Here is a 60,482-nt window from a genome sequence, read left to right on the forward strand (position 1 = left end):
TTGGCAGAATATGACATCATAAAGACCAAGAGAAAGAGACATGGGAGCAGTGACAGTTTGGCTGCAATTTAACCCCTTCATGAACAAGTATTTTTTTATGAAACATTTCTTTAATCATGATTAAAGAGATTTAACAAAGGAGAGGAGGGAAATTCATTACAAAGGAGGGGAAATGTTAGAACAAGAGGCCATAATCTAATACTAGAGGGTAAGGATGTTGTACTTATGTGGTAGATATGTGGGAAAGCTTTCCATCAGAAGTGGTACAGTGAAATCTTTAATATTGATAACACTGAAAAAATATGTTTTCTATAATAATCAAATAAGTTCAGTAGTGTGTTGAGTGCACTCATCCAGGGAAGAATTGGCCTCACTGGGTACCGGCATATTTCCTGATACACCGTCCACCCAGGGGCCAGCGGCAGCAAAGGTCTATGGCTGGTGTTAGGGTCAGGTAACACAACATTGTGTGACTGCACGTCTGGTGCAGTAGGATTGTGAGAGGCAATTGTTAGCTCTTTGATAGAATCTCAGAGGGCATGTGGGGTGCCCAGTATCTAATGAAACATATTAAATGCTCTTCTAATTTCTTAAACTTTATATAATGAGATTTATCAACCCGGTTACCATGGCGTAAACATGTTTAATGTGTACCCTCTGAATGGACATAAATACTAATTAAAGTTTAACAATATGCACACAGGATGGTAACTTCATGTGGAGACAGTCTTCTCTCTCCTAGCGGTGGAAGAGATTCCAAGGATGGGAGGATTCAGTGTCAGTGACCAACTCGAACGGAAAGAAAACAAATGGGATGACCATAAAGGCTTACATTTTAACAACAAAGGTGTACGAGCATAAAAAAGCTCTAGAGTGGGAAGAAAATTCTCCAGAATTTCCTTTTTCTCACCTCTAGCTTCAGAGAAGTCATCAATTGGTAAGAAAGTCTGGGGCTACTTAACTTTCCATTTTCCTATTAAAGTGACATATAGTCATATATAAATCATGTAAATATATAACTCGATACACCTAATACGCTTTACAAAAACATATACATGTCTTTACACATAAAAGGCTTGTCACAGTCAGAACTGTCAGGCTGCGCTAACAGTTCAATGAAACGATGTTCAGAAAATTCTGACAGCATTTGTAAATGTAAGATGTGGGAGAGCTAGAGTTGAATGCCGGGGCTCTGTTTCTAAGCTGTACCACTATTCAAATGTTAATTTTTAGGTCATAGGCATCATTGGGGAGAAAAATAAAGACAAAATTTATTTTGCCCTTTTACATCATGCAGCACCCGTCTGACAATGTTGTATATCTCATCTTTGGCGACACAGAACCTTTAGGTTTACATTTTTCTTGTGCGTTTTGGAACTCTGAGCTAGTACTTAACAAGTCTTCTTAAAAGTGAATGGGAATTAATCTGCATTTTCCAGTGGCACAAAATCCTCTTAAAGGCAACTTTCATGTTCTCTTGATTAGCAAGGCCATGGTCATGCTACACTGATGTACATCACAGACTGTTAGCCAATCAGACAGACATCATTGAATTAAAAAAGAAAACTTTTAATAAATTAAAAATATAGATTGCATTTAAACCTTTAAAACAGATCAGGTATCAAATGAAATTAATTCACAGCAACCACCTGGTAATTATCATTGTAATCCCCCCCAAAAAGCATATTTACATTGAGTAAACAGTAGTGTTGTAGCATATGTGTGAGTCTATGACAATTATACACACACACATTCTTTTTGAAGCAATATACATACACATATTGCCTCCTTTACAATATACACTCTTTTTCAGTCATGCATATATGTACAATGTAATGCACCACCGCCTCCTACCGGCTTAAATACCTATTCTTCAATTTTTTTGTAGCATTATATGTTCAACAAAGAAAGGCATCACAAGAAATAAACAGCAAAAATCCCCCAATTCCCACATAAAATGTAGCAAAGCATCCTAGACGATAGCACTCTCCCTATGCGCACAGTAAACCCGGATACATTATAAAAATGATCTTTTTAAAGATTTTTACAAGTTATGTAACTGTGGTAGTTTCCTTATTAAGAGCTGAATTAAAATCTGTAGCATTTACATTTTAAAGCAGTTGTTATACACTGCGCTTAAATATCATCCAGGTTTTATGGGTCTGAGTGCCCTTTGCTCATATGATGGTGAAGGTGCACTGTGTAAGAGCTGCTTGCATGGGTAGAATGTGCTCCCCACTGGGCACCACATGAACACCGATAGGAAGGCACTGATCTGAAGAAGAGACAACACCACACACTATAGATGGACGGTACCATCTTTACTCCTTAGTGAGCAGCTCTATTCACACATGCAAGCAGAAGTTGATCAGTACAGCAGCCATTGAAACTCAAGCAGTTGGGGAGTTAGCAGTGGCTATCCCAGAGTATGCATGTACATTGAACTGCGTTGGGCAAACTACTTCCAAGAAATCTTGCCACATTTATTGTGCAAACTGAGCTCAGCCCTTCTTGCAGGAGATGCTCACTAGGATTGGCCTCAGGTCTGCCTTTTACAGAAGGCAATTGGGCAGCCGCCTCTATGGCACCCTCAACAGCCACTATTGAGTGCTTCTTTGAGGTTGCATATCATCTGATGTCGCACAGCTCCAGGAAGTGATGATGTATCCTGGAACCCAGTATCAGGCAACACACAAACCACAAAGTGACTCACTAGTGGGAGATAGATTCCCCCACCTTCATTGTACTGAACCACCAGGGATGAAAAGGGGCCTGGAGGAGGTACTACTGGAATGGGACAGAGTACTCACTATGATCGGGGTACTAGAAGAGAATTGTCCAGGGTCCCATTATGATCGAAAATGATCGGTTGGCCTTTTGTACAGATTTCCTGAAAGCTCTTGGGTCAGTGAATATACCCCTTAGAGTAAAAATTCACACAATTGTCTTTATGATATTGACTTCCAAAAACTAAATTCTTAGTTAATATTAGCTTGGGGGAAACAAAATAAGCTTTGCCGCACAGGAACAGACTGCCTGTAATACAGATCAAATGGCAATGTTGCATGTTTCAACCATTTAATATGAGCGCTGTAATATTAACCTCTTCCGTATTTGTCAATACCATATTCAGATTAAGTAAGGGTAACCTCATGGCTACTTTAGGTTTGGACGCAATTTAAGAATGGCAGCTTTTATTTGCCATGAAATTCCAAGAATGCAGGAAAACAATGCAGTGTATATGTTTCCAGAGTTAAGGGAGAAACCAGGTTATCCTACAAAAGGCCTTTCCATAGAAAATAAAAAAGGTACCAGTGCCATTAAGTGGTACCTCTTTACAAATGACCCACATACATGCTACTTAGCCCGCTAACTCTTGAAGGTAATGCGTACAAAATCAAAATGGGTTTAACACCTTCTGAAAACTATAGATGTGGCATCAGTGTCTGATGATAGTTGCACAGTAACAATAACAATTACTGAAACAATTTCTTAGGTGTTGGCCTTCATTCTGTTCACAGAGCCTCTAATCCAACTTTTTATTGCTGGATATGCATTTAGAAGAAAAACAGAAATTGGTGTCTAGTTAGTGCAGGGATATATACATCATGACTCTTGGACTCTTGCACAAAGCAGCCGGTACCCACGTGTTTCATTCTTCATCATAGTTTGGTTCTTCGACATACGGGTGCGTGATCCACCAGGCTGCTGGTATATTTACACTGGCCCAGATTCCTTAAGCCTATACAAGATGTCCACACTCATGAACTAGGGTTAAAGGTCAAGATCATCCAGCTGATGACAAAGTAGAAGAGGAATATGGGGTACACCGCTAAAGCTCTTCGGTTAGGTGGCTGACTGTCTGCTAAAAAGGCAGTGGATGCTAGAAGAAAAAACAAAAGTTGTTACGTTAACAGTAATTGTACGCAACTATTTTATTTAAAATTACAAAAGGTGTCTTGCCAAGCACCATTGTATATATGTTACCGCTTTTTATGCATTTACTACTGCACTTTTGTATGTGAATATTAATCCAGCATAAAGATTAAACTAAAACCAAGGGTGCCTCGCCAGATACTCACATAACCACAATCCTCCACATAATGCTCAATTATGTATACAGCTTTCTGGGAGTGAGGGTGCATCTGGGTGAGCATACATACTCAGGCATAACCACCAGGAAAAAATACCCCTCAAGTAAGTATAACTTATTATATATACATTTGCTAGGTATTTCTCTAGCACGATGTGTATATGATGTGTCATACTTCCCTTTTATTGGATGACAGGTTCACGTTTGTAATTACAAGAAAGTGTAGAGGCAGTCCATAAATTGGCACACAAAGAATGAAAACTGCAGGTTAGTATAGCATGTTATATGTTAACTGATTTTGCAAAATCACTACTATATACATAAAAAGAAAATATACTGGAATTAGCTTCACATTGGTGTACTAACAGGTGGACTGCATGCACATCAATCTCAGTCCTCCCCACTATGTTACATAATGCTGTGTGCGCATGCTCTGACACAATGGAGACACAGATGTGTACTTGCAGTTCACAAATAAGATAAGAGATAAAGGCTGTGAGTAAAGGCAGGTTTAAATTTCACCTATAAATTTACTAGCAAAATAGCTGTCAAGTGTTACAAACAAACCTCTCTCAAGACAAAAGAAATGAAGCATCCTTACCAAAGGTGGACCAGGCAAACATAGCCGTCACTACAACCAGTGGCACGATGACAGTCACGATGAAAACTGTGTTTTTACTCCCTAGGAGCAGTAACCTGCACACCAGCATGGCCACCGTCAGAGGTAAGATGCAGTAACCCAGCACACACAAGCTCTGGAAAAAAGAGCTGTGAAAGAAAGGAAAACATAGTTACAATCATAAAACAGACTAGTAATGCATTCTTCTACAGCTCTAAATGCAAAATATACGAATCACATTGTTTTCATGCAACATAAAAGCATTTGGCACTCACTAGAATAAAGATTCATTTATGCTGCTTTGATATTTCCGGTTACATTAACTGACTTTTTGTCAGTGTTACTAGTTACTTGTGTACATAGTCTAGATGGCTGTATTGCGATGGTGTGCAGATTTGTTTTATATAACATTTTTAAATCTGCCTGTTCACTGTGGTGTGGACATAGATGGGCACATATCTCCCTTCCCCAAACATCATACAGAATACATTTTGAAGATGGAATCATTATACTCTCTATGCCAGAAAGTGAATGAATGAACACCCAAAAGCCTAGGTGTTTTTATTCCACATGATAACAGTTTCATTCAGTTCAATCTTGGAAGCTCGCTATTCATTCCTCAGGATAATCTAAAAATTGTCTCTAAGTATTATTATTGATTATCCTTTCCACAAAGAAATGGAAATTGTTAATTTCTACTTACATGGTTCCCCCTAGCAGCTTAGAGTTTAAAGTGATCACAACAGCCCCAAACCGTATTATTACGCAAAGTGGGGTCCTCCATCATCTTACTCTGGTCTGCATGGCCACCCTGAAGCATTCTGGGACAAAGAGACAAACATTACAGCTCTAATAAATATTAAACAAGCAGATAAAATATAATTAAAACATATACCTGTTTAAAAATCATCAAATGCCCTAGGAACAAGCATGCCAGCTTAGAATCATCACTTATTTAGTTTACGGATAGGTAGCCATGCAGTCTTCTATGCATGCTACTCCCTCTAGTGGCAGAAAGCAAAACTGAAGCCTGTATTACGTGAGTAGCAAAGACTTTGCCTGAATGGGCATACTGCAATCTTTGTGGAAAGCCTTCCCAGGAGTGGAAGCTGCAAAAGTGTGTGTGTGGGGGAGCACAACTGCAGATTAATGCACCCGGTTTTAGAATGACATGTCTGACAAGCTTATATACAGTAGGTGTGATGGCCATAGTGTACCTTAGCCCAACCTACGGAAACTTTATAATACTGCTTGTGGCAACCAATGACTAAATAAATGGAGGCGCCGAATTCATTACAACCCTCATAAATATTAACTCAGTGTGGTATTTGGTAAGTCTCCCAAAACATCACATGACTGAACAATGGCAGCTCTGCAGTTAATGGTCGCTGACTGGAACAAAAAAAAGATTAACAGGTTTTTGTCTCATTTTCTTTTCTGTGAGGACTGTGTTTTATGATAAAGAATACAAAAATTTAGAGGCCAGATAGATTATAAACACTGGGCACCAGGGGCATACCTAGAGTATTTGGCACCTGGGGCGGATCCTGTATGTGGCACCCCCCCACACACTTTAAAACTGCATAGCTTCTACCGTTATATACCGACGCAGACACTGAAGGTGGTAAAGCATAACACTTACTGTTATCATTATATACTGAGGCAGACATTGACGGTGGTACAGCATAACACCTACCACTATATACTGAGGCAGACAATGAGGGTGGTACAACATAACACCTATCACTATATACTGAGGCACACATTGACGGTGGTACAGCATAATCCCTATCACTATACATTGAGCCAGACATTGACAATAGTGCAGCATAACTCCTATCACTATATACTAAGCCAAACATTGATGTGGTGTAGGCCTACCACTTCATTAGTAGTAGGGATGCACCGAAACAAATTCTGGACTGAAACCGAAAATGCAGCATTTACCTGGCCGAAACCGAATATGGGCCCCCCCACACCATAAAAAAAATCTAACACTTTTATTTCAAGTAACACACCAAAATAGGACAAAACAATTAAATAACAATATTAATATATATATATATATATATATATATATATATGATTGTTAACATCAATCACATTTCTATCATGCCCAGGCATACCCAGATTCCAGGATGTACTCGCAGACTTGGCATGATAGGAGTATGATTGCCCTATCTACCCCTTCTCACTCCCTTTTGTCCTACCTACCCCTTCTCACTCCCTTCTCCCTATCTACCCCCTATCCCCCCGTCTCACTCCCTTCTCCCTATCTACCCCCTCATAACTATCTACCCTCTCCCACTTTGAAGTTCACTTACCTTTCAGGAGTCCTGCGGTGGGGGTGAAAGGCCTCTGTCTCCCAGCTCTGCCACTGTATGGAACAGTATAGAGTGATGGGAGTTATGATGTACTAGAGCATAATTATATAATGAAAAATACATTGGAAATGGTACAGCATAACACCCATCACTCTCACACACTTACCAATCCGCACATATACCAATCCACACACACACCAATCCACACATACCAATCCACACACACACCAATCCACACATACCAATCCACACACACACCAATCCACACATATACCAATCCACATATATACCAATCCACACATACCAATCCACACATATACCAACCCATACATATACCAACCCACACACATACCAATCCACACACATACCAATCCACACATATAACAATCCAGACATATACTAATCCACACATACCAATCCACATATATACCAATCCACACATATATCAATCCACACATATCAATCCACACATATACCAATCCACACATACCAATCCACACATATACTAATCCACACATACCAATCCACACACATACCAATCAACTCTCACTCACTGAATGCTTTCCTACCTTTCCTCTTTTCTCCTTACAGCTTCTTTTCCTCCTCTTCTTCAGTTCTTCTGTCGGGTCAGAGGGTACGGACGGCAGTGGGCGCGGCTTCGGTGTTGTGAGCCGGGATCTGACAACAAATCCGGCGCACAGCAGCTGTGGTTGAACCCGGCTTAAAATCACTCAAGGGAGCCGGAGGTCTGCTAAAGACCTCCGATACCGCTCCCTTGCGAGCCTGCTCCTCCAGCGGCGGACAAGTTGGCACCCCCCTGATGAGCGGCAACCGGTGCGGATCGCAACCCCCCCCCCGGCCCCCACTAGGTACGCTACTGCTGGGCACATAATTACACAGACTGCTGGGTAATCTCCAAACATCAAGGAAATGGAAGTAATAAATACTTACAGAGCAAGTGAGACGCACAACACAAGAGAGCCCCATAAATCCCCTGCAGAAAGACCACAAGACCACAGCATTAGGAATATGGTGCCAACAGTAACGATAATTCAGATTAGTAGCACATAGAATCAAAATGGTTCACTTCAAATAATCGTAATTCAAAGAAGTGCATACCATTGAGTTCTTTATCTTAGGGCATGATTGTTCTTTTTGCATGCAGGTATGTTTTGCATTAAACCAATACATTTTATTGCATGCAAATTTGATCATGCTGACGAACGGCCTCAGTTATAAGAGGCAGCTGGGGAGAGGAGTTAAATCAGTTAGAAAAACAATGCCTCCATTAACCTGCTTGCGGTAAAATGCACCGGAGCTCATGCAAAACGGACTCCAACATACATTTCATAGGGCTGTGCCTTGGAATACAGCAATGGACAGGACCAAAACACAAATGCAGGCAAAAGCAATGATTCCCAAGCCGGTTCACATCATTCTCCTCCATTTATAGCCAGGTGAGCATTAATACGGGGTTGGTTCTCCTAATTATTATTATTACTACCACTCTTTCAAAAAGAAACAAGGGAAGGAACTCAGTTCAACTTGGAGTTGGCGGCATCACGTCATGGTTTAAAGTTACACCCAAGCTAATAAATTTAAATGAAATAATGCTTCAGTTTGGAGGCAAGGTCTCACTGCTACAGGTAAGTCATTGAGAATAATATTTACTGGGTGGGCGCTAGGGAAAGGGAATCGGGACCCACTTACATCATATAGTCCAAGGCGTGGTATGAAGATCGCAGAAGGGGTAACCAACTGGAGATATCTACCCATTTATTCTGATTATTCTGTTACTGGAATGGCTTTTTGTGTTCTTTCCTATTACAATTTTTGTGGGAAATCAGTATTTCATCTGAGTTCCAAAATAACCTCTAGAAGCGACACCTAGTGCTCAAACCGTAAAAGATGTTTTGGCATTCACATACTCACAGTCTCTTAAGAGGGTTGTGCTTCTTTGGGGATACATGACATGAAGAAACTTTTTCCCAACAGCCCTCAGGTCCCGCATCTGAAACAAAACAAACAAAAAGTACCTAGAAATTATTGAGGAAATGTGCTGTTGCAGAACACAGTCAAGGGACCAGATGTCTTCCCTTTCTGAGAATTATACCACAAAAACCTACTGACCTCTGTAAAAAGGTAGTAGACATAGAAAAGAAAAAGAATCGGTACAACATTCAGGAAACATGATTAGTGCCTGTTATTGTTTGCAGGAAACAGTTTAAGCTGCACAATGGAAAACTGAACCGATAGAAAATGTCAGACTGCTACAAAATGTTTTGGTTTTTTTCCACCATAATCGATCTGCTGCACAATAAAAATGTTCTATATTTTGCAATAAAGACATTTTTAACCTACAAACATCTATTCATCAGCCCCAATAAAAATGAATGTTCAATGGCACAGATGAGCACAGATGAGGTAATTTGACTTTTTTGTATATTTTGCTGCGCATTTGCAGGTTGTGACCAAACCCTAGGGTTGAGTAGCCTCATCTGCCTCATTAATAGTGTCCAGAGAAGGCTTTTAATGGAATGAGCAGCCAGTCCCACTGATTCATCACCTTGGTAGGAAATATAGCCATGACAAATTAGATAGGACCCAAACTTGGGGTACTTTGATGTAGCGGTGGTCAAAGCAATATACGGCCATATAGTGTGACAGAGTCCCCAATATTTACGCCTTAGATAAATATCCCTGATTTTTGTATCGGGTATGTGCTGTATTCTTACTTTGTTTTACACACACATATATATCAGAATGTATTAGTTCAGCAATGCCTTCATTTTCCCAGTCAATTCCTCTAAAACCAGAGCATCCTTTGAAGAGAAATGTGGCTCTGGTACTGCCTAGCAGGCAGGGCCGGCCCTACAATGGAGCCGACTGGGGCAATTGCCCCAGGCGGCACTTCAGAAGGGGCGGCACTTTGCCGCCCCAAGCTGTTTTTTTTTGTTTTGTTTGAAGCGGAGGAGAGAGAGAGGGGCACCGAGTGGTTTTCGCTTACCCGCTCGGCGCCCCTCTCTCTCTCCTCTGCGGCGAGTTTCCCTGTTCGGTCTCGGTGCCGGCTTGTAATGCAGAGCGCCGGAAGTGACGTGAATTTCCGGCGCTCAGCATTACAAGCCGGCACCGTGGCAGCACAGGGAGACTCGCCGCAGGACTGTTTAAGGGTAAGTCGGCGGGGGGCGTCGGCGGGGGGCGGCATTTTAAACTTCGCCCCAGGCGGCGTTAAGTCTTCGGCCGGCCCTGCTAGCAGGCCTCTGATGTCACCAGGTAAGGACAAACACTAAAGAAACAAATAATGTATTTTTTTTCCCCCATAAAAAATTACATTGGGTACACCAGTAATCCTTTCAGAGCTATTATTCTAAGAACTTGTGGATAAGAAAAAAACGTAGACAAAGCCTTCAAGCAGCATATATATATAATACTTAGAACACAAACCAAGGTAGGAAAGAGAAGTGTAGATGCCTATGTTATAAAAATCTAATGTAAGACTGTGGTAGGACTTAATACAGATGTTGTTAGGCATGACTTGACAGCAAGAGAATTAGTGCTGGGTGCTATCCCACTTAATATTACGTTGTTCCTAACTTTTCTAACCCAGTGCGCTGCATGATGAATAGATTTGATCAACCCATCTATTCAACATATGTATATACAGAGAAAACAAGGTTATTCAAAGAGTTAGTTTTCATACAATAGTGTCTTTGACGGGCTCATCCGGAGTAAAATAATCATCTTCATGCGACTGTGAAGCAATAGGAACAGTGATCTCTCCCTCCACAGGAATATCCCCAGATATAGAAACATCTGACAGCCCTGCAAACTGAAAACAAAAACAACAAAATAATAATAACTAAGACAACAAGATAAAACTTTTTCCTATAGGGTCATCTTATATTCAGGCTTTTTCTTTTTTTCATAAATTAATAATCAAATTTTGGGGGGTCATCTTATAATCAGGGTCGTCTTATAATTGAACAAGTACGGTAGTATCCAGTAGACGGAAATATAAACATTATTCAAGAAGAACAGGATAAAGATGTTCAGATAGAAGCATCAACAGGCCTAGCAGATGAGAAAGCACAGTCTGAAGTAGCTAAAGTACAAGAATCTCCAGAGCAAGAACTCAATTACTCTTAATGCCCAACAAATGAACTCCAGCTAAAAGACTTTGATCTTACTTTGGAAGATCAGTGTTGCCATATGAACCAGCATTATGGAAGGATGTTGAGCAAATGCCTGCTGCAGAAGCGGACAAGTGGAAAAAGCAATAGAAGAAATAGAAGCTTTGCAGAAAAATAAAACATAGACTCTTACAAAACTACCCAAAGACAAGAAAGCCAAAGGCTGCAAAGCCAAGCAAGAGGGGAAATAAAGAAGTATAAAGCCAGGCTATTCACAAAAGGCTACTCTCAAAAATATGGTGAGGATTATTAGTTTTTGCACTAGTAGTAAAGCTTACCACAATAAGAGTACTCTTGACTTTAGCAGCTTGAAGACAGATACACGTAGAACACCTTGATGTAAATACTGTTCTTACATGGAGAAATAGAAGAAGAGCTGTACATGCAACAGGCTCCAGGATTTATATGTGACAAGAATAAGGATCTTGTGTGTGAGCTTCAGAAGGGGCTTTAAGGTTTAAAGCAAGCAGCAAGAGCTTGGAATGAAAAACTTGACAAAATGCTTACAAGTCCTGCCTTTATACACGCCACAGAGAAGGCAGATGGATATTCATATTGACCTATGTTGATGGTCTCATTATTTGCTATGAAGATCAAAAGGACAGTGCAGAAATAGTACATCATCTGAACAAAGAAGTGGAAATTAAACAACTGGGCAATGTTGGTTACTATTTAGGCATGCAGATTGAAAGAGACGAAGATGGAAGTTTTCTCCTCATTCAAAAGCCAAAGATCCTAGACTTGCTTGAAGGTTTAGGACTACAAGAAGCTAAAACAATGTCTACTTCAATGGAAGTGGGTTTCCACAGGCAAATGGAGCAAAGTGAACCATTATCAGAAACAAATGGCTACAGAGAAGCCGTAGGTAATACTTATCTACGACAACCTGAACTGACATAGCTACTGCAATAGGCATACTATGTAGAAAGACTAGTTCACCCACACAAAGAGACTGGACTGCAGTCAAGAGAATAGGAAGATAGCTGAAAGGGACTGCACATTGAGACTAGAGTAATAGGATACAGAGATGCTGATTGGGCTGAAGATGTATCAGATCGTAAGTCCACCAGTGGGAGAGAGGTCTTATGGATCAAATCGCTACTGAAAGACATGGGAATAGATGAACCCACACCAATGCAGATCTTTGAAGACAACCAAAGTTGTATAAGACTTGCTCTATCAGAGAAAATGAGTGCATGTACAAAGCATATTGATGTGAAGTACCATGTAGTAAAGGATTAGTTGACTTATGCTAACAGGAAAGATGAAAGCAGATATACTCACCAAGCCACTAACAGGAGACCTTTACCAGAGTCTACGTGACAACTTAGGGGTTGTAGATTCTAAAGCATATTGAGTTGAGAAGGGGACTGTTGGAAACATTATCAACTCTGCTTGCTTGCGGACTTTAGGGGGCGATAGAGATAATGAAATGTTTAGCCCAAAACTCAGTCTCTTTCCATGTTCATTGCCCATATTCCCCTAGTCCTCTCTCCACCCATTTCTCTGAGCCTTCTTTGCCCCGTGTGAGCAATTGCCTTCTCCTCCCAGATTCCCCCCCCCCACTTGCTCAACCGCCCTTCTCCAGCCACTGTCTGGTCTCCTCTGATCTCTGTGAAGCTGCCACACTGGGTACCAGTGTGCAAAACTTTGTGCAGCTGCAGAGAAAAAACTGACAGGAGGGAGTGGAGGGGGCCAAGCATGGAAGGGGAGGTAGTCAGTGTATGTGAGAGAGTGCAGCTGCAGAGAAGATACCAATAATAAAAGTGGAAAGGGAGATTGAGGGGAGGGAACATCAGTGTGTGAGATGGTGTGCAGCTGCAGTGAAGAAAGTGACAGGAGAAAAAGTAGGGGAGTCAAAGAGGGGAAGAGGTCAATGTGAAAGAGAGTGTGCAGCTATAGAGAAGACACTCACAGGATAGGGGTAGATGGAGCAGTGTACAACAGATGCTGTTGTAATCTTAATATAATCCTTGCTTGTCTGCAGAGGTAAATTAATACACATTTAGTTGGCCGCCCCTACCTATTATTATGCAGAGAAAAAAAATCAATGCAGATAAGACCTATTCAGCCAATCTATGCTGCCATTTTTCTGCTACACAGACTCAAAGAATAATCAGTCCTCAGATGTGCAGTGGCGACTCTAGAAACAATATATAGGGGGGGCACACAAGATACCAGTCAAACTGGGGGGGCATTCATAATTTCAACCATAAAATCATACCACTGAGAAAATATATATATATATATATATTGCCAAAAGTAATGTGCTATGGAATGATACTTTTGTTATTGGACAATTAACATGGGAAGCCTGAAGCCACAATTTAGTACGACTAATCCTTGAAATAAATATTATAGCATAAATAACGCAATACCTTAACTTTTCCACTAAATGATTTGAGGGCCTTGAATGTTTTGTCCCCTGAAGTCACTACAGCTTCAGGAGGGCATTTTATCTCTAGATAAGTATAAATTAAATAATTCCAACTGTCAGGAAACAGATAACCAAACACACACACCAACACGGGCTCTGTCACACCGACACCCAGACACACACACCAGGACAGGCTCTGTCACACCGACACCCAGACACACACACCAGGACAGGCTCTGCCACACTGACACACAAACACACACACCAGGACAGGCTCACACCAGGACAGGCTCTGCCAAACCAATACCCAAACACACACCAGGACAGGCTCTGCCACACCGACACCCAAACACACACACACAGGACAGGCTATGCCATACGGGCACCCAAACACACACCAGGACAGGCTGTGCCGCACCAACACCTATACGCACACACACCCCAGGACAGGCTCTGGTACACTGATAAACAAAAACACACAAACAGCATGACACAATCTACGTCACTGACATCTACATCAGGATGGATTTTTCACACTGCATTGTTGTTTATACCCCCTTAGTGTTTTTGACCCTTGTGTATTGATGCCCCAGCCAGCACCCTTTTAGTATAGATTAATGTGGTGCCCCCACACCCTTGTATAATCGCCTCCAGCCACCACTATTTGTATTAATGGCCCATCACATATACGCATTAGACATGCATTTTTATCTACATCATGAGTACTTATCTCTTTGAAGTAAAGACTGTGATTGAAACATGATTTCAAAATTACAGCTGAACTGGCAGTTTCGTTAATATTGGATCCTGCTGCTGATATATATATATAAATATTAGCCCCAGTTGCCGATATATATTAATATTAGACCCTGCTGCCGATAGCAGGTATAGATCAACACATTTACACACAAACCCAGCTTTGCATGCATAGATCAATTGAAATTCACTTGTGATCTCAGCACTGAAGGTATATATCAAATCAACAGAATCAGACATACAAATCCTGTATTTGCAGGTATACAATAACAATATATAAAACGTAGCATTGCAGGTATAGATCAAATAAATACATGGAGACAGCATTGCAGGTATTACCGTATTTGCTCGATTATAAGACAACCCTGATTATAAGACGACCCCCCAAAATCTGAATATTAATTTAGGAAAAAAAGAAAAAGCCTGAATGTAAGACGACCCTATAGGAAAGAAGTTTCCTATAGTAAATGTTAATTCATGTAAACTATTTTTTTTAATAAAAGCTATGATTGAGAAAAATATTTTGTTTTTAATTCCTTTTATTTTCCAACCTGCCCCCAGTTATGCAAATCTGCCCCCAGGCTTGTCACTCTGCCCAATAAATGCCTTAAACCCTCTATATGCCACTGTGCCCCATTATATGCCTTTTGACCCCCTATGTGCCACTCTGCCTCCAGACATGCCTTATACCCCTATATGCCACTCTGGCATTTAGGGGGTTAAAAGGCATATTATGGGGCAGAGTGGCATATAGGGAGGTATTAGGCATTTCAGGAGGCAGAGTGGCGTATAGAGGGTTAAAAGGCATTTCTGGAGGCAGAGTGGCGTTAAGGGGGTTAAAAGGCATTTCATAGAGCACTCTGCCTACAGAAATGCCTTATGCCCCCCATTTAACCCCCCCCAAAAAAACAACTTACCGGTGCTTCTGACTTCCTGTGCGAGCAGCCTCGGTTTCGCTACGGGGGCACGTGACTTAACAAGACATTCCTGTCTCCCTGCGCCAATTCAGAATTGTTTGGAAAAGGCCCTTCTGACCAAAAACAATTGTTTGTGCCCCCTAAAGGCATGGACCCCATCTCAGCTACTATTTCTGTAGTTACCAACCAAAAAATTATGGGGCGCAGATACATATAAGGGAAAAAAAACAATATAGTGCAGAATATAAGACCAATTTTATGTGTGGGTAAAGTGTTGCACTCACAGGTGGAATAGATGATTCAGACCCATCCAAGTTGAATGCAATAATATCTTTAATAATCTTCGTTGACTCTAAAAAATAAACTTAAAATAGTGCAATATCCGGGTAAAGAATTAATGTCACCAGTAAAGAATGCACTCACATTTGGTCCATGCACCCAAAGTGCTTGAAGCGTGTAAATGAAAAGTCCACCAGTTGTGGGATGTAGAATAATCCAAATAGATCCTTCTAAACGCGTTTCGCCGACTTGGCTTCTTCAGTAGAAGTATAATCGATCCGGTAAGTAATCTTGTTCCGTTGTTGTGCTTTTTTTATAACTATTTCCGTGTATACGTCATCCCACGCCGTCCGTTTCCCGTCTGTTGTTCTTGTCCCGTCTTGTGGGCGTCATCGCGCACTGTCGCGTATCACGTACGTCATCCGCTTCTCCTCTGTTGGTGTTGCCGCGTTCCATATGTCTCCAACCCTCAGTGTGCGTATCAATAAAGTTCTCATGAGAACATGGGCGGTTCAGCTTTTACTTGAAATGATCATAATATGGTCCTCCCAGGAGTGGGGTTAAAAAAATATGTGGTTAGGAGTAATCAACCAGGTAAGTGAAAATGCATTTGGCTTCCATACCCGAAGGTGAAAAAATAGACGGAGAGAAGACGGAGAAAAGGCAAAGAGAAAGACAAGTCCACCAAAAGAACATTTACCGTATTTGCTCGATTATAAGACGAGGTTTTTTTCAGAGCAAATGCTCTGAAAAATACCCCTCGTCTTCTAATCGGGGTCGTCTTATAATCAGACCTCAAATAGAGGTCTGACTATGAGACTAAGATCCAGATCCCCCGCACCGCTGCAGGGGACCTGGATCCTTCTGTCTCCCCCCCCACCACCACTTACCGGTGCTTCCAATTTCCTGCTGTATTGACGTCAACTCGATACGCGTAGACAACTTACGCTGCAGCCGGAAGGAGGTGTGGCTAGCAGCGGGGGTTGTCTGCGTCCATCGCGCAGACTTTCCCCGGCTGTCAGAGATCAGAGTTCGCCACACCTCCTTCCGGCTGCAGCGTAAGTTGTCTACGGATCGCGTGGACGTCAACCCGCTGCCCCGGTATACAGCAGGAAATTGGAAGCACCGGTAAGTGTGTGGGGTGGGGTGGAGTGTTAAATGGGGGGGGAGACAGAAGGAAGACTGCTGCCCCGGTATACAGCAGGTAAGTGTGTGTGGGGGGGGTGTTAAATGGGGGCATAGGGCATTTCTGGAGGCAGAGTGCTCTATGAAATGCCTTTTAACCCCCTTAATGCCACACTACCTCCTGAAATGCCTTATACCTCCCTATATGCCACTCTGCCCCATAATATGCCTTTTAACCCCCTAAATGCCAGAGTGGCATATAGGGGTATAAGGCATTTCTGGAGGCAGAGTGGCACATAGGGGGTTAAAAGGCATATCATGGGCCACAGTGGCATATAGAGGGTTAAAAGGCATATCATGGGCCACAGTGCCATATTGGAGTGGCAAGCATGGGGGCAGATGTGCGTAACTGGGGGGCAGGTTGGAAAATACAAGGAAATAAAAACAAAAAAATATTTTTCTCAATCACAGCTTTTATTAAAAAATGTAATAGTTTACATGAATTAACATTTACTGGTAAAACTTTTTTCCTATAGGGTCGTCTTATATTAAGGCTTTTTCTTTTTTTCCTAAATTAATATTGAGATTTTGGGGGGTCGTTTTATAATCAGGGTCGTCTTATAATTGAGCAAATACGGTAATTTATGTATATATTTGTGTATACTTATATATAAACATTCATTTTATGGTTTTGATTGTGCAATGTAGATATATTTAGTTGTGACGGTGATTCTTAATTAGAAAACAAAGTGTTAGAAATTAAATAATTATTTAATTTATTATAGTGAGATGTGGTGGGATGTGATTTGAATATCACAGAAATCAATATGTCTGTTATTTTAATGTGAATAAAATGAATACATTGTCTAAAGTATATTTTGTCTGTGTATTTGTGAAATAAAATATAAATATGAATATAATGTGTTGAGTTGGTGATGTGAATGAGATTATTATGAATGAGGTATAGTGTAAATGTTATAGAGATCTGGATATCTGTTATCACTTAAATGAAATCAATATAAATATTAAGGGATTAGAAAAATGCTATTGTTATTCTAAGATCCATAAAGGAAGTATCTCCATAAATAAAAACATAGGGATGTATAAAAATTATGCATATTAATGAGTGCTGTTGTGTGTTGTGTATATTAAAATGAATTCTTATAAGATTTATATTAAATTATGTATTTAAGATATTTTTAAGAAATCATGGTATTTGGATCCTTATGAGATTAATAGGTTGCAGGATTTATAAGATTAAAAAAGTAAATAAAAAATTATTTTATTAGAGGATATTTAACCCCTTCGAGACAAAGGCTGATTTTACTTTTTGTACCCTTTGTGACAATGGCCTTTTTAACATTTCTGCGCTGCTTGTGTTTAGCTGTAATTTTCTTCTTTCCCGTTTACTGAACCCACGCACATTAGATATTGTTTTTTTCAGGACAAGAAGGGCTTTCTTTAGATGACATTGTTTTGATTGTATCATATTATTTACTATTAAAAAAATTATAAAATATGGTGAAAAATTTAGAAAAAAATGACTGTTTCTAACTTTTAGTTGAAAAATCTTTTACTCATCTATAAAAGGTAATGAAAAAACCTGCTAAATAGATTCTACTATTTGTCCTGAGTTTAGAAATACCCAATGTTTTTATGTTTTTTTGCTTTTTTCTACCCATTATGGGGCAATAAGTACAGGTAGCGTTTTGCTATTTCAAAGCCATTTTTTCCAAATCTGGTAATTCTTCCCCCCCTGTGCCATTTCGGGTATCTTTGAACCCGGCCAATGCAATTTACCCCATCAAGTCATATATTTTTGAAAACTAGACAGCCCAGGGTATTCCAAATGCTAGTATTTTAACTCTTTCCATGCACCATATCTACCACCAGTCTTTGTCAAACTTTATGGTAGTCATTTTTTTGCATTTGTTTTGTCATACACATTTTACTTCAGGTATGAATTAAAATGTTCTAGTTTATGTCACTATCACAAAACACCCCAATATGTGTTCAGCAACATCTCCTGAGCGCAGCGATACCCCACATGAATGATTTTGCCTGGCTGTTTGGGGGCAAAAGGGCCACATTTGGGGCATGCGCATTTTTCAATGTTGAACTTTGGCATTTGGGGATCCACTGCCCATGCCCTATTTGGTACATCTTTGAGCCGGGCCATTTCAGTGTGCCCAATAAACCCATATATTTTTGAAAACTAGACACCCCAGGGTATTTCAAATGCTAGTATTTTAACTCTTTCCATGCACCATATCTACCACCAGTCTTTGTCAAACTTTGTGGTAGTCATTTTTTGCATTTGGTTTTCCACACACATTTTAATTCAGGTATGAATTAAAATGTTCTCGTATATGTCACTATCACAAAACACCCCAATATGTGTTCAGCAACATCTCCTGAGTACAGCGATACCTCACATGAATGATTTTGCCTGGCTGTTTTGGGGCAAAAGGGCCACATTTGGGGCATGCGCTTTTTTCAATGTTGAACTTTGGCATTTGGGATCCACTGCCCATGCCCTATTTGGTACATCTTTGAGCCGGGCCATTTCAGTGTGCCCAACAAAACCATATATTTTTCAAAACTAGACACCACAGGGTATTTTAAATGCTGGTATTTTAACTCTTTGCATGCACATATTTTACCACCAGCATTTTTTCAAAGTTTGCAGTAATATTTTTGTGTGTGTATTTTTCCCCCACACACCTACTTTATGTATGAATTTACAGCTCCTGGTATATGCCGCTGTCACACGACACCCCATAATGTGTTCAGCAACATCTCCTGAGTGCAGTGATACCCCACATGCATGGGTGTGTCATTTTTGGGGGGAACTAAAAGGCCACATTTGGTACGTGTGCATTTTTCTAATTGGAAATTAGATGTGTGGCCATCCTCCCCCCCGTGTTAATTGGGACGTTGTTGAACCTGGCCCATTCAATTTACCCCATCAAATCATACATTTTTTAAAAGTACACACCCCATGGGCATTTAATATGCCAGTATTTTAACTCTTTCCATGCGAGAATTGTTTTAAGCTAATATGCTAATTTTAGGACTTGCTCACAAAAATATATTTTTTATATATATATATTTTTTATTTTTTTTAAAAAAAAATTTAACATTTTTTTTCAACTTGGAGGTTCCCCTGATAGTGACATCAGTGGGAAATGATTTTTACATTTTACTGTTTTTTTACTATTTTTTTCTAATTATTATTAATTTTATTTTATTTTTTAATTTATTTTTACTAATCACACTGTGATTAGAAAGCTGGGCTCCATTGACTTGCATGGTGAATGCAGTACCTGTATTCAACCTGCAAGTGGAGCCAAAGTTCTCTAGATGGTCTGGACTATCTAGCGAACTTTTAAAATTTGTGGTTCCTGTTACAGGACGGCGGCCATCTTCCTTGATGGCGAAGATTGCCGGCAGCTGCGGCTGTGACCGCTCTCCGGAGCGGTCACAGCCCATCAAAAGGTTAGTGTTTGGTGTCGCTGGATGCCTCCTGATCGAGGCATTCCAGCGACACCATTTAAGTTTAGGAGGCGATCGTCGATCGCCTCCTAAACGCTTTTAAAACGGGCGTCCGCCGCCATACAAAGTATGGCGGATGTTGACGCCCCGTGGAGGGGCCAGAGATGGCCCCTTCGTGCCGATCGCGGCGTTGCTGAATGCCTCGAGGTCGAGGCATTCAGCAACGCTTTTTGGGTGCAGAAAGCGATAGTAGATCGCTTTCTGCACCCGTTTAAAGACGTGCCGGTCCTGGCACGTCAATTGTCGTAAAGCACATGCTTTTCCGTGCCGTGCCAGGACCGGCAATTGTCATTAAGGGGTTAAATTAAATATATATAAACATAAAAGTAAACATAAAATTAAACCTAAAATAATATATGAAATATTAAAATACGTGAATATTGTATGTAATAAAAATCTATATAAATAAATATAAATGTAAATGTAGATATAAATATGGAGTTAAAATTGCTCGATTATAAGACGACCCTGATTATAAGATGACCCCCCAAAATTTGATTATTAATATATGAAAAAAAAGAAAAAGCCCGAATATAAGACGACCCTATAGGAAAAAGTTTTACCACTAAATGTTAATTCATGTAAACTATGTGAACTATTTTTTTTAATAAAAGCTATGATTGAGAAAAATATTTTGTTTTTATTTCCTTTTTTCCCCAACCTGTCCCCCGAGTTATGCACATCTGCTCCTAGGCTTGCCACTCTGCCCCAGAAATGCCTTATACCCCCTATATGCCAATGTGCCCCATGATATGCCTTTTAACCCTCTATGTGCCAATCTGCCTCCACAAATGCCTTATACCCCTATATGCCACTCTGGCATTTAGGGGGTTAAAAGGTGCAGAGTGGCATATAGGGAGGTATAAGGCATTTCAGGAGGCAGAGTGGCGTATAGAGGGTTAAAAGGCATTTCTGGAGGCAGAGTGGCGTATAGAGGGTTAAAAGGCATTTCTGGAGGCAGAGTGGCATTAAGGGGTTAAAAGGCATTTCATAGAGCACTCTGCCTACAGAAATGCCTTATGAACCCCATTTAAACACCCTCCCTCCTCCAAACTTACCGGTGCTTCTGAGTCCCCGGTGCGTAGCCGAAGCAGCAGGTAGACGTCTACGCGATTCGCGTAGACAACTTCCGCTGCAGCCGGAAGGAGGTGCGGTTAGCAGCGGGGGTTGTCTGCGTCCATCGCGCAGACCTTCCCCGTCTGTCAGAGATCACGGGGGATCCAGGTCCCTCAGTAGCTTTAGTTGGCAGCCTATTTTGTAGGTATTTTGGCTGTCTGAACAGCTTCTCCACAATGTTTATCGGGGAGTCCTGCATCCAAAAGCATGCATCTCACCATGCCCATTAGTGATGTTCTTTCTTTCTGCAACTCCATTTTGTTCTGGTGTATATGCAATAGACTTGCGCATTCGTCTTCGGGCGAACATGAAAACGAGCACGAAGAGGCCGTTTTTTTGTTCGTTCCGAAGACACGCCGAAGAGAATACAGTGCCGGCAAAACGTAGGAGAAGACGAAGACTCACAACCACGAAGAATCGAAGATTCTTCGTGATCGTCTTCGTTTTTGCCGCGCAGCCGCCAAAATTTCAAACAGGAGTGAGCTGATCTCGTCTGTCCAATCAGCTCACTCTTGTGACGTCACGCTAAGGGTCTCGTCCAATGCCTGTGCTGCTGTTTTTTGAATTCTGAAGGCGCCTTTATAAGACCAGAGCTTGCCTGAGAGATCCATTCATTTTTCGCTGTGACTGCTTTGGCAACACTGCTGTGCTGCATCCGAGCGTTACAGAGAGAGATTGTTCTGTTCTGTGTGAGACTGGTAAGCCTTAGCCTGCCATTTCTCACAGTGTACTTCATCCTCACTTCAGTGCTACTTAATATAATTAATAATAATAATTTGATTAATTTAATTTTTTTTATTTAATTTGTCATCAACTGTAGTGTAAGTGCTGTTGAGTTGACAGTGCACCCAGTGCCTCAGTGGCACTGGGGTGCCCTTGCCCTGGGCTGGCACTAGTGCCTATTGCCTGTCCTGCTTAAATAAATTAAATAGAATTTATAAATAATAATTTAATAGAATCTATAATGTAATAGTTCATTATTATATATATATATATTTGTCAGTCATATATATATATATATTCTATAGTATACTAGTGTAGAGTGTACTGTAGACATTCATCTACTAGTGTCTAATTTAAAATCAGTAATATTAATTAATATAATTAATAATTGAATTCATTATAAAATTATATATATATTTGTCAGTTATAGTTAGTAATAGTATACTAGTGTAGAGTGTACTGTAGACATTCAAGACATCTACTAGTGTCTAATCTAAAATCAGTAATATCAATAATTCTATAATTCTTTCTTGTCTTAATAGTTAATTAAATTAGCTATAAATAAAAGTAATAATATTAAATAATTACTACTAGCGTATAGTTCAGCTAATCTTATTAGTACTGGTGCTGCAGCTCTATAGTTTGTGCTTTGTTTTAGCAACAGCAAGAGACCAAGTCAATTTTTCTTAATTAATCTTTCATTTTATTTCATTTGTTTTGCTCACCTCAGTCCATCAGTGAAGTGAACTTGTTGGGCTAGTGAGTGCAGCCGCATAAGTGCTGTGTTTTTTTTTGATCAGCAAGCAGTGACGTTAACTGTTTTGCAAAGATTTTCTCATTTATTTTACATTTTATTTCAATTTTATTAAAAGTACCCTTAGTGTTTTGCTCACCTCAGTCCATCAGTGAAGTGAACTTGTTGGGCTAGTGAGTGCAGCCAGCAGTGAAGCTAACTGTTTTGCTGAGACATTTTATTTTATTTCTAATTCTTTTCAAGAAAAATTGACTGTGACGAGCTGTACTAAGCAAAGCTTCAAGCTACTAGCTGTAGTACTAAAATAATTCTAATCTTCTTTAATCTTAATCTATAATATATTATAAATAATATATAACAATATAAATTCTAATTCATAATCTATAATATAAGTAATTCTAATTTCTAATTCATAATCTATATTCTTCTATCTATAATACATAATATATAAGTAAATTATTTCTAATCTATTAATATTATATAACTTAATATTAATTAATAAATCATATACTGAATCTGATTTAACCTCACTTTAGCTTAGTGGGTTTGAGAGCGTCTGCCTAGAGGTAGACTTATAGTAAGGAAATATAGCTTTAGGCTAGCATAGTAGTAGGCTAAGCTCTTAGGCCCGTGTAAATTCAAATTAAAAATAAAATACTGCTAGTTATTAAATAGTTAATCTTGAGTTAATAATTTAAATAACTTTAGCACTTTGGCAGATTGCACACAGCACAGTGCAGTAGTGCATAGTTTTACTTTTTAAGCAGTAGCACTGAAGAGAACTTCCTCTAATTTTTTGTCTTTAATTCGTTTTTCCTTTTTTTTTATTTTTTTTTTTTTTTTTTTTTTTATAGTTTTTTAAACACTACACTACACTACACACACAACACAAAATTTGAAATGGATCCTCCTTTTGGGACTAAGGAGGGACAAGCTCCATCTACCACCGCCACCACCAGCACCACCACCAGTTCTAAGATGCAGCCTTTGCGTCAGTCTAGTCGGCCAAGTAGGCCAAGCTCTCGCTTATCATATGGGGAAGCATTGCTTGAAGGATCATCAAGTAAAGGAAAGGCACCAAAAGCAGGCAGTAGTAGTGCGGCTAGGCCCACAAGCTCTATGGTTTTTTACGGAAAGCCTAAAGCACCAGAAGCACGTTCAAAGTTAAAGGGTAGCACAAGTAGTACCAGCCCAGTGACTAAAAAGAAGTGCCTTTTGCCCCAAGCAGCATCTTCCCCATCCACCAGCAGCATGCAAGGTACCAAGCAGAGCCAAATTAGCAGCAAGACTCAGAGGGGTCCCAAACCAAAGCGATCTCATTCCTTTGTAGGGAAAACCACCACCACCACCACCCCCACCTCTACCGCCTCTACCACCACTAGTGCTGCGCCTACTGTTCCCACTGGTACCGCCACGCCATGTCCTCCTAGTACCTCTAGCAAGCCACCAAGTCCTTACAAAATTTTTGTAAAGACAGTTAGAGAGAGGGCTACACATAGTGGAACTCCACCTAGCGAGGTAGCAGAGGAGCCTGAGACTGAGAGGCCAAGTGCAGAGTCTATTCTTCCTGCTCGCACTACTACTAGTCACGAGTCTCACGACGATATCAGTCTTAGCTCCAGCCTAGCAGGAATTCCATTCGATCTGGCTAATGAAGAGCTAGACTATGAGCCAGAGGAAGTAGAGGAGATGAGTGGTCAGGAATCAGATTCCTCAGGGAGCAGTGTCCAAATGACTAGTGCACAATTTTCCCCTGAGCCTCCACCTTCTCCGCTACGATCATCACCACCACCACCACCACCAGCAGCAAAACCTAGCAAATCTAAAGCAATTAGCAGTCCCACTATGGCCAGTACTGTTACCACCAGTCCCACCACCACTAGTTCTGCCTCTGTTCATCCACCCCGAGCAGTAGGAGCAGCACCCAAGGCACACTCCAAGGCTATGCGCGCCCCAATTTGGGAGCACTTTGAAAATGTTGAAGAAGGGCGCTATGGAAAGTGCAAACATTGTGGGAAGCTAATAAGCAGAGGGAAAGTGTCTGGCCATTTTACCAGTGCTAGCATGAAGCATCACCTCAGCACTCAACACAACGCTGTGCTATTGGGGAAAGATGCAGAGGGAAAACTTAGTGCAGGCAGCATAGCTGGTGGCCGTGGAAAAACCCCAACAGCTTCTTCTTCTGAGCCAATAGCAGCAGCAGCAGCAGCAGCAGCAACTAGTGCTGGCAGCCAGAGACCAAGGCAGGTTGGAGCACTGCATGTCCAGCCCACCCTGGAACAATTTGTGGCATTCCAATCCAAAAGGTCAATGCCCAAACAGCAGGCCAATAAAGTAACGCGACTGATTGGTCAGTTCATTGCTGTTGGAGGGGCATCCTTCTCTATGATCGAAGGGGAGCCTTTCAAACAATTGATGGCGGCTGTGGCTCCACAATATACAGTTCCGTCACGTTCCACTTTCAGCAGGAACATTGTCCCCTCATTGTATCGGTCCTGTGTTGCAGCAGTGAAAGAGGAGCTTTCCAAGGCTGCTGGTCAGTCTGTTCATTTCACTACAGATTTGTGGAGTGCACCTAGCGGCCAGCATGCCTTTCTTTCTTTGACAGCACACTGGTGGCAGCCCGGTGTGTCTAAGGAAGCTGCTGCAGCAGGCTACCGATCTTTCCTTCTCCATGCAGAAGTGATGGATGAAAAGCACACTTCCCAAAACATTCTGCATGCGATGAGGAAAATGTTTAGCCTTTGGGTGGGAGCAGAGGCGGGCACCAATGTTGAAGTTGGTTTTGTGGTAACTGACGGAGGTGCCAATATGGTGAAAGCGCTGCGAGATGGTCATATTGTTGGTGTGCGCTGTGCAGCCCACATCATCCATCTTGTAGTGAAGGCAGCAATGTCAGAAGGAACTAATGTGGCAGCAGTAGTTCTGTCCCGCTGCAGAAAGATCGCTGGGCACTTTCACCATAGTGTTAAGGCTAGCCAACTTTTGAGGGAAGAGCAAGAGAGGTCAGGTCTTCCCGTACACTGCCTACGTCAGGATGTCAGTACACGGTGGAACTCCACGTTAGACATGCTCGAGAGGATTTTGGAGCAGCAGAGGGCAATCCATAATCTTGCCTCAGAGCACAATATTGGGATTACCTCTCCATTGAATAGGGAGGATTGGACAGTGATCGCCCAGCTAGTGGCAGTCCTTAAACCATTCAGGGATGCCACAGAAAATTTAAGCTCAAACACTGCCAGTCTGGCCCAGGTAATCCCAGTGTTCTCCCATCTAGGCAGCAAGATGGATGTGTTCCTTGGAAACCGTGAGGCTGTTCAAGGTGGCACTCTACATCCTGACATAGCAGCCATAGTCAGGAAGCTGAAGGATCTGCTAAAAGTACACCTTCGCAAACGAATGGAAGAGAGTCCCGAAATGATGCTAGCGTGCCTTTGCGATCCAAGAATTAAGGGAAAGCTAGCTTTGAAATTTAATGTTCTCAGTAGCTACCGGGAGCAATTGGTCAACAAGGTGCGTGACTGGCAGCGTAAAATGGGAATGCTGTCCGAGGAGGGAGAGGTGCAGGAGGAGGAAGAGATGATGTGGTCTGCTACTCCTAGCAGCAGCATCAGCAGCAGTGCCACAAGCAGCACAACACAGCTGAGTGGAGCAGCTGCGTTTTGGGAAGAGGCACTTGGGAGTATAGTTGGACCATCTGACAGAGCTAGCAGCAGAAAGGAGAGTAGTGCTGCTGAAATGGTCAAACTTTACCTCTGTGAAGTTCCTTCTGCGCCTAATGTTGATCCTCTTAGCTACTGGGATGAAAAGAAGAGTGTGTGGCCTGCACTCTCATGGGTTGCGCAGCAGCTACTATCATGTCCGCCAACCACTGTTCAAAGTGAGCGCGTGTTTTCTATGACTGGAAACATACTGAGTCCACAGCGCTCACGCATGGCACCTCATCTGATGGAGCAGATTGCCTTCCTTAAATTCAATCTGCCCAAGTTGGGTTACCCAGCTCTTAGCTTGGAAAGTTAATTTTTTTTATCTGTAATGTTTAAGGTAGTTTCTCCCCCTGGTTGCACGTGTTTGCGGTGTGGCAACGTCTGCTACCTCCGCCGGTGTAGCCAATTTACGCTAGGGCCTAGTGTCTGAGTTCTGGAAGTCCGCTCCCAAACGCCATGGACTGACAGACTTTCATGCTTTGCCCTGGGGTGAAACAGGTGAGCGGGTCGTCAATTGCCCACTCATTCACCTTTTTCCTTTTCCAACGGTGCTGCTGGTGGTGGTGCCAGCATCTTTTGCCAGTTCGCTTCCTGGCTGAAATCATGCCTCAAATGTCCCTAATGGAGAGGGTAGTTTCTCCCCCTGGTTGCACTTGCTGCGGTGTGGCAATGCCTGCTACCTCCGCCGGTGTAGCCAATTTACGCTAGGGCCTAGTGTCTGAGTTCTGGAAGTCTGCTGCCAAACGTCTAGGACTGACAGTGTTTGGATGCTTTGCTCTGGGGTGGAACAGGTGAGCGGGTCGCCAATTGCCCACTCATTCGCCTTACCCAATTCTGCTGCTGCTGCTGCTGGTGGTGCCAGCGTCTCTTCTCTGCCAGTTCGCTTCCTGGCTAGTGTCATGCCTTAAATGTCCCTAATGGTAAGGGCAGTTTCTCCCCCCTGGCTGCGTCTGTTTGTGGTGTGGCAACGCCTGCTACCTCCGCCGGAGTGGCCAGCTTATGCTAGGGCCTTGTGTCTGAGCTCTGGAAGTCCGCTGCCAAACGTCTAGGACTGACAGTGTTTGGGTGCTTTGCCCTGGGGTGAAACAGGTGAGTGGGTCGCCAATTGCCCACTCATTCGCCTTACCCAATTCTGCTGCTGCTGCTGGTGGTGGTGCCAGCGTCTCTTCTCTGCCAGTTCGCTTCCTGGCTAGTGTCATGCCTTAAATGTCCCTAATGGTAAGGGCAGTTTCTCCCCCCTGGCTGCGTCTGTTTGCGGTGTGGCAACGCCTGCTACCTCCGCCGGAGTGGCCAGCTTACGCTAGGGCCTAGTGTCTGAGCTCTGGAAGTCTGCTGCCAAACGTCTAGGACTGACAGTGTTTGGGTGCTTTGCCCTGGGGTGAAACAGGTGAGTGGGTCGCCAATTGCCCACTCATTCGCCTTTCCCAATTCTGCTGCTGCTGCTGCTGCTGGTGGTGGTGCCAGCGTCTCTTCGATGCCAGTTCGCTTCCTGGCTAGTGTCATGCCTCAAATGTCCCTAATGGTAAGGGCAGTTTCTCCCCCCTGGCTGCCTCTGTCTGCGGTGTGGCAACGCCTGCTACCTCCGCTGGAGTGGCCAGCTTACGCTAGGGCCTTGTGTCTGAGCTCTGGAAGTCCGCTGCCAAACGTCTAGGACTGACAGTGTTTGGGTGCTTTGCCCTGGGGTGAAACAGGTGAGTGGGTCGCCAATTGCCCACTCATTCGCCTTTCCCATTTTTCAATGCTGCTGCTGGTGGTGGTGGTGCCAGCATCTCTTCTCTGCCAGTTCGCTTCCTGGCTAGAGTCATGCCCAAAATGTCCCTAGTGGTAAGGGCAGTTTCTCCCCTCTGGCTGCGTCTGTTTGCGGTGTGGCAACGCCTGCTACCTCCGCCGGAGTGGCCAGCTTACGCTAGGGCCTTGTGTCTGAGCTCTGGAAGTCCGCTGCCAAACGTCTAGGACTGACAGTGTTTGGGTGCTTTGCCCTGGGGTGAAACAGGTGAGTGGGTCGCCAATTGCCCACTCATTCGCCTTTCCCATTTCCATTTCATTATTTTCCTTCTGATACACAACCAACCAAACATAACACACACAATAACACAAATAACACAGTGACATAACACATAACACACATAACACATATAACACAGTGACAAGTGACAACACACATAACACACATAACACATACACGTACAATGCAAAAATCACAAGGACCTTTCCTCTTGTTATTTGTCCTGGCCTTCATTTCTACACTCACTAGCATTAACGCTATAACTCACACTTCATACTATAACATTTTTCCATCCACATACCTGCCAACAGACCCAACTTTTTCAGGGACAGTCCTGCTTTTTTCCAGTCCTGTCCCATCTAATTTAGCTAAACTAGGTATGCAAATACACGTTGGTAGTTATAGCTCGGTAGGTAGCACTAGTATAAACATTAAATAAATATAATAAAGTACTAAATAATAAATCTAACTTTAAAATACATTTAAATAAACCCCTAATTTTTTTTTAAAACCCATTAAAATTAAATTATTATTTAGACATAATACATCTTTAACCAAAGCAGTGCACTGCTACTAATCTTAAACATAACCGTACATTAACCCTAAGCTATTTTTTAGTTCTTGTCCAACATTTTTCCATCCGCATACCTGCCAACACACCCAAGATTTTGGTGGACAGTCCTGCTTTTTTCCAGTCCTGTCCAGTAAAAGTTGGGTTGTTGCAAAGTATGCCATTGTAAATAGGTAGCAAATGTTAGGCATGTATTACAAGTGGTCCAAAATCAATTTAAAAATGTAAAATAATCCCTATTCTTTTATTAAACATCTATGGATGTGTGATTGTGTATGATAAACGGAGGCCAAGTTCCTTGGAGCATTTGTCTCTAGGTCATTTTGTGTACAGTACACCTCAGTACGTGTGTGCAACTCTATTGGTCGTTTCGGCAGGGGGCTGGCCTGCCATCAACGAATGAAGTGCGTTCTGCAATTCACTAGTTGATGCCAGACCAGCCCCCCTCCGAAACGACCAATAGAGTTGCACACACGTTCCTTCACGGCAGCTGCTGCTGCTCCGATGTGTTGTTAACCCCGTATTAACCCCTGCAAGGCAACCAGGAAGGAAACGAAGATTAAACGAGCACGAAGAATGTCCGCGAATATTCGCCCGAAGAGAAGACAGGAACGGGCGAATATTCGCGGAATACGAAGGTTTTTTCCCCCCCGAAGACGAGCACGAAGACGAACACGAAGAGCCCCCTGGTGCCCAAGTCTAATATGCAATTGTGAGTCGGTGTTCTATTCCTTGTTCTCTTAGGTATGTCTCTGTGTGTTTGGACATGTACTCACCACCAGTGTTACTTTGAATTGCTTGGGGTTTTCTGTTAAACTTATTTCCCACCTTTGCACTTTTGTCTATGAGTAGCACACTTTTTCATATTAATGTTCCTAACCAAATTTTTCTTGAATGGCATTTGAGTCACGGTGTGCAAAGCCTCTGTGCCAAAGTGCTAAGTAGTTGCTCTCTGTATATTTCTTAGCAACATTGGCTCTCTCTTTTTGCAAATCTAGAACAAATACTCCATCCTTCTCAAAACCTTTCCAATACACATCACTTTTAAATGAGACCAAACACCCTTTATTGTTAAAAATATATAAACGCCTTTCTTGTTAATGTTGATACACTTAGCATGTTCGGCTGACCATGTAATTTGATGCAGAGGCCATCTCTGTTGTATCCTGATTTCTTTGTCTGAGGGCTTCAGCTCTTATGGAGCTCATTAAATTACCCAGAGTTCTTTCATTTTGCATTAAATGTGGACACAAATGTAGGAGCAGGATAGAGAACGAAGAACTAAGCCCATTTTAACTGATCATTTAGCACTTGTCCCGCTGTAGCTAGTTTGTCCATCACATTTAATAAATCTGTAATAAGTTTGTCTGCATCTCCACCTTCACTTAGTCTTGTGGTAAAAAGGTCTTTGAAAAGTAATACTTTTTTCTGTGTCTTATCTTCCCCATATCATTTCTGCAAGGCTTTAAGCATATCTGCAGCAGTCTTTCCATTTCTAATATGTACTATTTCATGTGGTAAACACGGAATAATAACATTTCTTGCCTTAATATCTTTTGTGCTCCATGCTGCAATCTCTGCACCTCCGGTTGTAGGCACCGGCTGGTCCAAGGGCAAAAGCGCACCTTCTACCTCAAGCTGGCGTCTTAATAGGAAACACCATAAGTGGTAATTCTCTGGAGCCCTGGTTTCAGTGTGTTTGCAGTGGTTAAATTGTTATTCAATTTTTGTTAAGTAACTGAGCCCATAACCCTTTTGTTGGAATATTTAATCTGCTAACACCAAATGTTTCTTTAGGACAACAGGCTTACTTTATTCTGTCTTTTCAAACACACTGAGAGGACTTTCAAGTAACCAAGACAAGAAAAAGGAAGTGAAATAATATAAAAGGAAACAGCATAGACCACCAGAGAGCAGAAGAACACAAAAACAAGATATCGCCCCCTAATGTCCGGCAGCAAGCAGAGCTGATTCTGTTTTCAACAGAACCTTCGATTTCAGGTCTGACTAAAAGATGAAAAAAAAACCTTGTCTTATAATGAAACGAATACGGTATATTGTGATTATCCCTGTAGCATGAGGGCCAAAAATGTAACAGTCCTCTAGGGCAATCAGGCTCAGGCACACCAATTTGTAGCAAGCAGTGCTTTATTGCTTTAACTGCTCAACCAAAACAAAAATCATAAAAGAAACAACCTAGCTCCCAATTGGAGCTCTTTCTAACAATACTATGCTGTCCCAGACTGACCAGCCTAATCACCCACTAATCAGACCTCCCAGTCAGATCCAGGTAAACCAGGCTCTGCAAAACCTCCTCCTCCTTTCTCTTCCCACCACAGTCTCCCTGGGGGGTTTAATGCCCAGCACCTTTGCCTGATGCAGGCTCCATATGAATCCTGGAGTGGATCCTGCAAACCTCCAGCCTCTTGTAAATGAACCACATTTGTTTTAATATATGCTTTTACAGTTGATATATTCTGTGCTCAATTAGAGTTAATCCTGTGGTGAAGCTATAACCCGCTCCTAATTTATTGTTTTTGTGTTTTGTTTATTTTTATTTTCATTTTGGTCTGTTTTCTAGTGTTGTCTGTTTGCCACCAGACCTGACTAAATTTGTTTCTGAACTTTTTGTGAACCGTCTAGTTTTTTTCAAGACACGGTAGGTTCCTTTGGCAGAAGTAACCATTTTAGTCCTTTGTCAACATCAACACCAAGATGTAATAATGATGTGGGTGATAGAAAGGTCCATGTTATTAAGGCTACTTTCAGGAATGGAAGCATCTATTGGAGTAACTCATCCTACTGTTGCTCTCACGGACCACCGGAAACAGATAGTTATATTATAAACGGGATCGCTGGAATATATGAATATTGAGAAAACAATTGTAAAGAACCTTATCAGGGTCGGCTAAAGACATTGTGCTGCCTAGGTCCAACAATTAAATCCTGCCCTCCCACCATCACCACCACAAAATCTATTCCCACAGTCACCCAGAGTGGGTGTGGGTATGTGCCAAAGAATCCTTTCTACTTTATCTTATTTACATATCCATTATAATTTTTATTATAACTTTCAATTCTATTTTGTTGGGTTTCATTCATATTTTGGCTGTTTACTTGTTCTAGCAGTCATACATTACCATTTAAATTTGGTTATTACCTTTCCATTTTTGCATCTTTAAGCCAAGTAGATTTGTCACTGGTATATCCTTTAAATTGGAGTAACAGTACACTTTATTATTAATTGAAAATATTATGATATGAAGAAGCTAAATTAAACAATGTGTGGTATGTAATATTAAATTCTAACGGTTATTAGTGCTATAAAAGTAAAAATGTATTATATATACATATTAGTTATGTAATATGTTCTAATAGATCACTATGCACTGAAGTATTTGATAACGTTTTTTCAGTCACCTCACAAAAAGCAGCCACAGTATATTGGATACATAGTATCAAGAGCTGCAAATTCGGTTCAATCCACAAGGTGTCGCTATTCCCTAATGCTTAAAAGCAACATTGTATTTTTCCAAATAGTAACTTTTGTATCAAGACATTTGATTTTCAATTATGTAGTAAAAAGAATCTTGTAGTGACTAAGGAGATATTATTTCCCGCTTCTTAAAACTGTTTTTGTTTACTTTTCATTTCGGTTTTAGATACATAACCATTTTTTTCACCACATGCATTAGTTCACTCTATTAGATTTTTGAGTGAAATAGAAACTGTAAAATTGCAAATTGAAAAATTGTGTTAAAACCTACTGTGATTAATTATGCACAACTTTTATTGTTCACTCTTGATTGGTGGTTTAAGTATGTGATGTTAGAACTATGCCCAAATATTAACTATCTAATATTAGTTTATGAGTAAGCACCAGATTAAGTTGCGAAACATGTAAAACTTTTGTTTGCCACTCATTACTTTGTTCCTGTACAGGCTAGCAAAGTTCCCACTGGATTGCAAGAATGCATGTCTTATGCCTTTTTCGGCCTTTTTGTCCCTCTGAAAACCTGACAAGCCTATGCATGGATGGTATCACTGTACTGAGGAGATGTTGCTGAACACATTTTGTGGTGCTGTTTGGCAGTGATATATACCAGGCGCTGAAGATTTATACCTGAATTAAAATGCGTGTGAAAAAAACCACAACAAAAAAATACTACCACAAAATTTGACAAAGGCTGGTGGTAAAATGAGAAGAGTTAAAATAACAGCATTTGAAATACTCTGGAGCATCTAGTTTTCAAAAATATATGGTTTGGTGGGGCAAATTGAATTTGCTGGCTTCCAAGATGTCGCAAATAGGGCGTGTGCTGAGGATGACCAGATAAAAAAATGGTTTTTAAATTGCAAAATGCTACTTGTCCTTATTGCCCTATAACATTGGGTATTTCTAAACTTAGGACAAATATTTGAATTTATTTAGAAGGTGTTTTCATTAGCTTTTGTAGATAGGTAAATTATTTTTCAAATAAAAGTCAGAATTTCTAAAACAAAATCACTATATTTTATTATTATTTTTTTTAGAATAAATTAAATGATATTATCAAAATAATGTTATCTAATGAATGCCCTACTTGTCCTAAAAAAAATACATAATTTGTATGGTTACAGTAAATAAGAAAGAAGAAAATTATAGCTAAATACAAACACCCCAGAAATGTTAACAGCAATTGGCATGAAGCGTACAAAAATGCAATTGCAGCTCTGTCCTTAAGGGGTTAAAAACGCGTATGAGTGTAAACAGTTGCTGTCAACTTTTTAAAATAATGCCATTTTGGAATGTCTGTTCTGTTGCCCACACCTAGCATTATTTGTTGTGTCTTTTCACATACTTAGGGGCACTCAGGGTTCTCCTCCAAATTGTATGGTAATGGATGCTGCTGATCAGCTCCTGATCCAGCCTTAAAATCATAGGCTCACACATTTAACGGTAGATGTGAGACTTGGTCTCGGTCACAGAAAACACAATTGTTGGCCTCATGAAACATACAGTGCACAGTGACTCCTAACTACAGACCAGAGATTCATGATCTATAGAACTTATTAATTATTTTATTAATCTTAATCCTAACATTTAATGTTCTCTCTCTGATCTTGATATTTGATCTCGTTAGCTTTTCATTTCTTCTTTCTCCCAAAAATACGGCAGAACCAGCATAGTTTGGTTGTAGTGGTGATCTCTGTGGAGCTGGCGGGTGTTGATGTTTTTTTTGGTTTAAAGCAGAGTAAGAGGCTCCTCCAGAAATTAGGGCTGTCCTGCAAAAAATCAGAACCATTTCATTCATTTTACAAGATGAATCTGTGGTATTATTCATGGGTTTGTGTTAATTAGAGGCAATTGTAAAGAGCATAAAATATGTGCATTGATAAACATTTATATTTAGATTTAGTGTTTACCTGATCTGCCCCCTCTGTAGCATCATCACTGTAGTCGCTCACTGTGGATTCTCCCAGGTCTATTTCAACAAACTGGCAAGCAAAAAAAAAGAGGAAGGGTTAAATCGAGATGAGTCTAGAGGAAAGTGAAAAAATAAGTAAAAGCATAAAAACATCCTAAACATTTTACAGTTTTGAAAACTGGTCACCCTGTCCTCATTTTCTATTTTGGACATGTTTGAAGCTGGCCATTTCACTTTAACCCCATCAAATCATTTATTTTGTGCCACAAATGATCTAACATCGTCCTGACCTCGGACAAATCAGGGTGGCTCCTTTCCCCGGCCACAGGATGAAACGTGGCACTAAATAATGGAGATTAAGGATTTGTATAATCATTCAAAGCCTTGTATATGGTGAAATGTTAAAGCCACACTCCAACCATCTTGAGCACATGATAGATTTTGCAGATGCAGAATTCTCTCAAATATATTTGGATTTGTCTATTAATGTGTTTATTAATAGAGGTTTTTATTTAGCAACGGCTGTTTACCTGATCCTCAATCTCTTTCTTTGTGGTTGTGTCAATGTCAGGGACCTTTTGAGGAAAGTAAGAAAGAGAAAGGAGTAAATCAAGTTGCTGAAATTTTCTGGGCCTGCAGAAAAGTGGAAAAAATACATAACACAAAAGGGTAATACTCACTGTTTTGCACAGGTTCTCATCTGAGAACATCTGGTACCAATTATCTGTTATCATTATGGTGTCTGCAAAAACATCAGAGTCCATCTCCATGGATAATGAAATACGTGGCTAAAAGAAACAGAAAAAAATTATGTATGGTCAGCCTTGTATATGGGAGGGATACGGGAGCAAATGTGTGTGTGTGTGTGTGTATATATATATATATATATATATATATATATATATATATATATATATATACATACACATACACATACACACACACATAAGCCTCATTAGGCTCTGAGATTGACTGGTGGCTTTAGGGTGTCAACCTCAGCCATTTTTTTTAAAACACATATACATCTCACTCTGTTGTACAGCGCTGCAGAATATGATGCTGCTATATAAATAAATCAGAATATGTTGCTGGCTATTTAGATGTAAAATTCCGCCTGCTGCTGTATGTGGTGCCGTACTTTACACAGGCTGGTCAGCAACATGTGAAATGCATATGAATCCTGAAAAAAATGGCCAATGAGGTCGCCATATATGCCTTCAAATAGGAGAACTGACAGTAGGTCAGAATATGAATGTAAGCAGGATGGTGAAATCTGTACAGTTATAATAATAATTTGTTAATAGTTAATAAGTTCTGTTAACATTTCTGAAAAAAGTTTCACCAAGTTTTTCACACTTTCTTCACTACTTTCTATTGGGCTGCAAAACTATCACCAAAAAAAAGATCAACCAGTCGGGATGAGGTTATTAGGTGAGATTTATGCAGATCTGATAGCACCGCTAATAGACAATACTGTAAATGAATTCACATTTTGAACACCACCTCTTGATTCATCCTAAAAATGCTAACATAAAAACATAGAGCCTGCCAGCAGATTGGCCCCATCCGGCCCATCTAGACTCAAACATTTATTAGACCGTGGTCTCGTCTTTAAGAGCCATATGCGTATCCAACACATGTTTAAATTCCCTTACATTTCATTCATTTTACAAGATGAATCTGCGGCATTATTCATGGGTTGTTGTTAATTAGAGGCAATTGTAAAGAGCATAAAATATGTGCATTTATAAACATTTATATTTAGATTTTGTGTTTACCTGATCTGCCCACTCTGTAGAATCATCACTGAAGTCGCTCACTGTGAATTTTCCCAGGTCTATTTCAAGAAACTGGCAAGAAAAAAAAAGGAGGAAGGGTTAAATCGAGATGAGTCTACAGGAAAGTGAAAAAATAAGTAAAAACATCCTAAACATATTACAGTTTTGAAAACTGGTCACCCTGCCCTCATTTCCTATTTTGGACATGTTTGAAGCTGGTCATTTCACTTTATGACGTGCCACAAATGATCTAACATTGTCCTGACCTCGGACAAATCAGGGTGGCTCCTTTCCCCGGCCACAGGATGAAACGTGGCACTAAATAATGGAGATTAAGGATTTGTATAATCATTCAAAGCCTTGTATATGGTGAAATGTTAAAGCCACACTCCAACCATCTTGAGCACATGATAGATTTTGCAGATGCAGAATCCTCTCAAATATATTTGGATTTGTCTATTAATGTGTTTATTAATAGAGGTTTTTTATTTAGCAATGGCTGTTTACCTGATCCTCAAGCTCTTTATTTGTGGTTGCGTCAATGTCAGGGACCTTTTGAGGAAAATAAGAAAGAGAAAGGAGTAAATCAAGTTGATGAAATTTTGTGGGCCTGCAGAAAAGTAGAAAAAATACTTAACACAAAAGGGTAATACCCACTGTTTTGCACAGGTTCTCATCTGAGAACATCTGGTACGAATTATCTGTTATCCTTATGGTGTCTGCAAAAACATCAGAGTCCATCTCCATGGCCCTGGATAATGAAATACGTGGCTAAAAGAAACAGAAAAAAATTATGTATGATCAGCCTTGTATATGGGAGGGATATGGGAGCAAATGTGTATATATATATACACACACACACACACACACCACAGCTTCATTAGGCTCTGAGATGGACTGGTGGCTTTAGGGTGTCAACCTCAGCCATTTTTTTTTAGAACACATATACATCTCACTCTGTTGTACAGCGCTGCAGAATATGATGCTGCTATATAAATAAATCAGAATATGTTGCTGGCTATTTAGATGTAAAATTCCGCCTGCTGCTGTATGTGGTGCCGTACTTTACACAGGCTGGTCAGCAACATGTGAAATGCAAATGAATCCTGGAAAAAATGGCCAATGAGGTCGCCATATATGCCTTCAAATAGGAGAACTGACAGTAGGTCAGAATATGAATGTAAGCAGGATGGTGAAATCTGTACAGTTATAATAATAATTTGTTAATAGTTAATAAGTTCTGTTAACATTTCTGAAAAAAGTTTCACCAAGTTTTTCACACTTTCTCCACTACTTTCTATTGGGCTGCAAAACTATCACCAAAAAAGATCAACCAGTCGGGATGAGGGAATTAGATGAGATTTATGCAGCTCTGATAGCACCGCTAATAGACAATACTGTAAATGAACTCACATTTTGAACACCACCTCTTGATTCATCCTAAAAATACTAACATAGAAACATAGAGCCTGCCAGCAGACTGGCCCCATCCGGCCCATCTAGACTCAAATATTTATTAGACCGTGGTCTCGTCTTTAAGAGCCATATGCGTATCCAACACATGTTTAAATTCCCTTACATTTCATTCATTTTACAAGATGAATCTGCGGCATTATTCATGGGTTTTTGTTAATTAGAGGCAATTGTAAAGAGCATAAAATATGTGCATTGATAAACATTTATATTTAGATTTAGTGTTTACCTGATCTGCCCACTCTGTAGCATCATTACTGTAGTCACCCACTGTGGTTTCTCCCAGGTCTATTTCAACAAACTGGCAAGGAAAAAAAAGGAGGAAGGGTTAAATCGAGATGAGTCTACAGGAAAGTGAAAAAATAAGTAAAAGCAGAAAAACATCCTAAACATATTAGTTTTGAAAACTGGTCACCCTATCCTCATTTTCTATTTTGGACATGTTTGAAGCTGGCCATTTCACTTTAACCCCATCAAATCATTTATTTTGTGCCACAAATGATCTAACATCGTCCTGACCTCGGACAAATCAGGGTGGCTCCTTTCCCCGGCCACAGGATGAAACGTGGCACTAAATAATGAAGATTAAGGATTTGTATAATCATTCAAAGCCTTGTATATGGTGAAATGTTAAAGCCACACTCCAACCATCTTGAGCACATGATAGATTTTGCAGATGCAGAATCCTGTCAAATATATTTGGATTTGTCTATTAATGTGTTTATTGATAGAGGTTTTTATTTAGCAATGGCTGTTTATGGTTGCGTCAATGTCAGGGACCTTTTGAGGAAAATAAGAAAGAGAAAGGAGTAAATCAAGTTGCTGAAATTTTCTGGGCCTGCAGAAAAGTGGAAAAAATACTTAACACAAAAGGGTAATACTCACTGTTTTGCACAGGTTCTCATCTGAGCACATCTGGTAAAAATTATCTATTATCCTTATGGTGTCTGCAAAAACACCAGAGTCCATCTCCATGGCCCTGGATAATGAAATACGTGGCTAAAAGAAACAGAAAAAAATTATGTATGATCAGCCTTGTATATGGGAGGGCTAGGGGAGCAAATGTATATATATATATATATATATATATCTATATATCTATAGATATATAGATATATATATACATACACACATTAGGCTCTGAGATGGACTGGTGGCTTTAGGGTGTCAACCTCAGCCATTTGTTTTAGAACACATATACATCTCACTCTGTTGTACAGCGCTGCAGAATATGATGCTGCTATATAAATAAATCAGAATATGTTGCTGGCTATTTAGATGTAAAATTCCGCCTGCTGCTGTATGTGGTGCCGTACTTTACACAGGCTGGTCAGCAACACGTGAAATGCATATGAATCCTGAAAAAAATGGCCAATGAGGTCGCCATATATGCCTTCAAATAGGAGAACTGACAGTAGGTCAGAATATGAATGTAAGCAGGATGGTGAAATCTGTATAGTTATAATAATAATAATATTTTTTTAACAGTTAATAAGTTAACATTTTTGAAAAGGGTTCACCAAGTTTTTCACACTTTCTCCACTACTATCTATTGGGCTGCAAAACCATCACCAAAAAAGATCAACCAGTCGGGATGAAGTTATTAGGTGAGATTTATGGAGCTCTGATAGCACTGCTAATAGACAATACTGTAAATGAATTCACATTTTGAACACCATCTCTTGATTCATCCTAAAAATGCTAACATAGAAACATAGAGCCTGCAAGCAGATTGGCCCCATCCGGCCCATCTAGACTCAAACATTTATTAGAACCTGGTCTCGTCTTTAAGAGCCATATGCGTATCCAACACATGTTTAGATTCCCTTACTGTAATAGTCTCTACCGCTTCCACTGTTCTATTTAACTTCCTTACATTAAATCTAGTTTTATGGCTGGGCAGGTAATTATACAACCCTTTAACAACAATTATGCAACATAACCTGTGATGTCACCAAATCCATGAGCAGAAGCAAAGATGGATAATATTGGCCCCAGAGCCAATTCCAGATTAACGATACATTTGACAAGGACCTATCGCTAAACCCAAAACTCTGGAAAGCTCCTATTACATCGTGTTAAATGCCTTTAAAAAACTAGACCTCTGAAGCAGCTCCATACATATAAATAAATGGAAAAGATTTGAATGGCCAATCAGGATGAGGGAATGAGCTGCATGCTGGGTAATATTATTTCAGACAATTAAAATATGAAAGGTAATCACCTAAAATATAAAGCTTAGCTATAGAACGGCTTCTATGTTCTGGTAAATTCCTGTAACCTTTTGTTTGCTGGTTGTCAGCCTGCGGAGGTCTGGGGGGTGATGGTTGTTACACTTTAATGTAAAATACAGTAAATAAACTTACCTTTTTCCACATTATCTCTCAAAAATTCACTCTCTATCTCCAAATCTGCACTTCTGAGCAAAGCCAAGCGAATGCTTGTATCTCACTGAACAGGTAAGTGCAGGAGTGTGGCCACAAGCCCTGTGCATATAGAACTTGGCAGAATATGACATCATAAAGACCAAGAGAAAGAGACATGGGAGCAGTGACAGTTTGGCTGCAATTTAACCCCTTCATGAACAAGTATTTTTTTATGAAACATTTCTTTAATCATGATTAAAGAGATTTAACAAAGGAGAGGAGGGAAATTCATTACAAAGGAGGGGAAATGTTAGAACAAGAGGCCATAATCTAATACTAGAGGGTAAGGATGTTGTACTTATGTGGTAGATATGTGGGAAAGCTTTCCATCAGAAGTGGTACAGTGAAATCTTTAATATTGATAACACTGAAAAAATATGTTTTCTATAATAATCAAATAAGTTCAGTAGTGTGTTGAGTGCACTCATCCAGGGAAGAATTGGCCTCACTGGGTACCGGCATATTTCCTGATACACCGTCCACCCAGGGGCCAGCGGCAGCAAAGGTCTATGGCTGGTGTTAGGGTCAGGTAACACAACATTGTGTGACTGCACGTCTGGTGCAGTAGGATTGTGAGAGGCAATTGTTAGCTCTTTGATAGAATCTCAGAGGGCATGTGGGGTGCCCAGTATCTAATGAAACATATTAAATGCTCTTCTAATTTCTTAAACTTTATATAATGAGATTTATCAACCCGGTTACCATGGCGTAAACATGTTTAATGTGTACCCTCTGAATGGACATAAATACTAATTAAAGTTTAACAATATGCACACAGGATGGTAACTTCATGTGGAGACCGTCTTCTCTCTCCTAGCGGTGGAAGAGATTCCAAGGATGGGAGGATTCAGTGTCAGTGACCAACTCGAACGGAAAGAAAACAAATGGGATGACCATAAAGGCTTACATTTTAACAACAAAGGTGTACGAGCATAAAAAAGCTCTAGAGTGGGAAGAAAATTCTCCAGAATTTCCTTTTTCTCACCTCTAGCTTCAGAGAAGTCATCAATTGGTAAGAAAGTCTGGGGCTACTTAACTTTCCATTTTCCTATTAAAGTGACATATAGTCATATATAAATCATGTAAATATATAACTCGATACACCTAATACGCTTTACAAAAACATATACATGTCTTTACACATAAAAGGCTTGTCACAGTCAGAACTGTCAGGCTGCGCTAACAGTTCAATGAAACGATGTTCAGAAAATTCTGACAGCATTTGTAAATGTAAGATGTGGGAGAGCTAGAGTTGAATGCCGGGGCTCTGTTTCTAAGCTGTACCACTATTCAAATGTTAATTTTTAGGTCATAGGCATCATTGGGGAGAAAAATAAAGACAACATTTATTTTGCCCTTTTACATCATGCAGCACCCGTCTGACAATGTTGTATATCTCATCTTTGGCGACACAGAACCTTTAGGTTTACATTTTTCTTGTGCGTTTTGGAACTCTGAGCTAGTACTTAACAAGTCTTCTTAAAAGTGAATGGGAATTAATCTGCATTTTCCAGTGGCACAAAATCCTCTTAAAGGCAACTTTCATGTTCTCTTGATTAGCAAGGCCATGGTCATGCTACACTGATGTACATCACAGACTGTTAGCCAATCAGACAGACATCATTGAATTAAAAAAGAAAACTTTTAATAAATTAAAAATATAGATTGCATTTAAACCTTTAAAACAGATCAGGTATCAAATGAAATTAATTCACAGCAACCACCTGGTAATTATCATTGTAATCCCCCCCAAAAAGCATATTTACATTGAGTAAACAGTAGTGTTGTAGCATATGTGTGAGTCTATGACAATTATACACACACACATTCTTTTTGAAGCAATATACATACACATATTGCCTCCTTTACAATATACACTCTTTTTCAGTCATGCATATATGTACAATGTAATGCACCACCGCCTCCTACCGGCTTAAATACCTATTCTTCAATTTTTTTGTAGCATTATATGTTCAACAAAGAAAGGCATCACAAGAAATAAACAGCAAAAATCCCCCAATTCCCACATAAAATGTAGCAAAGCATCCTAGACGATAGCACTCTCCCTATGTGCACAGTAAACCCGGATACATTATAAAAATGATCTTTTTAAAGATTTTTACAAGTTATGTAACTGTGGTAGTTTCCTTATTAAGAGCTGAATTAAAATCTGTAGCATTTACATTTTAAAGCAGTTGTTATACACTGCGCTTAAATATCATCCAGGTTTTATGGGTCTGAGTGCCCTTTGCTCATATGATGGTGAAGGTGCACTGTGTAAGAGCTGCTTGCATGGGTAGAATGTGCTCCCCACTGGGCACCACATGAACACCGATAGGAAGGCACTGATCTGAAGAAGAGACAACACCACACACTATAGATGGACGGTACCATCTTTACTCCTTAGTGAGCAGCTCTATTCACACATGCAAGCAGAAGTTGATCAGTACAGCAGCCATTGAAACTCAAGCAGTTGGGGAGTTAGCAGTGGCTATCCCAGAGTATGCATGTACATTGAACTGCGTTGGGCAAACTACTTCCAAGAAATCTTGCCACATTTATTGTGCAAACTGAGCTCAGCCCTTCTTGCAGGAGATGCTCACTAGGATTGGCCTCAGGTCTGCCTTTTACAGAAGGCAATTGGGCAGCCGCCTCTATGGCACCCTCAACAGCCACTATTGAGTGCTTCTTTGAGGTTGCATATCATCTGATGTCGCACAGCTCCAGGAAGTGATGATGTATCCTGGAACCCAGTATCAGGCAACACACAAACCACAAAGTGACTCACTAGTGGGAGATAGATTCCCCCACCTTCATTGTACTGAACCACCAGGGATGAAAAGGGGCCTGGAGGAGGTACTACTGGAATGGGACAGAGTACTCACTATGATCGGGGGTACTAGAAGAGAATTGTCCAGGGTCCCATTATGATCGAAAATGATCGGTTGGCCTTTTGTACAGATTTCCTGAAAGCTCTTGGGTCAGTGAATATACCCCTTAGAGTAAAAATTCACACAATTGTCTTTATGATATTGACTTCCAAAAACTAAATTCTTAGTTAATATTAGCTTGGGGGAAACAAAATAAGCTTTGCCGCACAGGAACAGACTGCCTGTAATACAGATCAAATGGCAATGTTGCATGTTTCAACCATTTAATATGAGCGCTGTAATATTAACCTCTTCCGTATTTGTCAATACCATATTCAGATTAAGTAAGGGTAACCTCATGGCTACTTTAGGTTTGGACGCAATTTAAGAATGGCAGCTTTTATTTGCCATGAAATTCCAAGAATGCAGGAAAACAATGCAGTGTATATGTTTCCAGAGTTAAGGGAGAAACCAGGTTATCCTACAAAAGGCCTTTCCATAGAAAATAAAAAAGGTACCAGTGCCATTAAGTGGTACCTCTTTACAAATGACCCACATACATGCTACTTAGCCCGCTAACTCTTGAAGGTAATGCGTACAAAATCAAAATGGGTTTAACACCTTCTGAAAACTATAGATGTGGCATCAGTGTCTGATGATAGTTGCACAGTAACAATAACAATTACTGAAACAATTTCTTAGGTGTTGGCCTTCATTCTGTTCACAGAGCCTCTAATCCAACTTTTTATTGCTGGATATGCATTTAGAAGAAAAACAGAAATTGGTGTCTAGTTAGTGCAGGGATATATACATCATGACTCTTGGACTCTTGCACAAAGCAGCCGGTACCCACGTGTTTCATTCTTCATCATAGTTTGGTTCTTCGACATACGGGTGCGTGATCCACCAGGCTGCTGGTATATTTACACTGGCCCAGATTCCTTAAGCCTATACAAGATGTCCACACTCATGAACTAGGGTTAAAGGTCAAGATCATCCAGCTGATGACAAAGTAGAAGAGGAATATGGGGTACACCGCTAAAGCTCTTCGGTTAGGTGGCTGACTGTCTGCTAAAAAGGCAGTGGATGCTAGAAGAAAAAACAAAAGTTGTTACGTTAACAGTAATTGTACGCAACTATTTTATTTAAAATTACAAAAGGTGTCTTGCCAAGCACCATTGTATATATGTTACCGCTTTTTATGCATTTACTACTGCACTTTTGTATGTGAATATTAATCCAGCATAAAGATTAAACTAAAACCAAGGGTGCCTCGCCGGATACTCACATAACCACAATCCTCCACATAATGCTCAATTATGTATACAGCTTTCTGGGAGTGAGGGTGCATCTGGGTGAGCATACATACTCAGGCATAACCACCAGGAAAAAATACCCCTCAAGTAAGTATAACTTATTATATATACATTTGCTAGGTATTTCTCTAGCACGATGTGTATATGATGTGTCATACTTCCCTTTTATTGGATGACAGGTTCACGTTTGTAATTACAAGAAAGTGTAGAGGCAGTCCATAAATTGGCACACAAAGAATGAAAACTGCAGGTTAGTATAGCATGTTATATGTTAACTGATTTTGCAAAATCACTACTATATACATAAAAAGAAAATATACTGGAATTAGCTTCACATTGGTGTACTAACAGGTGGACTGCATGCACATCAATCTCAGTCCTCCCCACTATGTTACATAATGCTGTGTGCGCATGCTCTGACACAATGGAGACACAGATGTGTACTTGCAGTTCACAAATAAGATAAGAGATAAAGGCTGTGAGTAAAGGCAGGTTTAAATTTCACCTATAAATTTACTAGCAAAATAGCTGTCAAGTGTTACAAACAAACCTCTCTCAAGACAAAAGAAATGAAGCATCCTTACCAAAGGTGGACCAGGCAAACATAGCCGTCACTACAACCAGTGGCACGATGACAGTCACGATGAAAACTGTGTTTTTACTCCCTAGGAGCAGTAACCTGCACACCAGCATGGCCACCGTCAGAGGTAAGATGCAGTAACCCAGCACACACAAGCTCTGGAAAAAAGAGCTGTGAAAGAAAGGAAAACATAGTTACAATCATAAAACAGACTAGTAATGCATTCTTCTACAGCTCACATGCAAAATATACGAATCACATTGTTTTCATGCAACATAAAAGCATTTGGCACTCACTAGAATAAAGATTCATTTATGCTGCTTTGATATTTCCGGTTACATTAACTGACTTTTTGTCAGTGTTACTAGTTACTTGTGTACATAGTCTAGATGGCTGTATTGCGATGGTGTGCAGATTTGTTTTATATAACATTTTTAAATCTGCCTGTTCACTGTGGTGTGGACATAGATGGGCACATATCTCCCTTCCCCAAACATCATACAGAATACATTTTGAAGATGGAATCATTATACTCTCTATGCCAGAAAGTGAATGAATGAACACCCAAAAGCCTAGGTGTTTTTATTCCACATGATAACAGTTTCATTCAGTTCAATCTTGGAAGCTCGCTATTCATTCCTCAGGATAATCTAAAAATTGTCTCTAAGTATTATTATTGATTATCCTTTCCACAAAGAAATGGAAATTGTTAATTTCTACTTACATGGTTCCCCCTAGCAGCTTAGAGTTTAAAGTGATCACAACAGCCCCAAACCGTATTATTACGCAAAGTGGGGTCCTCCATCATCTTACTCTGGTCTGCATGGCCACCCTGAAGCATTCTGGGACAAAGAGACAAACATTACAGCTCTAATAAATATTAAACAAGCAGATAAAATATAATTAAAACATATACCTGTTTAAAAATCATCAAATGCCCTAGGAACAAGCATGCCAGCTTAGAATCATCACTTATTTAGTTTACGGATAGGTAGCCATGCAGTCTTCTACGCATGCTACTCCCTCTAGTGGCAGAAAGCAAAACTGAAGCCTGTATTACGTGAGTAGCAAAGACTTTGCCTGAATGGGCATACTGCAATCTTTGTGGAAAGCCTTCCCAGGAGTGGAAGCTGCAAAAGTGTGTGTGTGGGGGAGCACAACTGCAGATTAATGCACCCGGTTTTAGAATGACATGTCTGACAAGCTTATATACAGTAGGTGTGATGGCCATAGTGTACCTTAGCCCAACCTACGGAAACTTTATAATACTGCTTGTGGCAACCAATGACTAAATAAATGGAGGCGCCGAATTCATTACAACCCTCATAAATATTAACTCAGTCTGGTATTTGGTAAGTCTCCCAAAACATCACATGACTGAACAATGGCAGCTCTGCAGTTAATGGTCGCTGACTGGAACAAAAAAAAGATTAACAGGTTTTTGTCTCATTTTCTTTTCTGTGAGGACTGTGTTTTATGATAAAGAATACAAAAATTTAGAGGCCAGATAGATTATAAACACTGGGCACCAGGGGCATACCTAGAGTATTTGGCACCTGGGGCGGATCCTGTATGTGGCACCCCCCCACACACTTTAAAACTGCATAGCTTCTACCGTTATATACCGACGCAGACACTGAAGGTGGTAAAGCATAACACTTACTGTTATCATTATATACTGAGGCAGACATTGACGGTGGTACAGCATAACACCTACCACTATATACTGAGGCAGACAATGAGGGTGGTACAACATAACACCTATCACTATATACTGAGGCACACATTGACGGTGGTACAGCATAATCCCTATCACTATACATTGAGCCAGACATTGACAATAGTGCAGCATAACTCCTATCACTATATACTAAGCCAAACATTGATGTGGTGTAGGCCTACCACTTCATTAGTAGTAGGGATGCACCGAAACAAATTCTGGACTGAAACCGAAAATGCAGCATTTACCTGGCCGAAACCGAATATGGGCCCCCCCACACCATAAAAAAAATCTAACACTTTTATTTCAAGTAACACACCAAAATAGGACAAAACAATTAAATAACAATATTAATATATATATATATATATATATATATATGATTGTTAACATCAATCACATTTCTATCATGCCCAGGCATACCCAGATTCCAGGATGTACTCGCAGACTTGGCATGATAGGAGTATGATTGCCCTATCTACCCCTTCTCACTCCCTTTTGTCCTACCTACCCCTTCTCACTCCCTTCTCCCTATCTACCCCCTATCCCCCCGTCTCACTCCCTTCTCCCTATCTACCCCCTCATAACTATCTACCCTCTCCCACTTTGAAGTTCACTTACCTTTCAGGAGTCCTGCGGTGGGGGTGAAAGGCCTCTGTCTCCCAGCTCTGCCACTGTATGGAACAGTATAGAGTGATGGGAGTTATGATGTACTAGAGCATAATTATATAATGAAAAATACATTGGAAATGGTACAGCATAACACCCATCACTCTCACACACTTACCAATCCGCACATATACCAATCCACACACACACCAATCCACACATACCAATCCACACACACACCAATCCACACATACCAATCCACACACACACCAATCCACACATATACCAATCCACATATATACCAATCCACACATACCAATCCACACATATACCAACCCATACATATACCAACCCACACACATACCAATCCACACACATACCAATCCACACATATAACAATCCAGACATATACTAATCCACACATACCAATCCACATATATACCAATCCACACATATATCAATCCACACATATCAATCCACACATATACCAATCCACACATACCAATCCACACATATACTAATCCACACATACCAATCCACACACATACCAATCAACTCTCACTCACTGAATGCTTTCCTACCTTTCCTCTTTTCTCCTTACAGCTTCTTTTCCTCCTCTTCTTCAGTTCTTCTGTCGGGTCAGAGGGTACGGACGGCAGTGGGCGCGGCTTCGGTGTTGTGAGCCGGGATCTGACAACAAATCCGGCGCACAGCAGCTGTGGTTGAACCCGGCTTAAAATCACTCAAGGGAGCCGGAGGTCTGCTAAAGACCTCCGATACCGCTCCCTTGCGAGCCTGCTCCTCCAGCGGCGGACAAGTTGGCACCCCCCTGATGAGCGGCAACCGGTGCGGATCGCAACCCCCCCCCCCGGCCCCCACTAGGTACGCTACTGCTGGGCACATAATTACACAGACTGCTGGGTAATCTCCAAACATCAAGGAAATGGAAGTAATAAATACTTACAGAGCAAGTGAGACGCACAACACAAGAGAGCCCCATAAATCCCCTGCAGAAAGACCACAAGACCACAGCATTAGGAATATGGTGCCAACAGTAACGATAATTCAGATTAGTAGCACATAGAATCAAAATGGTTCACTTCAAATAATCGTAATTCAAAGAAGTGCATACCATTGAGTTCTTTATCTTAGGGCATGATTGTTCTTTTTGCATGCAGGTATGTTTTGCATTAAACCAATACATTTTATTGCATGCAAATTTGATCATGCTGACGAACGGCCTCAGTTATAAGAGGCAGCTGGGGAGAGGAGTTAAATCAGTTAGAAAAACAATGCCTCCATTAACCTGCTTGCGGTAAAATGCACCGGAGCTCATGCAAAACGGACTCCAACATACATTTCATAGGGCTGTGCCTTGGAATACAGCAATGGACAGGACCAAAACACAAATGCAGGCAAAAGCAATGATTCCCAAGCCGGTTCACATCATTCTCCTCCATTTATAGCCAGGTGAGCATTAATACGGGGTTGGTTCTCCTAATTATTATTATTACTACCACTCTTTCAAAAAGAAACAAGGGAAGGAACTCAGTTCAACTTGGAGTTGGCGGCATCACGTCATGGTTTAAAGTTACACCCAAGCTAATAAATTTAAATGAAATAATGCTTCAGTTTGGAGGCAAGGTCTCACTGCTACAGGTAAGTCATTGAGAATAATATTTACTGGGTGGGCGCTAGGGAAAGGGAATCGGGACCCACTTACATCATATAGTCCAAGGCGTGGTATGAAGATCGCAGAAGGGGTAACCAACTGGAGATATCTACCCATTTATTCTGATTATTCTGTTACTGGAATGGCTTTTTGTGTTCTTTCCTATTACAATTTTTGTGGGAAATCAGTATTTCATCTGAGTTCCAAAATAACCTCTAGAAGCGACACCTAGTGCTCAAACCGTAAAAGATGTTTTGGCATTCACATACTCACAGTCTCTTAAGAGGGTTGTGCTTCTTTGGGGATACATGACATGAAGAAACTTTTTCCCAACAGCCCTCAGGTCCCGCATCTGAAACAAAACAAACAAAAAGTACCTAGAAATTATTGAGGAAATGTGCTGTTGCAGAACACAGTCAAGGGACCAGATGTCTTCCCTTTCTGAGAATTATACCACAAAAACCTACTGACCTCTGTAAAAAGGTAGTAGACATAGAAAAGAAAAAGAATCGGTACAACATTCAGGAAACATGATTAGTGCCTGTTATTGTTTGCAGGAAACAGTTTAAGCTGCACAATGGAAAACTGAACCGATAGAAAATGTCAGACTGCTACAAAATGTTTTGGTTTTTTTCCACCATAATCGATCTGCTGCACAATAAAAATGTTCTATATTTTGCAATAAAGACATTTTTAACCTACAAACATCTATTCATCAGCCCCAATAAAAATGAATGTTCAATGGCACAGATGAGCACAGATGAGGTAATTTGACTTTTTTGTATATTTTGCTGCGCATTTGCAGGTTGTGACCAAACCCTAGGGTTGAGTAGCCTCATCTGCCTCATTAATAGTGTCCAGAGAAGGCTTTTAATGGAATGAGCAGCCAGTCCCACTGATTCATCACCTTGGTAGGAAATATAGCCATGACAAATTAGATAGGACCCAAACTTGGGGTACTTTGATGTAGCGGTGGTCAAAGCAATATACGGCCATATAGTGTGACAGAGTCCCCAATATTTACGCCTTAGATAAATATCCCTGATTTTTGTATCGGGTATGTGCTGTATTCTTACTTTGTTTTACACACACATATATATCAGAATGTATTAGTTCAGCAATGCCTTCATTTTCCCAGTCAATTCCTCTAAAACCAGAGCATCCTTTGAAGAGAAATGTGGCTCTGGTACTGCCTAGCAGGCAGGGCCGGCCCTACAATGGAGCCGACTGGGGCAATTGCCCCAGGCGGCACTTCAGAAGGGGCGGCACTTTGCCGCCCCAAGCTGTTTTTTTTTGTTTTGTTTGAAGCGGAGGAGAGAGAGAGGGGCACCGAGTGGTTTTCGCTTACCCGCTCGGCGCCCCTCTCTCTCTCCTCTGCGGCGAGTTTCCCTGTTCGGTCTCGGTGCCGGCTTGTAATGCAGAGCGCCGGAAGTGACGTGAATTTCCGGCGCTCAGCATTACAAGCCGGCACCGTGGCAGCACAGGGAGACTCGCCGCAGGACTGTTTAAGGGTAAGTCGGCGGGGGGCATCGGCGGGGGGCGGCATTTTAAACTTCGCCCCAGGCGGCGTTAAGTCTTCGGCCGGCCCTGCTAGCAGGCCTCTGATGTCACCAGGTAAGGACAAACACTAAAGAAACAAATAATGTATTTTTTTTCCCCCATAAAAAATTACATTGGGTACACCAGTAATCCTTTCAGAGCTATTATTCTAAGAACTTGTGGATAAGAAAAAAACGTAGACAAAGCCTTCAAGCAGCATATATTTATAATACTTAGAACACAAACCAAGGTAGGAAAGAGAAGTGTAGATGCCTATGTTATAAAAATCTAATGTAAGACTGTGGTAGGACTTAATACAGATGTTGTTAGGCATGACTTGACAGCAAGAGAATTAGTGCTGGGTGCTATCCCACTTAATATTACGTTGTTCCTAACTTTTCTAACCCAGTGCGCTGCATGATGAATAGATTTGATCAACCCATCTATTCAACATATGTATATACAGAGAAAACAAGGTTATTCAAAGAGTTAGTTTTCATACAATAGTGTCTTTGACGGGCTCATCCGGAGTAAAATAATCATCTTCATGCGACTGTGAAGCAATAGGAACAGTGATCTCTCCCTCCACAGGAATATCCCCAGATATAGAAACATCTGACAGCCCTGCAAACTGAAAACAAAAACAACAAAATAATAATAACTAAGACAACAAGATAAAACTTTTTCCTATAGGGTCATCTTATATTCAGGCTTTTTCTTTTTTTCATAAATTAATAATCAAATTTTGGGGGGTCATCTTATAATCAGGGTCGTCTTATAATTGAACAAGTACGGTAGTATCCAGTAGACGGAAATATAAACATTATTCAAGAAGAACAGGATAAAGATGTTCAGATAGAAGCATCAACAGGCCTAGCAGATGAGAAAGCACAGTCTGAAGTAGCTAAAGTACAAGAATCTCCAGAGCAAGAACTCAATTACTCTTAATGCCCAACAAATGAACTCCAGCTAAAAGACTTTGATCTTACTTTGGAAGATCAGTGTTGCCATATGAACCAGCATTATGGAAGGATGTTGAGCAAATGCCTGCTGCAGAAGCGGACAAGTGGAAAAAGCAATAGAAGAAATAGAAGCTTTGCAGAAAAATAAAACATAGACTCTTACAAAACTACCCAAAGACAAGAAAGCCAAAGGCTGCAAAGCCAAGCAAGAGGGGAAATAAAGAAGTATAAAGCCAGGCTATTCACAAAAGGCTACTCTCAAAAATATGGTGAGGATTATTAGTTTTTGCACTAGTAGTAAAGCTTACCACAATAAGAGTACTCTTGACTTTAGCAGCTTGAAGACAGATACACGTAGAACACCTTGATGTAAATACTGTTCTTACATGGAGAAATAGAAGAAGAGCTGTACATGCAACAGGCTCCAGGATTTATATGTGACAAGAATAAGGATCTTGTGTGTGAGCTTCAGAAGGGGCTTTAAGGTTTAAAGCAAGCAGCAAGAGCTTGGAATGAAAAACTTGACAAAATGCTTACAAGTCCTGCCTTTATACACGCCACAGAGAAGGCAGATGGATATTCATATTGACCTATGTTGATGGTCTCATTATTTGCTATGAAGATCAAAAGGACAGTGCAGAAATAGTACATCATCTGAACAAAGAAGTGGAAATTAAACAACTGGGCAATGTTGGTTACTATTTAGGCATGCAGATTGAAAGAGACGAAGATGGAAGTTTTCTCCTCATTCAAAAGCCAAAGATCCTAGACTTGCTTGAAGGTTTAGGACTACAAGAAGCTAAAACAATGTCTACTTCAATGGAAGTGGGTTTCCACAGGCAAATGGAGCAAAGTGAACTATTATCAGAAACAAATGGCTACAGAGAAGCCGTAGGTAATACTTATCTACGACAACCTGAACTGACATAGCTACTGCAATAGGCATACTATGTAGAAAGACTAGTTCACCCACACAAAGAGACTGGACTGCAGTCAAGAGAATAGGAAGATAGCTGAAAGGGACTGCACATTGAGACTAGAGTAATAGGATACAGAGATGCTGATTGGGCTGAAGATGTATCAGATCGTAAGTCCACCAGTGGGAGAGAGGTCTTATGGATCAAATCGCTACTGAAAGACATGGGAATAGATGAACCCACACCAATGCAGATCTTTGAAGACAACCAAAGTTGTATAAGACTTGCTCTATCAGAGAAAATGAGTGCATGTACAAAGCATATTGATGTGAAGTACCATGTAGTAAAGGATTAGTTGACTTATGCTAACAGGAAAGATGAAAGCAGATATACTCACCAAGCCACTAACAGGAGACCTTTACCAGAGTCTACGTGACAACTTAGGGGTTGTAGATTCTAAAGCATATTGAGTTGAGAAGGGGACTGTTGGAAACATTATCAACTCTGCTTGCTTGCGGACTTTAGGGGGCGATAGAGATAATGAAATGTTTAGCCCAAAACTCAGTCTCTTTCCATGTTCATTGCCCATATTCCCCTAGTCCTCTCTCCACCCATTTCTCTGAGCCTTCTTTGCCCCGTGTGAGCAATTGCCTTCTCCTCCCAGATTCCCCCCCCCCCACTTGCTCAACCGCCCTTCTCCAGCCACTGTCTGGTCTCCTCTGATCTCTGTGAAGCTGCCACACTGGGTACCAGTGTGCAAAACTTTGTGCAGCTGCAGAGAAAAAACTGACAGGAGGGAGTGGAGGGGGCCAAGCATGGAAGGGGAGGTAGTCAGTGTATGTGAGAGAGTGCAGCTGCAGAGAAGATACCAATAATAAAAGTGGAAAGGGAGATTGAGGGGAGGGAACATCAGTGTGTGAGATGGTGTGCAGCTGCAGTGAAGAAAGTGACAGGAGAAAAAGTAGGGGAGTCAAAGAGGGGAAGAGGTCAATGTGAAAGAGAGTGTGCAGCTATAGAGAAGACACTCACAGGATAGGGGTAGATGGAGCAGTGTACAACAGATGCTGTTGTAATCTTAATATAATCCTTGCTTGTCTGCAGAGGTAAATTAATACACATTTAGTTGGCCGCCCCTACCTATTATTATGCAGAGAAAAAAAATCAATGCAGATAAGACCTATTCAGCCAATCTATGCTGCCATTTTTCTGCTACACAGACTCAAAGAATAATCAGTCCTCAGATGTGCAGTGGCGACTCTAGAAACAATATATAGGGGGGGCACACAAGATACCAGTCAAACTGGGGGGGCATTCATAATTTCAACCATAAAATCATACCACTGAGAAAATATATATATATATATATATTGCCAAAAGTAATGTGCTATGGAATGATACTTTTGTTATTGGACAATTAACATGGGAAGCCTGAAGCCACAATTTAGTACGACTAATCCTTGAAATAAATATTATAGCATAAATAACGCAATACCTTAACTTTTCCACTAAATGATTTGAGGGCCTTGAATGTTTTGTCCCCTGAAGTCACTACAGCTTCAGGAGGGCATTTTATCTCTAGATAAGTATAAATTAAATAATTCCAACTGTCAGGAAACAGATAACCAAACACACACACCAACACGGGCTCTGTCACACCGACACCCAGACACACACACCAGGACAGGCTCTGTCACACCGACACCCAGACACACACACCAGGACAGGCTCTGCCACACTGACACACAAACACACACACCAGGACAGGCTCACACCAGGACAGGCTCTGCCAAACCAATACCCAAACACACACCAGGACAGGCTCTGCCACACCGACACCCAAACACACACACACAGGACAGGCTATGCCATACGGGCACCCAAACACACACCAGGACAGGCTGTGCCGCACCAACACCTATACGCACACACACCCCAGGACAGGCTCTGGTACACTGATAAACAAAAACACACAAACAGCATGACACAATCTACGTCACTGACATCTACATCAGGATGGATTTTTCACACTGCATTGTTGTTTATACCCCCTTAGTGTTTTTGACCCTTGTGTATTGATGCCCCAGCCAGCACCCTTTTAGTATAGATTAATGTGGTGCCCCCACACCCTTGTATAATCGCCTCCAGCCACCACTATTTGTATTAATGGCCCATCACATATACGCATTAGACATGCATTTTTATCTACATCATGAGTACTTATCTCTTTGAAGTAAAGACTGTGATTGAAACATGATTTCAAAATTACAGCTGAACTGGCAGTTTCGTTAATATTGGATCCTGCTGCTGATATATATATATAAATATTAGCCCCAGTTGCCGATATATATTAATATTAGACCCTGCTGCCGATAGCAGGTATAGATCAACACATTTACACACAAACCCAGCTTTGCATGCATAGATCAATTGAAATTCACTTGTGATCTCAGCACTGAAGGTATATATCAAATCAACAGAATCAGACATACAAATCCTGTATTTGCAGGTATACAATAACAATATATAAAACGTAGCATTGCAGGTATAGATCAAATAAATACATGGAGACAGCATTGCAGGTATTACCGTATTTGCTCGATTATAAGACAACCCTGATTATAAGACGACCCCCCAAAATCTGAATATTAATTTAGGAAAAAAAGAAAAAGCCTGAATGTAAGACGACCCTATAGGAAAGAAGTTTCCTATAGTAAATGTTAATTCATGTAAACTATTTTTTTTAATAAAAGCTATGATTGAGAAAAATATTTTGTTTTTAATTCCTTTTATTTTCCAACCTGCCCCCAGTTATGCAAATCTGCCCCCAGGCTTGTCACTCTGCCCAATAAATGCCTTAAACCCTCTATATGCCACTGTGCCCCATTATATGCCTTTTGACCCCCTATGTGCCACTCTGCCTCCAGACATGCCTTATACCCCTATATGCCACTCTGGCATTTAGGGGGTTAAAAGGCATATTATGGGGCAGAGTGGCATATAGGGAGGTATTAGGCATTTCAGGAGGCAGAGTGGCGTATAGAGGGTTAAAAGGCATTTCTGGAGGCAGAGTGGCGTTAAGGGGGTTAAAAGGCATTTCATAGAGCACTCTGCCTACAGAAATGCCTTATGCCCCCCATTTAACCCCCCCCAAAAAAACAACTTACCGGTGCTTCTGACTTCCTGTGCGAGCAGCCTCGGTTTCGCTACGGGGGCACGTGACTTAACAAGACATTCCTGTCTCCCTGCGCCAATTCAGAATTGTTTGGAAAAGGCCCTTCTGACCAAAAACAATTGTTTGTGCCCCCTAAAGGCATGGACCCCATCTCAGCTACTATTTCTGTAGTTACCAACCAAAAAATTATGGGGCGCAGATACATATAAGGGAAAAAAAACAATATAGTGCAGAATATAAGACCAATTTTATGTGTGGGTAAAGTGTTGCACTCACAGGTGGAATAGATGATTCAGACCCATCCAAGTTGAATGCAATAATATCTTTAATAATCTTCGTTGACTCTAAAAAATAAACTTAAAATAGTGCAATATCCGGGTAAAGAATTAATGTCACCAGTAAAGAATGCACTCACATTTGGTCCATGCACCCAAAGTGCTTGAAGCGTGTAAATGAAAAGTCCACCAGTTGTGGGATGTAGAATAATCCAAATAGATCCTTCTAAACGCGTTTCGCCGACTTGGCTTCTTCAGTAGAAGTATAATCGATCCGGTAAGTAATCTTGTTCCGTTGTTGTGCTTTTTTTATAACTATTTCCGTGTATACGTCATCCCACGCCGTCCGTTTCCCGTCTGTTGTTCTTGTCCCGTCTTGTGGGCGTCATCGCGCACTGTCGCGTATCACGTACGTCATCCGCTTCTCCTCTGTTGGTGTTGCCGCGTTCCATATGTCTCCAACCCTCAGTGTGCGTATCAATAAAGTTCTCATGAGAACATGGGCGGTTCAGCTTTTACTTGAAATGATCATAATATGGTCCTCCCAGGAGTGGGGTTAAAAAAATATGTGGTTAGGAGTAATCAACCAGGTAAGTGAAAATGCATTTGGCTTCCATACCCGAAGGTGAAAAAATAGACGGAGAGAAGACGGAGAAAAGGCAAAGAGAAAGACAAGTCCACCAAAAGAACATTTACCGTATTTGCTCGATTATAAGACGAGGTTTTTTTCAGAGCAAATGCTCTGAAAAATACCCCTCGTCTTCTAATCGGGGTCGTCTTATAATCAGACCTCAAATAGAGGTCTGACTATGAGACTAAGATCCAGATCCCCCGCACCGCTGCAGGGGACCTGGATCCTTCTGTCTCCCCCCCCACCACCACTTACCGGTGCTTCCAATTTCCTGCTGTATTGACGTCAACTCGATACGCGTAGACAACTTACGCTGCAGCCGGAAGGAGGTGTGGCTAGCAGCGGGGGTTGTCTGCGTCCATCGCGCAGACTTTCCCCGGCTGTCAGAGATCAGAGTTCGCCACACCTCCTTCCGGCTGCAGCGTAAGTTGTCTACGGATCGCGTGGACGTCAACCCGCTGCCCCGGTATACAGCAGGAAATTGGAAGCACCGGTAAGTGTGTGGGGTGGGGTGGAGTGTTAAATGGGGGGGGAGACAGAAGGAAGACTGCTGCCCCGGTATACAGCAGGTAAGTGTGTGTGGGGGGGGGTGTTAAATGGGGGCATAGGGCATTTCTGGAGGCAGAGTGCTCTATGAAATGCCTTTTAACCCCCTTAATGCCACACTACCTCCTGAAATGCCTTATACCTCCCTATATGCCACTCTGCCCCATAATATGCCTTTTAACCCCCTAAATGCCAGAGTGGCATATAGGGGTATAAGGCATTTCTGGAGGCAGAGTGGCACATAGGGGGTTAAAAGGCATATCATGGGCCACAGTGGCATATAGAGGGTTAAAAGGCATATCATGGGCCACAGTGCCATATTGGAGTGGCAAGCATGGGGGCAGATGTGCGTAACTGGGGGGCAGGTTGGAAAATACAAGGAAATAAAAACAAAAAAATATTTTTCTCAATCACAGCTTTTATTAAAAAATGTAATAGTTTACATGAATTAACATTTACTGGTAAAACTTTTTTCCTATAGGGTCGTCTTATATTAAGGCTTTTTCTTTTTTTCCTAAATTAATATTGAGATTTTGGGGGGTCGTTTTATAATCAGGGTCGTCTTATAATTGAGCAAATACGGTAATTTATGTATATATTTGTGTATACTTATATATAAACATTCATTTTATGGTTTTGATTGTGCAATGTAGATATATTTAGTTGTGACGGTGATTCTTAATTAGAAAACAAAGTGTTAGAAATTAAATAATTATTTAATTTATTATAGTGAGATGTGGTGGGATGTGATTTGAATATCACAGAAATCAATATGTCTGTTATTTTAATGTGAATAAAATGAATACATTGTCTAAAGTATATTTTGTCTGTGTATTTGTGAAATAAAATATAAATATGAATATAATGTGTTGAGTTGGTGATGTGAATGAGATTATTATGAATGAGGTATAGTGTAAATGTTATAGAGATCTGGATATCTGTTATCACTTAAATGAAATCAATATAAATATTAAGGGATTAGAAAAATGCTATTGTTATTCTAAGATCCATAAAGGAAGTATCTCCATAAATAAAAACATAGGGATGTATAAAAATTATGCATATTAATGAGTGCTGTTGTGTGTTGTGTATATTAAAATGAATTCTTATAAGATTTATATTAAATTATGTATTTAAGATATTTTTAAGAAATCATGGTATTTGGATCCTTATGAGATTAATAGGTTGCAGGATTTATAAGATTAAAAAAGTAAATAAAAAATTATTTTATTAGAGGATATTTAACCCCTTCGAGACAAAGGCTGATTTTACTTTTTGTACCCTTTGTGACAATGGCCTTTTTAACATTTCTGCGCTGCTTGTGTTTAGCTGTAATTTTCTTCTTTCCCGTTTACTGAACCCACGCACATTAGATATTGTTTTTTTCAGGACAAGAAGGGCTTTCTTTAGATGACATTGTTTTGATTGTATCATATTATTTACTATTAAAAAAATTATAAAATATGGTGAAAAATTTAGAAAAAAATGACTGTTTCTAACTTTTAGTTGAAAAATCTTTTACTCATCTATAAAAGGTAATGAAAAAACCTGCTAAATAGATTCTACTATTTGTCCTGAGTTTAGAAATACCCAATGTTTTTATGTTTTTTTGCTTTTTTCTACCCATTATGGGGCAATAAGTACAGGTAGCGTTTTGCTATTTCAAAGCCATTTTTTCCAAATCTGGTAATTCTTCCCCCCATGTGCCATTTCGGGTATCTTTGAACCCGGCCAATGCAATTTACCCCATCAAGTCATATATTTTTGAAAACTAGACAGCCCAGGGTATTCCAAATGCTAGTATTTTAACTCTTTCCATGCACCATATCTACCACCAGTCTTTGTCAAACTTTATGGTAGTCATTTTTTTGCATTTGTTTTGTCATACACATTTTACTTCAGGTATGAATTAAAATGTTCTAGTTTATGTCACTATCACAAAACACCCCAATATGTGTTCAGCAACATCTCCTGAGCGCAGCGATACCCCACATGAATGATTTTGCCTGGCTGTTTGGGGGCAAAAGGGCCACATTTGGGGCATGCGCATTTTTCAATGTTGAACTTTGGCATTTGGGGATCCACTGCCCATGCCCTATTTGGTACATCTTTGAGCCGGGCCATTTCAGTGTGCCCAATAAACCCATATATTTTTGAAAACTAGACACCCCAGGGTATTTCAAATGCTAGTATTTTAACTCTTTCCATGCACCATATCTACCACCAGTCTTTGTCAAACTTTGTGGTAGTCATTTTTTGCATTTGGTTTTCCACACACATTTTAATTCAGGTATGAATTAAAATGTTCTCGTATATGTCACTATCACAAAACACCCCAATATGTGTTCAGCAACATCTCCTGAGTACAGCGATACCTCACATGAATGATTTTGCCTGGCTGTTTTGGGGCAAAAGGGCCACATTTGGGGCATGCGCTTTTTTCAATGTTGAACTTTGGCATTTGGGATCCACTGCCCATGCCCTATTTGGTACATCTTTGAGCCGGGCCATTTCAGTGTGCCCAACAAAACCATATATTTTTCAAAACTAGACACCACAGGGTATTTTAAATGCTGGTATTTTAACTCTTTGCATGCACATATTTTACCACCAGCATTTTTTCAAAGTTTGCAGTAATATTTTTGTGTGTGTATTTTTCCCCCACACACCTACTTTATGTATGAATTTACAGCTCCTGGTATATGCCGCTGTCACACGACACCCCATAATGTGTTCAGCAACATCTCCTGAGTGCAGTGATACCCCACATGCATGGGTGTGTCATTTTTGGGGGGAACTAAAAGGCCACATTTGGTACGTGTGCATTTTTCTAATTGGAAATTAGATGTGTGGCCATCCTCCCCCCCGTGTTAATTGGGACGTTGTTGAACCTGGCCCATTCAATTTACCCCATCAAATCATACATTTTTTAAAAGTACACACCCCACGGGCATTTAATATGCCAGTATTTTAACTCTTTCCATGCGAGAATTGTTTTAAGCTAATATGCTAATTTTAGGACTTGCTCACAAAAATATATTTTTTATATATATATATTTTTTATTTTTTTTAAAAAAAAATTTAACATTTTTTTTCAACTTGGAGGTTCCCCTGATAGTGACATCAGTGGGAAATGATTTTTACATTTTACTGTTTTTTTACTATTTTTTTCTAATTATTATTAATTTTATTTTATTTTTTAATTTATTTTTACTAATCACACTGTGATTAGAAAGCTGGGCTCCATTGACTTGCATGGTGAATGCAGTACCTGTATTCAACCTGCAAGTGGAGCCAAAGTTCTCTAGATGGTCTGGACTATCTAGCGAACTTTTAAAATTTGTGGTTCCTGTTACAGGACGGCGGCCATCTTCCTTGATGGCGAAGATTGCCGGCAGCTGCGGCTGTGACCGCTCTCCGGAGCGGTCACAGCCCATCAAAAGGTTAGTGTTTGGTGTCGCTGGATGCCTCCTGATC

The 60,482-nt window shown here is 40.5% G+C and overlaps 2 protein-coding genes across 2 annotated transcripts; both read right to left on the bottom strand.

The window, feature by feature from the left end:
- Positions 1-3,761: 3,761 nt before the first annotated feature.
- Positions 3,762-10,859, bottom strand: LOC149287462 (protein YIPF6-like). The gene is given in 8 exon segments (XM_089492851.1): positions 3,762-3,883; positions 4,695-4,861; positions 5,416-5,479; positions 5,482-5,500; positions 5,503-5,533; positions 7,988-8,030; positions 8,969-9,047; positions 10,737-10,859. Coding segments are annotated over 7 exon segments (525 nt in total). The 5' UTR covers positions 10,737-10,859.
- Positions 10,860-44,033: 33,174 nt separating this feature from the next.
- On the bottom strand, positions 44,034-51,127 carry LOC149287463 (protein YIPF6-like). The gene is given in 8 exon segments (XM_089492852.1): positions 44,034-44,155; positions 44,967-45,133; positions 45,687-45,750; positions 45,753-45,771; positions 45,774-45,804; positions 48,256-48,298; positions 49,237-49,315; positions 51,005-51,127. Coding segments are annotated over 7 exon segments (525 nt in total). The 5' UTR covers positions 51,005-51,127.
- Between the last annotated feature and the right edge of the window lie 9,355 nt (positions 51,128-60,482).

Source organism: Sceloporus occidentalis, unplaced genomic scaffold (genome assembly GCF_023333645.1).
Source record: "Sceloporus occidentalis isolate IW3139 unplaced genomic scaffold, rSceOcc1.0.p SCAF_60, whole genome shotgun sequence".
Lineage (NCBI taxonomy): Eukaryota > Metazoa > Chordata > Lepidosauria > Squamata > Phrynosomatidae > Sceloporus > Sceloporus occidentalis.